Source organism: Brienomyrus brachyistius, chromosome 1, assembly GCF_023856365.1.
Source record: "Brienomyrus brachyistius isolate T26 chromosome 1, BBRACH_0.4, whole genome shotgun sequence".
Lineage (NCBI taxonomy): Eukaryota > Metazoa > Chordata > Actinopteri > Osteoglossiformes > Mormyridae > Brienomyrus > Brienomyrus brachyistius.
The window spans coordinates 27,577,025-27,648,729 of NC_064533.1; the positions used below are offsets into that span (position 1 = coordinate 27,577,025).

Below are 71,705 nucleotides of genomic sequence, written 5' to 3' on the forward strand. Positions count from 1 at the left end.
CAACTGGCCAGGCACATACACATATTTACTATCCAATAGCATTGCATGGCTAAAGACCCAATGACTATGTAAATGTGGTCATTAAAAAAAAAAAAATATGGGTATATTGGCAGGAGAGCTAAAGGTAATGTTGTAATTTTACAATAGTGGGCCTTGCAGGGTTAGGGTGTTGATGGTATGTAGAACATCCCTCACTTATATGTTAAAGCTTGTATATGCAAGTATGTATATACGCACTGTTTACAAAGTACTTCTGAAAAATTTGTGTAGCCCTAACTGATTAACAAAGGAGTTTACATTTATTCTTAAAACATCATATACATGACATCTGAAAATACCAATGAATGACAAAGTACTCTGACAGTCTCATGAGGATGCCTACACCATTGTCTAACCTTTTGGTCTGCAAATTACTGTCTTCCGTTCACAAAATCCAGAGGGTTTCCAAAATGTTGAATTACCAGAACTTGTTTAATATTACTTCTGACATCATCATTGCTAATTAAAACATATATCCAAACAAAAACCTATAAAATTAGACATCTAACAATCCCCCCCCCCCCCTCAAAAAAAAAAAAAACCCTTTCAGGTGTATACAGATTGACAGTACATGAGGTTGGACAACTGACAGGTTCAAACCAGTGGTGACGATGAAAATAACTTTCAATGAGGGTCAGGTCACAAACAAACCCCTCAAATCCAGCTGGACAAGTTCAGACTCTTAGTGCAGTCCATGCCATGTTAGGTCAATGTCAATCTGTGGGATTTTGTAAACTCTTGGCAGCCAACTTTAGCAATAACATGAATGCGCTTGGTAGCATTCATAAGCGAGATCACTAGGCAGTCCATTTCAGTTATGCTGGGATTGAAAATACAGGTGTAAAGGTGATGTTTTCAGACAGGTCCAAGTCAGATTTTAGATTAACTTAATCCTTCACGTGAAACACTAGGGAAGGACAAAGACTAGTCACCCAATGATCCAAGAGTTCTCAGTGGGTTTATTCATCTACATGCAGATCAGAAAAACTGTAATGCAGTCTGGCTTTCAGGAGTTGAAATATTGCTCAGTATACCATAATACAGATGTAATTAGATTCTCCCTGCCGCGTTAATTCACACTGTGAGTTAAAGTTATCTGCATAGAGTCCAAGTTCCAACCTCCACTTTACGTCAGGCTACACGCATTAATTGGAAGCTGGAGCAGGGGCTTGTGAAGCAAGTTAGATGAGTCGAGATCATTACGGAATCTGAACTTACTGTGATGTGAAACCTATTTCCCATTAGTTTTATACATACATGGGTGAATTACCCCCTATTGGGGGGGGGGGGGGGTGCTCCTATTCCATATAAAGGCATTCAAACTGATAACTTGTAGATGGTAGTTATACTCAATACACTCCACACAGAGTTTGCAATAAAACGGAAAAGATCTGCATGTTGATCAGAAACATAAATTCAGGAATGGAAGTGAAACTCACGACTCTGGTACCTCCGAGTCTGGAATGACGAGTCACATATTCTTGGTTAAGCTATTGCAATCTATAGTCCGCAACTCCAATTCTAGCAACTAAATAAAGTCTGTCCGTGCAAACTAAATGAAAACCGCACTTTATGCATGGATCCATATTTATGGAGAAGATCTCCTTCGCAGAAGAGTGAACATTCTGATGAGCTGCTCCATAGGAAAGAAGTGAAGTCTGGGAAATGTTTCTGAGAGCAGTTTAAAAAAAAATCTCCACCTACTGAAGTTCAAAAGAACGCTGTGTCTCAAGCGGCATTTTCTTTCAGGGAGGGAAACCGGTGTACCGCCACAGAATCCTTACACATGGCTAAAGTAGTTGGCCAGAAGTGCATAGAACGGCTATGGGTAAGGGCCTAAAACAGGGAAATTGTGCCAACAAGTAAACAAACGTATTAAAGCTTTTTTGGGATTTTAAAGTGAATTTACTGTTGTTTTTTCTCTTTTTTTGCCGTTAAAAAGGATCATGCATGTAAACTTTTAAATACATCCAATAAAATATTTTAAAAGTATTTTCTCTGTTTAAAAATGCTTTAACAAAATATGCTTTGTCTCAAAATACTTAGAGCTATGGGGTTAAAGGGAAAATAAAACATCTTTAAAAACAACAACTTGCCATTTAACCACCTGAGTTTAAAAACCAGTAGAAATGCTTGTTTCCCCGGCTGAAGGGAGGAGTTTTCTAGCGGTAGCTTAGCGGAGCTTTTCAGCCAAGTTCGATGCTGCTGGATTACAGGAAGGAGTCCGTAATTTGGCCAACCCGGGTGCTGCTGTGCTCTGTGCCCATGAACCATGCGAGTCTTTCTCCCAATCACAACACGTCTGGAGTCTGGCGGCTTGACCGCGTGCCGCTCACAAAGTTATAGACGAGGAACTGCGAGGTCCCGCAGTAGTGTGTAGCAAAGAGCTTTCCATCAGGAGTGGGGTCTGAAAAGGCGATCTCTTCTTTGCTCAGGTGTGAACCATAGATGAAGTTGTTCCTGTGGAGAGGTGACAGACAGGGGAGGTGTTACGCTGAATTTTACTCTCACAGGCAGAAACCTTAAAACAACAAGCAATCTTTAATAGCAAATTCAACCACGACATAATTGCATATAATTGACATTCTACCATTATAATTGGGGCTGTTCACTTTTCTCATAGGGAGGTCTAGAACTGTGGCAGAATCAAACATTTTGCAGTGTAATCAAACCCCCACTGCCTCTCAATTTCATCAAATTTAGTAATTTCAGGTTTGTTATAAGATCTGACAAGGAGGCAGGGGCAGTTCTAAGGTTTTTTGAAGATGGGGAGCTTAAGACAGACCATAATTTATACAGAGGGGCCAGCCTTACCATTAGCCATTGTTTTAAATCGGTGAATTACAAGGGGAGGGGAAACTCCAGGGGCCAATCAGCTTTCACCTGCATATACGAGGTGACAAGCCCTCCAGTCGCCTTCTGCATAGCAGTAGTGAGGCTCACCTGAGACACTCGATCATACGCGAGGCGATGCCCTTCCTCCTCATCATGCTGAAGACCCAGATGCGGCTGATGCCGCAAAGGGCGGGTTCAGGGGTCGTGGAGCAACACCAGGCCCTTTGACGCTCAAACATCACCTTCTCACCTTCGGAGCACTCTGGCGTCGCCTCTTCAATCACCCTGAAGCCCTGTGGAGAGAGAAGACGACAAAATAAAAAACGCTCATCTACACGTATAAATGAAACCTGGATATAGACACAGAATCACAAACATGGAAAGATGAGCGGTCCCAGGGGAACAATATTTAACATGGATATCCAACTTCTGCACTGCAAGACTCAGGGGACTAAACTGACTACTAATGAATTAAAGAATGATCCAGAACATCAAATCTGCTTGTGACAAGCCCAAAAACAGATTGTCAGATGAAGGATGACATACAACTTCTCACTGCACAACAGTGCACAATATCACCAGAGGGGTGTTCCAAAAAGCAGGGTTTCTGAGTTAACTGGCTTAATTTAAGCCAGAAATCATAACTGTCCAATAAGAGTTTAGGTAAGCAGAATTCCTACTGGACAGCAGCTTTAATTTTATCTCAAAGCTGGAAGATTTGTTTAAACAAATGCCATGCATGTACTAAGCATGCTGTTGATGGTGAATTTTCCCAGTGGTATAAACAAATAAGGCCACTCACACAGTAACGTAAACCAGTGTTTCCCAACTCTGTCCTTGGAGACCCCAGACAATCCACATTTTTGCCAGCTTCCCTTGCAGACGGTGCCCATTTTTGCACATTTTAGGATGGAGCAAAAACACGAACTGTCTGGGGGTCCCCAGGGACCGGGTTGCGAATCACTTGATGCAAACAGCATCAAGAGGTTGCGATGATCTGAGTATTTTAGTAATTGGGGGAGCTGTAGTGTGTTTCAGTTATTTTGTGTTTTAACAACCAAGCAAGTTTGAGGAAATACCCTACCAAATCTATGCAAAAAAACAAACAAAAAAAACACTACAGAAGAGTTAACGATGGCCTTTCCTAGTCAATTTCATCCACTCTGGGGGGCTTAACACAGATATCATCTGCAATAAGAAAGGACTGCAGTCAAATCTGTTGCTAGCCTTCCCCCGATAAAGATACATATAAACCCATGTGTCATATATTTTATTTGTCAGATCTTGGCATGGCTTTCCAAAAGATATAAGAATTTGCACAGTACATTTGCCAGAATCAGAAATCATTAATGATTTGCAAGAAAATGAAAGTGAGCTGCAGAGATTCCTTATAATCTAACAGCAGCCAGCAAGAAGTAAACAAGCTACTACAGCCACCTTATGTTCCTGCCTGCCTGACAGAAATAATTCTGTATAGATCTTCCTGCATGACTTCTGTATGGATATGTTCTGGCAAAATATATTCAATGAAAGTGCTTCAAATTGATCACACCACCCTGAATTTTAGTAGAGCAGCAGTAATCATAAGAACTGGAAGTGACTACTGTCCAATGGATCATTCACCTCCAACAACTGTTACAGCTTGTTTTGAATACTGGATTTCAGGCACTTGATACACTGTCCACTTGACAAACAGAGCTTTGATGAAATACTGGCCAGATTTCTATGGAACAATACTGCCAGAGAAATGCAAAGCAGACATCCAAGCAGAATGCAACCTTATCTGATAAGCATTATAACTGATAAAATATAAAGATTTCGCACTATATGGCGATCTATATGGGTGAGATATCTTACCCACTACATCAAAAGTGTAATAACACTGAGATTTCTGACAAATACCTATGACTATAAAAACACAGAAGTTAAAATCTGACAGCGAACTGGGTGTCAGAAAAAGTTGCTGACCAAACTCCCATCAAGACATCCAGGGTGCTTGTCTTTAGGGGAATAAGTGACCCCAGGAGATGTATCCAATGTCCAAGATCAGTGTTGAGGCCTAGCACTGTCTGCTCAAAGCTAGTTCTCTGCAGATTGTCGTGTCAAAACATCCCACTGCATTTAGATACAGAGTTAATGGAAATGCACTGCAACTAAAGTCACAGTTCAAGGGGACCAAGGAAAAGCACATTAAATAAAAGTTGGAGGAAATTAGATTTTACTTTATTTTGAGTACACACTACAGAAGAAACAAGCAACAAATCATAATGTACCTGCCTATACAGCCACGATTAAAGACAGTTTACAGTATGTTAGGAAGAGCAGATGTTCTATCTATCAACGCATTTATCAGCAAAGAGGATTCTGTTGGTAAGAAGTATAAACACAAGTGTGACTCCATAAAGTAACTCATAATTCATTAAGAAAACAATTTATCATACATGATGCCAGGCATCACAAACATTCAAAGCTTTCAGGCTAAAACCAGGAACTACACAGTTATATTGTACATTTATTGCTCATTAAGCAAGATTACCCATAAAGCCCCAGGTTTCAGCATGGCCATTACCTCCTGGATATGTTCAGCGATGAGGCATCCGACCACCTTCTTGTCATTGGAGATGAAAAGGAAGGTCTTGGTTTGAGATGGACTCTTGGTTTCCACCTGTTGGAAGCCCAAGTCATTGTCCACCATCTCACGGATCTCCTCCACCTGAGGGAAAGGGAGAAAAACAATCTCAAAAGATTCAATAACAAAGGTACATGACCCTGCGATAGTTTGTGCCCAATCCTGAGATATTCCCTGCCTTATGCCCACAGACCCCAGGACATGCCCAGAACTCCTGTGACCCTTCATAAGACGAATGGGTTTAGAAAATGGATGGATAGAAGAGACACATCTCCATCAATGTAGGCTACGTTAATTCAGCAGAAAGATCAAGTAGAAGACTAAAACAGAAGACTGTGTGTTTGTGTGCACTGAAGATACCTTTTTCAAGGCATATTTAGGATCATCCGGAAGAACCAGGATGATCTTGCCATCTGGATATTCTCCCAGAATCCTCTCTTTCTTCCATCCCTAGATGAAACATGAAAGGGGGTTAAAAATTAATTTTAGAATATAAAATTCTGTATCTAGGGGAACCTCTAGGAATCCAAGACCACATAACACCATTACACCACATAACTAACAGGTTTTCCATATCTGGCCAAAAATAAAGTGGGTCAACCGCTTCAGTTACAGCACAATTCCACAAAACGGCAAGCTGTCATTTGAAATAGAACATATACCACTTATGCATTTAGTTACATATATATTATGTACACCTTAAAAACATGGGTCTAATTGGTTAGAATGTTATGCCTGCGACAGAATGGTTGCTGGTTCAAATCCTAGCTGAGATTTCACCATTGGGCCCTTCAGCATGGCTCTTAACCCCCAATTTAATTTCTCCAGGGACTGTCTGAGCTTAAAAAATATGTTCCTTTGGGAAAAACACCTGCTAAGTAAAAATTAATGTACCTTAAAATAGTCAGTTTTATTTACGTACAAGAGAAACTGGAAGGCTGCAGGATTAATCTGTAAACTAACAAATGTTATACCCTAACCCATGTAGGAGACTAGAGTGAGTGAAAGATCTCGGAGCGCAAGCTCAGGCAGATCTGTGTACAGTACGGCATAGAGTATGATGCACGTGTGAGACATGAGCCCTCGTGATGCTCACCACGTATCGGACAGCGCTGATAAACTGGTTGTGGAAGAGAAGGTGCTGGGATTCGTCTTCAGGGTTGGACGCAGAGTACAGCATGCCGCACACATTGCATGTCACTGCGCCAAAGTGCTTCTGCCCCGCATCCTGGGGGAAAAACGAAGACTCAACTCAAACCATTGGACACGTCACATGACATGACCACCAATCAGACAGAAAAACAGGATTGCTAACAGCTCCACTGCCTTACAATGTTTCCTCCAGAAACATTAGAAAAGTGCACCCAAATGGTAAACTCACTATGATAGCCTGCTTTCCACTTTTATCTGCCTCCTTCAGACGTTTGATGTCTTTGTGCAGAAGGGATTCTGTCGCACGGGTACTGACACTAGACAGTGGTGAACCTGGAGATTCAGCACTCCTGCAATGTAACACACGCACACCCTGTTAAAGTGGCTCTCAAGGATATGAAGAGTAAAGTACACAAGCACTGGATAACATCTCTTTTTTTAGGTTTGAACGCGAAGCTGCATTAATACTTACTCATTCCTCTGCAGTGCCTTGATACTCGGGTCTCCTGTAGCTGACACTAAAAAGAAGGGGGTGGGGGAAACGGTACGTCAAACCATCCACACATCATGTGTGCACCTCACAAATTTGTTCTATCTCGGAGAAGAAATTCAATAAGGTTAAGGTTACATTTGGAAATGGAAAATTAAAAGCCAGACATACCAACAGTCATCTGGTTAGACTTTTGCTTATCCGGTGCAGTTACGGGCGGCCCTCTGGCTGGTAGTGCAGAAACAACTCCTTTGCTTGCCTATAAAGTAAATAAAAAACCATGATGTGTTATCATCGTGCCAGAACATAGCACAGACAAGTTATTTCTGCTATCTGGGAGAATTCACAGGCGCCTGGTCAGCTTTTACCACGTTTCTCGAGTCGCTTTTGGGGGCAGGCTCTGGAACCGTCTTGTGAGTGCAGACTTTCCCAGGAAGTTGTTCCGTTTCATCATCCATGCCATCCAGTTCAAAGTCATCGGGTGAGTACTTGGGCCGTGGTGTGTAGGGTTTATATTCTGTCGTGGGTTTGGATTTTTGAACACTAACACCATTAGGCATCGGGGGTGCTACAGCAGGCAACAGGCTCTTGTTCTCAATTCCTGACAGCTTGGGAGTAGCTTCCTTAACGGTGGTTGTTGTTGATGGAGAAGCTGGACATACGCTGTTAAGTGCAGGGCAAACTGTATCTGCCTCCCGTGTGTCCGACGAAAGCTTTTTAATGGCCTCTTCCGTTTTAAGCTGTTTCATTCTGGTCCACGACAACTTCTCCCGCTGCAGCTCTGTCTGCCGTAGCTTCTGGAAGCGAGACAGTTTCTTCTTTTCGTTTACTTTTAAAGGCACAGTAATTTGGCTTAGGAAGAAGCGTCGCTTTGGCTTCTCAGAATGTGTGGACTCCCCGGGAGCATTGGCAACAGTGACCGAAGAACCGGTCTCCTCAGAAACGACTGTAGTCAGGATGCCGCTAAGCTCCTTCACAGGACTGGGTGGTTTTTCTTGCCTGTCTAACTCTTCCAAGGCTTGATCGCTATGTTCTTCTTCTCTTTTCACCTCTGTTGTGTCCGAAGCGATATCCTCGGCAATTTCTTCACAAAGGGCTAGAAGATTCAGCTGTTTCGCAGCTGCCTTCTTGGCAGCAGCTGCTTTCTGCTCGGCTAGTGCAGCAAGACGAGCCTTTGTCCTGGCTTGAGGGTTCATCTCTTGCTTCTTGGCAGAAATTTTGCTTGTCTCAGCTTTCTTCTTCGTGTCCATCTTAACAGCTTTACATATGTCAGGCTTAATAAAGACATCTGTTACTTCCTGAGGCATTGAGGAAATTTCCACTACATTCTCCACCATGCCCAGTTCAATGGAATCATCAGCTATGAAATCCTCCAGCAAAACTTCAGTTTTAAGGCCAACGATATCTGAATACTGAGGGGAAAAATCCTGAGCCACTGGATCGGCAACGTCACCTTTCCCATTTCCGACATCTGCAGGATTGCATTCTTCTTCTTCCACCTGATTAGTCTTTGAGCCTATTGCACTCTGACAACTGACAACCACATCACAGTTACTCTTTTTTAAGTTCTCCAAAATGGCAGTAGAGCAACGCATATTAACTTCCTCTAATTCTGCTACACAAGAACTCACTTTTTCAGGAAAAGGAGTTTTGCAAAGATTAGACTCCTTGATAACTTTGAAAAGTGCTTCAAATGTTGGGGGCGGGGGTGAGTTTGATTTCACACAATGTCTAGCTTCATGGCTCACATTTAATTCATCCTTGGAACCAGAAAAAATTTCTTCTCCTTCCGAGGCAATTATGGCATTTTTCCCAGGAGCAACCACAGGAATTTCTTGGTGGTGCACAGGTGAAATGCATGTCTTTTTCAAGGCATTATGGGGTTTCATCTTCACAGCACAATGACTCTTTGAGAGCGCAATATTCTTAATTTCCGCACTTGGGCTTTCAGTCCTCGGCCTACCGTAATTGTGCTCTGTTTGAATTGAATCAAAACTTAAGGGCTTTTCAGAATTTGTGAGGCTGTCCTGGGCATTCTGTGAATCAAATGAACCGTCATGGTCTAACCTAGCTCTTTTCTGACCTTTGCCCCGGCTGGAAGAAAGCCCTCTTTTACGGAGATTAACATAAGCATTGTCAGATCTCGATTTTGGGGGTATTCTTCTGCTGCTTTGCTCCATGGTGGAGGTTCTTACTCTTGAGTTCTTCGTCGAAGGAGGGTTCTTGACATTGGACTTATTCATCAAAGTACCTCGTGCCCTCCTTAACTTGGTGTTTGTATTCTGTGCCAGCCGAGCCAAGGCAGTCACCTGTTGAGTTGACTTTGATTGCCCAGTCTGTTTTTGTTTCTGCACATTGCTCTGACGGGCCCTGGTGGAATTAGCAGCCTTCAGCCCCTTTGCTTTTTGGACTCCGGTATTTGACTTGTTCTGGGATGTCTCCTTCTGGATCATTTTCACTCTAGCTGAGTGGCGGACAGCTTTTGAAGGCTTCTTTGCGTCTCTCTGCGGCACTGGAAGCTTTTTTTTCACTCTAGGAGCAACCAGAACTTTTTTTTGAGCAGCAGCCCCTTTCTGAAGCTTGTCTGATTTCACAGCAGCTAAAAGGTTCTTCTTTAGTGGTAATGACGCAGCCCTCGGTTCCACCATTCTTCTTCTACTCTGAGATTCAAGTGACACGGATCTTCTTTTAGCTGGCATCCTATCAAAAGGTAGATCACATTAACTTAATTTAGGAGAACAAAGTATATTAAAAATAAAACATTTCAAATACTTAAAATTACTCTAAAAACATACTTCAGAAGCCTCTGATTCAGTCAGGTTTTTGCTTGTTCTAATTGGACAATGGTATCTCTTTAAAAGATCTCACTTTGCTATGTAGATCAACTGATGTATTCTTCCGGTTAACAGAAGCATAATTTAAGGAATATTTTATGTTAGCCATTCACAGAGCAGGACATTTTTACTGGAAAATTTCAGGTTAGGTGCTTTGCTTAACAAAAGAGTATCTCTTCATGATTATCATCCACACTCCAGGCTACATGTGTATGTGCTGTATGGTCACACTATCTGATTTCAATTCCGACAGAGGCCAATATGCCCCAGAAGATAATCTGAAAGTATTTTTACCATATTAAATCAGAATATCACCAGCAGTATTCAATAAGAAGCCTTATACAGGACCAAATATATTATATCACCTGACGTTTAGGTATTATGATGTTTAAGAGAATTAAGTTTTTTCCCATTTTCATAAGATTGCATTACACAAAATCAATGTGAAAATCTAAGAATGTAAAGGAGCTGTAATACCATCCTTGAATCTATGATTGTTTTTTTTCCAACTGTATGGTGGGGTCTCACCACAGTCCAAAGATGTGCCAGAACATTCAATTCCACCTGCATAAGATCCAATAAATGAGAACTGGGCTCCAACTCTTCACAGCTAGGTAACAAATCAAGTGAGAATGTTACCAGTAGTGCTTAATGGGTTTGCTACGCCCACATAAAATTACCGTGGGGTCAAACCTCACCAGCATGTCCTTAAAAGTGATGTACTGCAGGAAAACTCCTCTTTATGTAAGAACAGATGCATGACTTGCTGTTGTTCTGAATGCATTTTGACTTAGCTCCATTGTCTTTAATTTATTAACATCTCTCTCAATAACGTCTCTCAATATAATATATTCATAATATTATGAATATATTCATAATATATTCAACATAATATATTCCGATCGATATTCACATTATATATTCAGTTTAATATTCACATCACAGGCAAAAACCTAGTACGGTAATACTTAATACACTTTGGGTGGTAAAGTATAGAGGGTGAAGCTTTTTAAAGCCAAGATTACATGCGGGAACAAATTGTACGTACTATACCATTAACATAGAGAAAAACTGGGTAACAATAAAACACGTAATATATGGTCTGACAGACAGTGAGCAACGTAAATAAACTGTCATGCAAGTGAAAGGATCGACCGTGCTGTTGCAGCTATATATGCAACTTTAACGGAAAATGCGTATCCGTCTAAGCCCAACACTGAGATCTGCTATATGTACGCTGCTTTGGACAAAGCAACTCAGATAAATAAAACGCAAATATATATATTTAATGAATACATTAAACTACAACGGTGGAGACTAAGGTAACATAAAATACAAAAATATTACACCCCACGTCTTATCCAACATAACGGAACAGCAAACGTGAGTAAAATTAACCTTTTGAAAAGCTAGACAGGCAGGATCATTCATTTCTGCGCTACTGAATGTTTCAGCCCTCTGAGACCACCCCCGGTAAGCGTATCCCAGGCGGATGGTCTACATCTAACCGTATCTCAGCGGCTTCGGTCTTCACCTCGCAGCATCACCCAGGTGCTATGCTCGACTGACAACCCCTACCTATTTTAATCACGCTACGATCTTTTCCTCAGGTCTGCACCCCATTTCCTTTCCCCGACCCCGGTGGTGAGGGCTGAGGCATAGCAGCTAGGCCCGGGTGCTGCTGTTGGAAAGGACGCCCTGCCCCCGGCGCCAGCCCCGACGGCGCCCACTCCCTACCGGCCAGCCGGCCGGCACTGGGATACACATTAAGTACAAAATGTCCCGAAATATTAAACACCAGCGGGAGGAGGGCTGCCCTGGTCATTGTTATCCACAGCTGACTCCGGGACCGTCAAGCAGCTTCGCTGTAATATAAAGTTTAAATGTCCCGTGTGTGATGACATCGCTCACCGGCCTCGTCGTCCAGAAAGACCGTACGCAAAGTATTCTTCCTGCCAAAGCGCTCACATTCCCGCACCTGGGGCACTAGCTAATACGAGCTAATCTTTAAATCACGTAAAACTGGACTACACTTGGTTTTCGGGGGGAAAATAAAAGAACAAATAAAACTTAAATCCTCGTTAAACTGTGGAATAAACGTTATTTAGGCAAAATAAACAGCGGCGGAGTTAAACTAGTTATCTCGGAGATCGGGCAGCACGAGAGATGAACGCAGAATTTAATCCAGGGTGAAGCGAAAACCCGTCTAAAACGCAAGATTAACCGGTTCGGATCAGAAATTGTGTGGGGCACGGCGAATTATGGTTAGTGAGAAACTCATATAAGGCGAAGAAAAGCTACTAACTCACCTGGTCGGCCTCCAGAGTGCAATCCTAAATAACAGCTGTTTCTTTTTTCCCAGCGAACTCAAAGTTCGGCATTACTTCCGGTGCCAGCGAGCGGACGTCTGTGGGAGGGACATCCGGTATGACACAGCTCCTATTGGGAGACCATTTTGATTAACAGCTACCTTTCCGGTTGGACTTGGCAGACAGTTCTGCTGCTTGAAAGGCATATGCACGCGACAGAGCGAATTATAGAAAAAGCTCTCCTATCCGGTGTTCAGGTAACCGGCACACTCAAGTAACTAGCACAATTCCGAAATTCACGGAAAACTAATGAAATAATAAGAAACAACGAAGAATTCCGAAATACGTGTATTCGTTCCTGCGTGTGCCTTCCGCTCGTCCTGCTATTGTTTACGTCGCGATCTCTTGTGTTGCATCGAATATCTATCTTTATTCGACATCACTTCATTGTTCTCTCAACATGGAGACGTCAAACAAAAGAAAGAGAGTAGTACTGAGTATCAAGGAGAAGATAGAAATATGTGATCGTCTGGAGAAGGGGGACAGCCGCACCACTATTATGAAGGAATATAATATTGGATCTTCTACTATCTATGATATCAAGAGTAAGGCCCAGAAGTTGAGAGATTTTATGAAGAAGTCTGAAAGTACTCTTGCTATAGAGTCACGACATACACTTCAACAGGCTCGCCTAAAACATTTAGATAAAGTCCTGTATGAGTGGTTTTGCATCCAACGTTCGGAGGGCGCCCGCATCACTGGGCCTCTTCTACAGGAGAAAGCCAAAGAGTTCACTGAGAAGATGAATTTAAAAAGCGATTGCAAGTTTTCTGATGGCTGGCTGGCGCGATTCAAAATTCGTCACGGAATACGACGGTTCGATTTGTCAGATCATCGAAAATCAGCCAATCAGCCATCAGCTGAAGAGTTTAAAGAGAAATTTGCCGAGCTTGTTGATGAACTGGTGTTAACCCCAGAGCAGATTTACAACGCCAGTGAAACTGGGCTGCTTTATCGATGTTTACCTGCAAGTACCTTAGTATGTAAAGGCAAAGTGGCAAAGCTGAATAAGGATCGCCTTACTGTTTTAATGTGCGCTAATATGGCTGGTACGCATAAGCTTAAGTTATGTGTTATCGGAAAAAATCAGACTCCACCTTGTTTCGAGAACCTTTCATTTATACCTGTTGACTATCGTGCACAGTCAAATGCCTTGATGACCAGTGAAATCTTTTTGGATTGGTTCCGGCATGCCTTTGTGCCTGCCGTTAAAGAACATTTACTCATTAAGGGCCTGCCTGAACATAGTAAAGTTGTGCTTCTGTTGGATAATTACAAATCTAACCCTCCTGCACAAGAACTTGTTGTGGATAATGTATATGTGCTGTTTGTACCCCATAATGTGACAGGTCTTATCCAACCAATGGGTGAAGGTTTCATTCAGAACTTCAAAATGCATTATCGTCGTAACTTAATGTGCAAACTCTTGGCATACGAAGGCTCAGTTGCAGACTTTCAGGAGAACTTTAATGTGAAGAATGCAGTATTCATGGCATCTTTGGCATGGGATGATGTTCAGCAAGAGACACTAGAGCGATGTTGGCGTAACCTATATCGTGTGGCTGTGTTTCTCCCTAAAATGGAAGAGAATGAGTTTGATGGCACTGAGATACTTAATAATGGATGCTCACTCTCCAAAGAAATAATTAACCTGGTTGTTGAATCAGGGAAAGAAATTAAAGTGAGGAAGAAAGTAATTGATGAATGGCTACAAGTCGACAAAGATGTTCCTGTCACACTGACAATTAATGATGAAGATATCATTGAATTTGTGCTACGAAATCAAGATGTAAAGGAGGATTTGGAGAGCGATGAGGAGGAAGAACCAAAACGTAAGATTTCCTGGTCAGAAGCAGCTAAAGGCTTGAGCACGTTTATTTCCTTTGCAGAGCAGCCAACCTGTGTGACTGCTGATCAAGTTATGAGCCTTCACGTAATCGAAAATGAGTTCCTGAATCAAAGATGCAAAGCACGGAAATGTGTGACAGCCAGTCCGTCTCCTGATCATTCAAAGTCTCACGTATTCTAAATTAGGTGAGTTATATATGAGATGCCAATCCTGAAAGGGGTTGGGGGCAGGCATTATGTATTTGTTTTCAAGATGGTTATCCTGCAGAGAAACATTGCTCGTCTTATTTTTAAAACGATGGACTATGTTCATAAAGTCAGGGGATATTCAGAGACACTAGTTGATTAACTGCCTATCTTTTGGTTGTGAAAATATACTCTGAACCCCAGAGATGTGACCAAATATCCTTTCAGCCAGGTTTGTTTTGGTGAATTTGTAATTCAGAGGTCATCATCTCTTACACAGTTTGGACTTTCAATGCCTTTACAGATTGAGACATTGAGTAGTATTTTACCTAGTTCTGAAAATGACAATGTTGTACTAAAATTCTTGGCTCAGTGGGACATCAGTGTTTTGTATATTTTTGAATGAAATTGATGCTGCTATTTTTGTAATTTGATTTTACAATTTTGTATAAATTTTTAAAGTTTAGCAAATTTTATTCAATAATTGCATTTTTGTATGCATTTTAAATGATGAAATACTTTTGTTTGCAAAACAACTTTATCAATACAATTGTTCCAAATAACATTATTGATGGAGACAAATTTCAATTGGTTGTTTTGTTCAGGGCACAAATCAGTTATGGTTTAGACTATTTCTAAATAGGACTGTGATAAGAATGACTTAATTTTGTAATGAAGGAACAAGGTCACCTATTGTCCATTTGACAGAGTAGTGGATTAAACTTAAAAGGTCTGTTATTTATCACACAATTCGGATAATGATTTTTTTCTGTAAGAAATGTATGCTTGCCAGAAATGACAGTTTTCCTTCCAGTTAGCATGCTGTATGCACAGCATTAAATAACTATTGGCTGTGTGTGCTGGTGCATTGTGCAGTACTAAATACACCATCACTGTGAAGACACTGTTAGGTGTAGCCATTGATTTTGAGGAACTTGACATATTCCGTGTGGTTTTCTATTTTGAGATGTAGAAGTACATCTGCAGTACATGAAAAAATAAAGTTATGTGTCTATATAGGCAGCAAAGAAAAAGTTAAAAATAAAAACCATTTCAAAGAGTGTTGGAATAACTTAGGGAAGAAATTTAATGGCTGCTGAAACTCGTCCAAAATCAAGCTGCATCTAAAAAACAAATAAAAATAAAAAACCATACATATAACTTAGTAATATGAACACAAATACATATATAAACTTACCGCAAAAAGTAATCGTTTGGTCGATTATTTCTTTGTTGTGACAATGCTTGACAATAAATCTTATACCATTGGAAAGCTTGTTTATTTCCCTTTTAACTGGTGCCACATTTGTAAGGAAAATGCATCTGACAGGGTGAGAAAATGGTTTTCTTGTGGTGTTGTGTTCTTGGGACGACCCCTTCACGGCCTGGTACTAGGGTTCACTTCAAATAATGCAGCAACCTGCTTGTGTGAAACACCGGCTTGAAGCTGCCCGATGACACGAGCCCTATCCAGATCAGTCAAACGTGGCATGCTTGGAGCAGACTCCAACTGACCAGGCAGTGGATTGTCAGCACCTGGGGTAGCAGAAGCTCGAAATATGAGTCAATAGCAGAATTATCTGTATGGCACTGGCAGAGAAGATCTGGCAAGGTTCTACTGGGGCACAACCCACATACACAACTCTGCTGCTTGGCCCACAAATGCATTTTCTTTACAAACGTGGCATAATTTAAAAGGGAAAGAAACAGGCTTTCCAACGGCAAGAAGCAAAAGCAGTCACAACAAAGAAAGAATCGACCAAACGCAAATTTCCTTACTTTTTTTGCTGTTTTTTTAATGTGTGTGTGTGAATATATGTATATAAACACACAGCAATCGCTTAAACAGCATTTGACATGACATAAATAAACCAGGCATTAATGTTTCACAAGAAGGTTTAATAATACAATAAATAGCACAGAGATTTTGTAAACCTATTATAATGAATGCAAATAGGAACTACCCCCCCTCTGCTCTCACTGTAATTTGTGTACGAGCTGGAATTGGCTTCAGGAAACAGTATGTTTTGTAAAGCATTGTTGTAAATTCTGTGTGGGTAAACTTTGATTGTACATTCAAATAGACATGTTTACCCTGGACTTTGTGCTGCTATTACAGAGGATGACAGCCATGGGGAAGTTTGCTTCAGAGGTCCTGGAGACAGCTCCCTTGCTCAATAAGGGCCTTGGTAAACTGCCTGAACACACGGTCCATGTAGGTGCTCTGACGGGGCCACAGTCCTTCAAGGAAGCCAATGTGGCCCCCGTGAGAGGTGACCAGTAGTGCTAGATTTGGGTTTTGCTTCACTCTCTCCACAGGAATGGCTAAGGATCAGAAGGAAGTGAATGGTCACATGGGGGCAGGGACATGACATGGAACTGTACAGCATCAATAAAAGAATTTATTAGTGAGCGAATATTCTTTTTTGCAAGATGTTTCAGAATCAAATTACAAATGCTACCCAATGTTAAACAGGGAATGGTACTCTAAAAATGGCAATTGTACTTCACATTTATAAAATACCATTTTAATTGTCTGCTGATTCATCTGTATTTTGCATATCCATGTTTTGGGTAATTAATATTTCAGCTTATATAATTCATTCACCTAAAAAACTTTACTAAGCAATTTCGTGTATGCTTTTAGGATGTTTATTATTATGTTTCTGGATTTGGCCTTCAATCAAATACGTATTACTGAGAGTATTCATATCAGTTTGCTTGAAGGCGATTTACTAGAACCATATCCTTCATATGAAATAAGGGCACTCAGAAAAGGATGATCATTTCTAGGATTTATACCTTTCAGAAGATGAACTGTTTCTCTGCAGGCAGTGAGTACAGCAGTATCCAGCTCGAATATATATATGACAGTCTATAGTATAATTCTTTGAACATTTATCCACCTGTCTTATAACCGCTTATCCTGGCCAGGGTTCCCAAGAGTCCTGGTGCCTATTCCAGGCAGCACAGGGCACATGGGCTACTTCCTGGATGGGATGTTAATTCATTACAAGGCACATGCACATTCATACACTGCAGGCAATTTAGAGACACCAATTAGCCCAAATGCAGCAGGAAACCCACATAACACTAGAAGACCATGCAACCTCCGGACACACACACATGGCAGAGGCAATATTCAAACCTTGCAGTGCCGGAGGTTTAAGGCAGAAGTACCACAAACTGAGCCCCACCATGCTGCCCTGGGCCCTGACACATTTATATTCAGCTGTGTGATTTTAAAAGCTCAGAAAACTCTTACCCTGTGTGGGAGGTGATATTATAGGCACTTTGAGGAGCCTAACTTAGCCAGGATTTGGGTACATTAAAGCTAAATTTGCTTTAGCAACTATTAGCTTGCATTACCCTACACTTACTAAGTAGATACATTGGTGTAATAGATGTTATAATTTCAGCTGTAAAAAAGCTGTAATCTTTTTTAAGTCACTGTATCATTGGCCATAAATAATTGGGATACTGAGGTTTATCTAATCCCTCCTGCGTCAATGTCATGGTTCTCATCCACAGGCCGCATGGAGGTCTCTGGATTTAGCCGAGGAGTTTCACCCATCATGAGCTTACCATGACCAGGGGAGAAAACGTCATCAGCTGCATTCAAGCACAGCATGGGGATCTGCACTGATTTTAGGCGATGAACAGGGCTGGCATCTCGGTAATAGTCATTATTGGTCGCGTAGTCGAAGATGACGGATGTGAACCTCTCGTCAAACTCTCGGATGGTTCTTGCCTACAAATATGCATAAATATTAAGCACCCTGACAGTGCAGAATGATTATATTCTTTATTTAGAGTGTGTCATTACCAATTTAATGTAGCATTTTTCAATTCACAATAATTTTTTGTCTATAGGGAATTCTAAAAAGAGATCAACTTTTCTCAATTCCTTTTCACCTTTAATCAATGTAAATAATTTTCTTCATTTTTAGATTAAGGAACAAACCAAGAAGAAACAAACAGCAATATTATTTTTATTGGTGGATAAATCACTTCCCCAACATCGTATCGTTAACATATATATGAGGAAGGGATTTTTTTTCAATAAAATAGTTACACCAGAGGGAATTTAAGCTGTTTAGCATAAACTTGGTTTTGAGATCGAAGCATAAGAAGAATGTTTTTGCATTAATCACTTTTATGCTCGGCAATTTCTACAAGATGATTTCCGATGCTGGATTTGAACACTTGGTGAAGCAGTAACCTCCATGCCTGTCTTGAGTTATGCAACACTACGTAAAATAATTATTCTACAGGCAGACATTGTGAAGGACAAAGCAGACAAACACTCACCTTCATTACATGGTTGACGTCAATAACATTCTCAAAAACACTCTTCTGTCTATAAGAAACGGCAAAAGAGAATCAGACCTGCCAGAATTATAAAACCCCAAAAGAGATGACACATGTACAATAATACAAACATATTTATTTTTAGTAAGGAATTCCATTTTCAAGACAAAATATAAAAATAAAAAAAGACTAAAAATAGATTAATGTTAGAGGGATTAAGCCTCCAAATCATCCTCTATATCTGCTTATCCAGAATCACAATGAAACTGGAACCTATCCTGGGAAGGACAAGGAACATTCTGGAAAGGATGCCGATTCATTGTCACATTACAGTATTGGGCAGGAGTGGTGTGGTAGTGCAGTGGTGAGCACTGTTGCCTCACACTACTGTGATAAGGGCTCAGCCATGACTCCCTGTGTGTAGAGTTCGCATGTTCTCCCTGTGTTGTAGCATTTCCTCCCACTGCCCAATTTCAATAAGGCTGGGTTTCAGCCTTGAGAGGATGCCAGTCTATCACAGGACACACACAAAGTAATATGGAAATGCTAGACAGCCTATCTACATTGCTTTGAACTGAAGGTAACCCACATGATGCAGGTAGAGAATGCAAATTGTACACATGTACAGAGGAAGAATTAGAATCCCCAGCCTTGCTGGCGTGAGGCAGCTGGGCTGCCCAGTCAGCCATATTATAACTCCTGCAGCACCACTCAATGTCGACTATTCATTTTATTCCTAATCCATAAAAAGGATTATAGGATGTTACAACAGTTTTGGGCCAAACTCTTCTGTGTAAGTGTACATGGTTCTCTCCTAAAAGAGAGTGCAAAAATCATCAGTTTCTGGTTGATAAAACAGAACACTATAACATAAACATTCTTTATCTTTACTGAAAAGTTGCTTCTAATTTTCTTGCTGATTTCTTTTTCTGATATCAGTGGAATTACATTTTGCTCAATGATTCATGAAAATCAAAATAAAGGCTGCAGAATATGACCTTTAAAGTCCTGAATTGCTGCACTACAGTAAAACACTGGCAAATATTGCTTAAATTAAAAGCTTAAATGTGACCCAGTGGCCTAATGGATAAGGTTATGGGTTCGAGTCCCATCTGGGTTGACTGGGGTTTGAGAAATTGAGTGATGGTGGCTATGCTGTGTCAGTGTCAGTATATTTCCATTGAGCACTTAACCCCAGGAGTGCTGGACACTAGCTAATCATATGCTCTGGCATCCAAACTCATTTCCGTGTGTGTCTCTAATTTTGGGCCCTATGGAAGTATATATTGGGCACCCAATCCAGACCAATCCAACCCCACGTACCTGCCATAACCACACACCCCCACCCCGAAATCCATATGGTCCATTCAAAGCTTTAACAGCACTGAATATTTTCTTACCTTTACCCTCCTAGCCTGTATATTTAATGTCATAAGTAATATACAGTGAGCTCTGAAAATGTTGAATACTGTTGAAACATATGCTGTGTCCCATTAATTTTGTGCATGACACACCAGAGCAAAATCTTGATTTAGACGGTGAGCAAGAATTGTTAGCTTTCCTCAAGTTAAGTTCAAGTTAAATTTCGAATGAAGCAGCAAACTTTAAACTCTTTATGAGGAGATAAAGATGAGTCACCAAGTGCATTTTATTATGTAATTATACGTTGGAGTAGCAAGCGAATATTACCAATGTTTTTCTTTCATTTTTTGTAGCCTTAATTTTCCTTTGGCATTGCGTGCACAAGTTGCAATTCAGACTGATTTCTTCAAATGTAGGCTGGCTACCCAATACTGGCTAACCAGTGTCATGAGGCCTACGGTAGGGCTGAATCATTCCAAGTAAAACGGGGAGTAGAGAGGATGTCTGATTTCCTTGTTTTTGCCAAAAAAGAGAAAAAAGTATTGGCCTTTGCACTGTGGTTCTCGGCTGTAACAAACTTTGATTGAGTTTATATGATTTATTTAATGTCAGGTTGCTGATTGAGTAGTGGGTTTGATTCCCAACCCCCTTGGTGATCCAGCCGTGGGTTGGGAAGCTTGCTTGCTTTTTGAATTTACTCCAAAAATGTCTGGTTAGGTGAACATGAATCCCTAAATTCCCCACAGTGTTTGAGCATGTACCCTGTGAACCACTGCTGAGGCACCTATGGTGTGTCCCACCCTAGACACCAGTGACCCACCTAGGGTGTGCACATCCTCAGACACTGGTGAGCCACCTAGGGTGTGTCCCTCCTCAGACACTGGTGAGCCACATAAGGCATGCCCCACCTCAGACACCAGTGACCCACCTAGGGTGTGCACATCCTCAGACACCGGTGAGCCACCTAGGGTGTGTCCCTCCTCAGACACTGGTGAGCCACATAAGGCATGCCCCACCTCAGACACAAGTGACCCACCTAGGGTGTGCACATCCTCAGACACCGGTGAGCCACCTAGGGTGTGTCCCTCCTCAGACACTGGTGAGCCACATAAGGCATGCCCCACCTCAGACACCAGTGACCCACCTAGGGTGTGCACATCCTCAGACACTGGTGAGCCACCTAGGGTGTGTCCCTCCTCAGACACTGGTGAGCCACATAAGGCATGCCCCACCTCAGACACCAGTGACCCACCTAGGGTGTGCACATCCTCAGACACCGGTGAGCCACCTAGGGTGTGTCCCTCCTCAGACACTGGTGAGCCACCTAGGGTGTGTCCCTCCTCAGACACTGGTGAGCCACATAAGGCATGCCCCACCTCAGACACCAGTGACCCACCTAGGGTGTGCACATCCTCAGACACTGGTGAGCCGCATAAGGCATGCCCCACCTCAGACACCAGTGACCCACCTAGGGTGTGCACATCCTCAGACACCGGTGAGCCACATAAGGCATGCCCTACCTCAGACACCGGTGAGCCACCTAGGGTGTGTCCCTCCTCAGACACTGGTGAGCCGCATAGGGCATGCCCCACCTCAGACACCGGTGAGCCACCTAGGGTGTGTCCTTCCTCAAAGACTGGTGAGCCGCATAGGGCATGCCCCGCCTCAGACACCGGTGAGCCACCTAGGGTGTGTCCCTCCTCAGACACTGGTGAGCCGCATAGGGCATGCCCCACCTCAGACACCAGTGAGCCACCTAGGGTGTGTCCCTCCTCAGACACTGGTGAGCCGCATAGGGCATGCCCCACCTCAGACACCGGTGAGCCACCTAGGGTGTGTCCTTCCTCAGACACCGGTGAGCCACATAAGGCATGCCCCGCCTCAGACACCGGTGAGCCACCTAGGGTGTGTCCTTCCTCAAAGACTGGTGAGCCGCATAGGGTGTGTCCCTCCTCAGACACTGGATTTCCTGGGATAGGCTAGAAGTTCACCATAGTGCTGTACTGGATAACACGTTACAAGGGCAATTGATGGACGCATGGGAGGGAGCATAACTCATTGAGCGGGGCCAGCGGTTTCCCCCCACAGTCGAAAGATATGCTGAGGCTAATTGGACTTGGTAAAATTGCCCGTAGGTGTGCATGTGTGATTGAATGGTGTGTGAGTGTGCCCTGCGATGGGCTGGCCCCCCATTCTGGGTTGTTCCCCGCCTCGTGCCCATTGCTTTCGGGATAGGCTCCAGACGCCCCGCAACCCAGTAGGCTAAGCGGTTTGGAAAATGGATGGATGGATAGATGATATGTTTGGAATCAAGGAGGGGTACACTGGGGGGCAATCAGCTTTCAGCTGGGGCCAGTGTCCCTGAGGTCCTGCCCCTGTGCACCCCTGTCAGCCAATTTAATTTTTTTTCCCTACATGCTCTTGTTTTGTAATTAATTCTTGATAGAACACACATTTTACGCACGCATATTTTTGTTTTAGCTTAGAGGGGTATTTGTTTGTGAATCTCTGAATTTGTCTTTTGACAAATTCTGGCAAAGAAGACATCACGTTTCACTTTAGAGCAATTGGCGGCAGAGTTTCACTCATCACTCATCATTCAGCGCGAGCCTTAAGGTCCCTTCCTCACTGACCTATAAAGAGAAGCCTTCAGGCAGCTGACCAGGTACGAGTTGAAGAGCAGGTGGTTGAGAGGTCTCTCCAGCGAGGCCGTGGATTCGAATACGTCCCAGCCAACCGAGAAGACTGCTGCCCCCTGCAGGCAGGTGTCCCTCCCCACACGTCCCAGGTAGGTTGCCAGGAGCATCCTAAGAACAAAAGGACTCTGCTCGTTCTTAAAAGTCATTACACTGGGCCTCTGGGTACTGCTCAGTGAAGGCTATTACTATCCCATATATAAGCTAATGAAGATTCCCAGCACCGATAGCGGGCTCAGTGGGTTAGACCTCTGTGCCTATAATTGTAAGGTCATTTGTTCAGATCTTTTTGTGAGTAGAGTGATGTCACCGTTGGGTCCTTGAGCAAGGCTCTTAATGCTTATTGCCCCAGAAACTGGCTGTCCCTGCATCCTCGATTTTACATCACTTCCATGAAAACACAATATTTAACACGTTGGAGATTACCAGTTATCTGACTCTAATTATCCATTTAATTGGGTTGGTCAAACTAGGAGGCAATTACTTTTTCACACAATCTGCAGTTTGTGTTGGTCAGCTGTGTTTGTCATTAAATGAAATAAGTAATAAATGTGTCATTTATTAGCTCAGGTTCCTTTTATCTAATAATATATTTGTATGAATACCAAAAAAACAGTGTCAGGTATGCAGTAATAAAGGGAGAACTGTATACGATATTTTTCAGAGGAAGTATTATGTGATACACAAAGCAGGCACCTAGTAATTACAAAATAACACCAACAGACCATGCATACAAAATGTATCCTAACCAGATGTACAAATCTGTCAAAAGCAGAACTGGGCTTCAAAGAGTCCATAGCAAGCAGAAACACTAAGATATATACTAGCATGCTCAAATTGTGACAGCTTTTAAGCAAAGCTTCTGTGAACTACTGCGTGTTCCTTACAGAATTCAGCCTTGAATGGAGTGCCCTCCAGATACAACTACTCAGAGGAAATGCATGTATACACACGACTGTACAAAAGTATATTCCTTCTTAAATGTTCGCAGTCAAATACAGTGCATACACTAAATCTCAACAGATGATCACTTCATTTCTGTTTACACACAAATCAGATTCATTCTATTTAGCAGACTTACAATTCAGAAGAAGGCTCAGACAGTCCCTAGAGCATTAGAGGTTAAGGGCCTTGCTCAACAGCCTAATAGTAAAATCACTATGCTGATACGGGAGTTGTACCTTTGACCTCCCAATAACAGTGTTCTAAGGCCTTGAGCTGCAAACTCGTGCCTGGAAACTCTACTCATTATTACAAATAGTTGATCTTCTTTTTGCAACAACGTCCCCGTTCTATAAAGACTTGCGGACCACTTTCATTTAAAGCTGCATATATACTTTATGACCAATTACGTTTAACACTTAAGTCGGCGTGTTTTACAATAGAAACAAACACATTTTCTGATATGATTAGATCGTTCTGGAAGTACTTTTTTATGTTGCTGGATACAGGCCACTTGACAACGCCCTGATTCTGTGATAAGCTGATATGATCACAATGTTTGCCTATCATACAGTAGTAAAATGAATTCTTAGACATTACAGTCACCTATCTGGATATAAAAGTGAAGTGACCCAAGAGAGAAACACTTGACCTTGTTTTTCACTCACAGGGGCTGTTATATTTTTTATTACTATTACTCGTATGACTTTGGTATTGATAAAGAAGATGTTACAGAGTCATGAAAGTCCTTTGTTATCATGGAAGCTATGCACACATATTTTTAAAGGTTGACAACATAAGCAGGACTGGTGTTTTTCAACGGCCATCATTAGATTCCCTTTACCATCTATAATGCCATGTGGTATTTGAATGAAAATATAAAGCACTCAACCAATGTTCTTTTATGTCCAATAAAAATAATAGGCTCTTCTTGGTATTTTCAGCTAAATCAAGACAATATTAATCTATACCAAGCTACTACAGTGTGGCCTGAATCAGTACAGATAAATTATAATTGATCGATTTAGCACATGCCTTTATCCAAAGTGACATACAACTGAAAGCATAGTAAGAGTCCCTGGATTAACTGAGGGATAAGGGCCCTGCCCATGGGCCCAATGGTGACATCACTGTTCCGATCCTGGGATTTAAACTGGCAGCCTTCTGATCACAGGCACAGCATCCTAACCTGCTGAGCCACGCAGTCTTACTTACTGAGTCTTACCCTTATAATATGTAATAATATTTATGTTGCATGCTACTCTCAGATTCCTTGTCATTCTCCTGAGTTGTATCTATGACTATAGTCTTATTATAGAAGACATCTGATAAAATCTAGGAGACCATTGGATTCTCACCCTCCCATTGAAAATCCGGCTGCAATTAGAGGGGCAGAAGGGTAGATGCTCTTGATGTGTGCGATCGCATCCTGAAGGTCTTCCGTGTTAGCAGCACAGTATGTCCTTGGTGTCTGTAAAAGACAGTGGGATCTCCAGATGAGCTCTGAAACCGCACAGAGTATTAGCCAGCAGATCAACAGATTATATTCTGTGTTGTAGGGTCATTGTTTGTGCATGACACAGAATAGGTGTTTCCAGGGTGTCTAGTCAGTCAGTACATTTACATGCACACTAAGAAAATTTGAATTATTGTGTTAGTCCGATACAAATTTTTCAAAGACACGCAGATAATACGAGTCGATTTTCTGTGTGTATACATTCAATCGGACTCAAAGTGGCCCAGATGAACTGCACTTGCTCCATGGTTTCCCCTAGGGCTTTGACCCAGAAGTAACAGACGAAGTCAGTACTTTGAGCGTGCAGCATACCTGAGAATGTACAGCGATGTAAAACTGTCAATTAAAGGGTGCTTTTCCATCGTATCAGGTACCGTACTTTTGGTACTTCAAGAAAGGACTAAAAGTACGGTACTTCAAGGTGTTGGTTTTCCAGTGCCGTAAAAACTAGTCCAATTAAATGGCGTAGTCAAGCTATAATGTTGTGCATGTAAACGTAATGAATGGCTGCCATCTTGTTTTTGTCTTTGCTATGGCCAATCACATATCAGCACCTAGCACACAGCGGAATGTCTTGTATTTAGAGCAGACATGAACTTCATACCATGACAGAGCTGCTGGTCAACAGAGGGCTAAGCAGTGAGCTGACTCAAAGTGACAAAAGTCAGTACTGAAGACAAACACATACAGCCTGCATGTGTTCTAACCTGTAAAATGTTAGTATGCCTAGCGGAGATGGACAACCAGCTAACCTTGGACCTCCTAGGTTTTTTTCTCGTATTACTCTTCTTGCTTGTACCACATTTTATAAAAATTAAACAAAAACACTGTCAGGGAATGGTGTGTGAGTGAATGGTGTGTGAGTGTGCCCTGCGATAGGCTGGCCCCCCATCCTGGGGTTGTTCCCTGCCTCGTGCCCATAGCTTCTGGGATAGGCTCTGGACCCCCCGCGGCCCAGTAGGATAAGCAGTTTGGAAAATGCATGGATGAATGGATGGATAGAAACAAAAACACAAAAACATTAAACAACATTCCTTTCATAAATGGCTATCGCAAATGTACTTAGACTGTATTTTACTAAACAATGCAAACAATGCAGGACCGGATGGCTGTCTGTCTCTGCTGGGTCACCTCCACACCCCCTTTCCCCTACCCGTTGCAAGTCGTGTCATTTTTATGTAAGGTGTAGTGCCCATGTGCTTATGTTGCTGAGGTGTTTTTTTCGGTTCCCACAATGTACTCCCTACTGGAGTGCAATCTGGGGGGTGTTTTTTTATTCTCCTCCTCTCCCACCATGTTATCCTGTTTCTATTCTTCTCACTTCCCCTGTCTCCCGACCGGTCTTCCCCCTACTGTGATGTCTGTGTATATGTAAGGTCGGTTGATGGCCTGCTCTTCACCGGTACTTGTGACTGGTGCCATGGTATATTGCATCAGCAATAAAGGGCTTTTCCAATCCAATCCAATCCAATCCAAATGACAGCTATTTTCCTTTGATAATTTAATATTACTTTACTCCTTCACAACTCTATTTTCATTTACAATTATTGTGTACTTTCTAATTCTCAGATTGTATTGATTTACTTCTTAGCTCAGTAAACTTTATTATGTATACCTTGTAAGTACCGGGTCAGTCCCACTTTTGCCTTCCGAACCTCTTCAAGGGTTGACGAGTTGTGAATTCAGAGAAGCCTTTCTGTACACCACTGTTGTACTGAGTTGTTATTCTTGCACTTGTGGGCATCCTATTAGCTAAAATGAGTCTGGCCACTCTCCTTTCATTAAGCGTTGTTTCAGCCAGAAAAATGCCCCCGACTGGATGTTTTTTTCATTACACCATTCTCTGTAACCTTTAGACCATGGGTGTCAAACTCCAGTCCTGGGGGGCCAAAGCCCTCCACATTTTGGGGTTTCTCCTCATTTAACACACCTGATTCAACTCCCTGTGCCAATTACCACACAGCTCTTGAGCTGAATCATTTGTGGTGGAACAGGGAAAGAACTAAGCTATACAGGGCCCCCGGCCCCCCAGGACTGCAGTTTGACACCCCTGCTCTAGACACTGTAGTGCATGAAAATCCCAGAAAGAAGTCTATTTCTGAGATGCTGGAAAGACCACATCTGGCACCAACAATCACATCGCATTCAAAATCACTTATATCAGGCATCTTATCTGTTCTGATGCTTATCCAAACAGTACCTAAGCCTCTTGACCCTGTTTGTGTGCCATGTGGATTCAGTTGGAGGCACATGATTCACTGTTTGTAGGTGCAGGCTTGCTTGCATTAAGAAACAGGTGTAGCTTATAAACTCACCACTGAGTACATATGTACATACATGTATATACACCCATCCCTTTTTGTGTGATTTTAACTGGTGAAGGCCATGGTCATGCTATCTAGCAGGGTCACAGACAGTCTGAAACCGTTCCCAATAAACACTGAGCGAAAGGCAGGGGGAACCAGATGCTGGTCCATTTCTGGGCTAACACACCGGTTTCCAAACTGCAGGAGGAAACAGGAACTCCCAAAGGACACATGCAAATGCTTACAGAGCAGGGATGTGATTCAAGCCCCCCAAGCATGATGATATGAGGCAACACTGTCACCCACCGAATCCCATATTACATACAGTATATGGTAACTATATTTAAGTAGGTAGCACATAGCAGTCATTAAAAAAAAACAGCTGTTGTTTTTCTGATTTACTGTGTTAACACATTTATATAAAATACATATTTCACTTCTAAAACTTTCATCTATCCTACTATTTTCAATAGCCACTTTTATAGTACCAGCATTTTCAGTTTTTTTCCAGGATGACTGCAGCAAGTCTGTATGCTTCGGTGAAAAGTGTTTCTACATTTTCAGAACTCAGCCATGTTTTGGAATGAATTTGTGAAACATCTTACTTGGAGATACGGAGGTACGGAATGCTTGATTTTCCTGTAGCTCAGAGCTGTCTGATTTATGGCTGTCTGATCTATGCTGTGGGCATGTCTTCTTCCATTACATTACATTTATTTAGCAGACACTTTTGTCCAAAGTGGATCAAAGAATGGCATCGGATAGCACCCCTGGAGCAATGGGATTAATGAGCACTACACAAAAATAAATTGATTGAATTAATTATTACTTACAGTGCATTTCAGATTAGAAAAACAGACCCTGGAACTAACCTTAATTCCATTCATTCACTTTGATTTAATTTAACTCATGATTACATGTAAAAAATAATATTAATAATAATAATTTTAATTCTAAAAGAACTGATCCCATTAAGGAATTATGTTACTGTCTTATATCATATTTAAAACATTTAAAAATCATTAAAGCACATAGTAACCATCACATTGGATTCTTTTTAGTAATATTTACTTTTTTATCGTTATAAGGCAATTTTCCCACAGATAAGCCATGTCCACTTGGATCATCAGCGAGCAACCATTAGCCGTCAGTCTTTAGTAACTAAAGGAATTATGTCAGAAATCAGGAATTACGAGGTATTTCAAGACCAGAAGATTTTGTGACACTTCAGGACTAATACTGAAAATTTTATATGTTACATATCTTGACTGATTCAGATGAATGTTTTAAAATCCTTACCAAAAGCTTTTCGCCAGAAACACCCCGGTTGTTGAAGACTACAGACCTAAAAGAAATAGGCTCCTTTCAAAGAGTATTCCCACACTCAAATAGGTACCACAGAAATGTCTCTCGGTTCCTCTTGCCAGCTAACAGATGATTTGAGGGACTGACAGCCTGCTTTGTTCTTATTAAGTATGTGAATATGGGACTGGGGAATGAGTGCTTTTGCAGTCTGAACATTGAAACACAAGAGAAGGCTTGGTTCTCCTGCCTTTCTGAAGTATTTATATTGGTATATGTTGAAATGTTCATATTAAAGCAAAGGTGTCTGAATATATGGTTTGGTGATACATATATGCTTGCGTTTGTTTATTACAGGAATTGTATTTGTATATGTATATATGAATTAATTTGTAACTTAAGTAGCAAACAAGAATATATGAATAATGAGCTGTTTGTAGTGTGTAGGAGTTTATAAGTCTGCTCTCCATTCCTTTACGCACATGTATGAGAGACAGGGAGCAGAGTATGGCCAACAAAAACAAGCAATAAAGGCCTATCCTTTGAAACTGCCTTGTTTGTTCCGGCTACGTAATCATTGGGTCAATGGGTCCAAGCAAAGTTCACCTACCCACGACAGGCTCAAATGAAACTTAACCCTTCATGAAATAGTTGATTTGTCTCATCAGCAGCTCAGAGAGATACATTCAGCTACTTTAAGGTTTTAAATTTCCCATGCAAAATGATTTCAGATTAACGGGCCTCCAGTTAAGGATAAGCATATGTGCAAATGGATGGATCTTGTTCCATATATAGTAAACCTTTTGAAAAGGGACATGCAAATATGGTACAGTATTAGCACATTTTCCATGAGTGATAGCGATGCCAACCTGTAACCCAGTTCTTGGCAAATGTAAACCATTCGCAGGATGTAGGATTCTTGGCTTGATCCTGTTAAGCCGGGCAGCAGTAGGACAGTTGGCCTTCTGGAAGCATCTGCATAACTGGGGCTCCCGTCACTATCACACCAGTCCAAGGAAATCTGCCCCCCATCAGCGGCCTTAATGAGTTCACTGCAAATACACAGAGTTCCATGTATATGTTAATGCTGTGCATTATAAATAAGCCCAACCATCCATTTGTCCAATGCTAGGGCAAATCAGGGCTGTGCAGGAGCTCTACAGTCTATCCCAGGCAGCACCTGGGACAAAGCAGGAATACACCCACGATGCCAGTCGTGTAGCAGGGCACATACAAACACAACTGCATGTCTTTGAACGGAGTATATCTGCACAGTACTGAGGGAAAAGTGTAACTAAAACTTACCAAATATCAAATCAAAGTGTTATGTGTCAAATACTCAGTTCAACGTGCAGTGAAATTCTTGCCAGTCAAAATTTAAACTGCGCTTGCAAAAAAACAAAATCATGGAACAGCAGTGGGGACATCGAGAGTGGGGTTTTCGGATTGGAATTACGAACCAGAGAGATTATAAGAGAAGTCTGTGATGATAACGATTCGGTAGCTTAGTAGAGCAGATAATTCATACTTTCTATAGTGGATCTTTGGTATGGCTGCAATTAAAGGCCTGATGAGCGTCTGCATTCGGCTCTCCCAGCACCAGAATGTGGGGAAGTAGGTTTCTGATACCACCGGACATCGCTCGCTCAAGAAGTGACGCAACTTACTTCCACCGGTAATCAGTTGAGGTTTCTGCAAGGAAGACATGAGACCACACTGGGTAAAAGGTGACAGTTTTGTAGGTGCCCCAACTTGATGGTAAAAGAAGCTCTTAAAATCCATCATCACCAACATATCATCTGATTCATCAAGAAAATTAAAGTGGAATTTCGCTAGATCTTTTTTTTGTCGTAAGCGCCACAGGAAGCACTGTGCACAGGGCAGGGGTAAAATAAAGAGAAGCACAGTAGATTGTAATAATAACCGCAATGATAGCATTCATTACAAACGTCAGAAAATGAATTAACTTTCATGGCATAGTTCTCAACAGATTATATACGATATTAAGTATATTTTAAGTTTTCCTTCCATGTTATTGCACTTTCTTTAGCTCCATATTTACCGCTATACTGATTTTGAAACGGAACGGGATCTACTTTTAAAACGCATTATTCTTTAAATTTATTTATCTGTAAACAAACTAGTAACCACTTAGCAAGCAGTTGTGTTTCACCGATTATTGCGGTAACTTCACTAGTGACACCGCCATCTTCCAGGGTGAAAATGCCAGCACGTCTAAAAATAACCTTTTAAAACGTTTTTATTTGTAGACGTATTCTGAGTTAAATAATCGTTATACAGGAATCATAAGACGGAATCAGGTGTCTCATACCTTCGCTATGAAGACCAAGTAGTAAAAGGCGTAGGCAGCAGCGAAGCCGAGGATAAGAGAAAGCTCAACTCCGGAGTTCCAAAAGGCGTCCCCCGCATCAGGAGATGCGTCTCTGGGCAGAAATGTCATTTCCAGATCTGGCCCTGAACTACCTCTAAGTAAATGCCAATGAAGACAGAGCCAAAAGTGGCGTGTTACACAAGTGGCGTTGCTGGGGGAAGATGAATGGCAAAGTGATGAATTGACGTTGGCCATGTGCGTATCCAGGGTTAGATCTTCCCCGATTAAAAGCGGAACTGCCTGCTGGTGGCGCCCGGAGCCGGTGACTCATACATATATATATATATATATATATATATATATATATATATATATATATATATATATATATATATACACACACACATATATATATATATATATATATATATATATATATATATATATATATATATATATACACATGCACTGTTCACTGAAGTACCTTCATCTTGCACTGAAGAAAAATTAAAGAAAATCTACCTCTTCATTGAAACAAGTTTATTCAAAGAAAAAAAAATCCCTCATTGAGAAATACATATTCTTAACTAAAACACGTGCCGCAATTGTTGACAGCATTGAATCTTCTTATATAACATTATATAAAGTTGGAGAATACGGATCAGAGCATCTGAGACCATTCCTCTTTACAGAATCTCTCCAGACCACCCAGGCTCCTAGGCCCTCTTTTGCACTCTTCTCTTTAGCTCCGCCCACAGGTTTTCAGTGGGGTTCAGGTCAGGGGACTGACATGACCATGGCAGAAGCTTGGATTTGTGGTCAGTTAACCATTGCAGGGTTAATTTGGACATGTGTTTCGGATCATTATCCTGCTGGAAGATCCAATGACGGCCCAGTTTGAGTTTCCCGGCAGCGGCAGCCAAATTTTGATTTAAAATCTCCTGGTATTTCATGGAGTCCATAGTGCCATGTATCTTAGCAATGTTTCCAGGGCCTTTGGAGGATAAACAGCCCCACAACATCACAGAACCTCCACCGTATTTTACAGTTGTGACAAGGTTCTTTTCATTGTAGCCATCTTTCTTTTTACGCCAAACCCACTTTGAGTGTTTACTGGCAAAAAGTTCTATTTCTGTTTTACCAAACCATAGAACACAGTTCCAGTCCAAGTTGTAGTATAATGTAACAAATTCCAGGCGCTTACATTTCTGGTTGCCTGATTGAAAAGGCGTTTTTCTCTGGCATACTTTCCAAATAATCTGCTGGCATAGAGATGCTGTCTGATGGTGGTTCTGGAGACCTGGAAACCCCAGGATTTTACTTTTTCTTGCAATTCCCCCAACAGTGATCCTTGGAGATATCTGTGCCTCTCTTACCACACTGTACATGGGGTAAAATAAATTCAGGTCCCCTTTTTGGCAAGTTTATAACACCTCCAGTTGATGTCCATTTTTTTATTGTTTCCCTGAATCTAGAAATGGGCATTTTCAGGCGAGTAGCTATTTTTTATAACCATTCCCTGAGTTATGAAGGGCAACACACTTCTCCCTCATTTGGTTGAATGTTCTCCTTTCTTTGTCATGCAGATGGTTGGCTAAGGGAATTTGGTTCTGTGTCTCCTCACATTTGTATCCCCGTTAATCAGAAAGTCATTGATTTCAGCTGGTAAGTTCCTATACACTCTAATCAACTTAACAATGTCCAATTTTAACGGGAAACATGCTTCAGTTACATTGTTTCACATTAATTTCCAAGGGTGCCAATGACTGTGGCACATATGTTTTCGTTAAGAACATTTATTTCTTGATGAGGAATTTGTTTTTCGTTGAATTTTCGATTAGAAGTCAGATTGTTCTCATTCTTTTATTGCAACATGAAGGTACTTAAGCAAACAGTGATTTTTTTTTCTAACCCTTCCTATTCATTTTTACAAGGGGTGCCAATAATGGGCACTGTAGACGTTACGCTAAGGTGAATATTATTTGTGTTTGTAGTTACATAACGTTATAGTCTGGCTTGTCTGGTATCCAGCATAACTATATATACTTTCAGATTAAATGCTGTAATGATATTTTTAAAATAGTTAGGAGGCATAACACTGTCCTGCCAAGTAAGAATGGGACAGAAGATGAACAAAGCAGCCGGGATTTGGCTTGTGTCTCCAGCGCATAGTCAGGAAGGCCGTTTGCTCTGAAGTGGGCTACAGGAGCTGCTGCAGGAACTAATTTTAAAGCATAACATCTAATTCCTGCTTATAGCATTAATATTCAACCTTAATATAACAGAATGCACACACACAAGTTACATTTAGAAGTGTTATCAAAAGTGCCCTGACTACAGACGCTGAAATAGCCTTAACTGAGACTTAACTGAAACAAAAAAGTTCTGATTGTACTATTGTGGTACACAACATTAGAATTAAGATACGCTTAGCCCCCAAAGGATGTGTCCCTTGGGCCACTGAGCAAAGCCCCCAACCCCTGAAATTGTACAGGAGTGCTGGAAAAATGGCTGACTCCGTGCTCACACCCCAAGCTTTGCTTTCAGCTGCACATACGTGTATGTGTGTGTGTCAAAGGACAGTCCTAGCTTGCTAGTTAATGTGCCACTATCCCGGAACTGTACAGCTACAATTTAAGTTTTCATTTCCTTGGGGTGACTGGCAGGGTGCATCAGGGGGTAACACTGTGGCTTCACATCCTTGGGATGTGTGCTTCTCATTCCCGGGTTGCGTAGCTTAACTCTTGCTCTCTGTATGTTGACTGTGTGTGTGTGTGAGGAAACACAAAAGATAAACGCTGGTGCAGATCAGTAAGGTAAGCGTGACCTTTATTTCCAAATGCTTCACACAACCGGTATGACAGTTGACGGAGCTTTTGAAGGAGAATGAAGGTGATCGGGGCGGGGGCTTGCTGATCGGGGTCGGTCGACGATGGGCAGAGGCGCCAATCGAAATCCGTGATTCAGGCACATGTCGGGCAATCGGAATGGGTTGGTAGTGACGGGCTAAACAAGGATCGGGGTCTATGGAACGAAGCAGAGGTTGGTACGCAAGGAAACAGGCACAGGAATGAATGCTCAAACTCAGGTAGAAGCATGAAGATCTTGCGACAAGCTGGTGAGCCAGACATCCAGATAAAGACACCTATACACAGAAGATAGGGACCATCCGGGAGAGACGAGGAGGATCATGGAGATGATGTACTTACCTAGTCAGGCGTGTCCTGTCGATGGGACCTTCTCGAGGGGAGCGACAAAGGCAGGGAACATCTGGGGTGCTCCTTAACAGCATGTTTTTCCCAACACACAGGAGTCCTCCTGCAGTCAGAAACATGCCGTTTGGTCAACTGGTACCTTACGTTTACTGCAGTGTGTCCAAGTGTTCCCCGAGCTCCTGGGCCTGGTTCCAGGCGCACTGTAATCCCACACTGCATAAATGGTGCACGATGGATGCTCCTGCTGCTCAAATCCTCAGGTATATTATGGGTACTTGTACCAATACTGTAGCAAATTACCACATTCATTGTGTTATGGTATTTCGTTTTTTTCATGGAAGGAAGCTTTCAGTATTCATTATCCTTACGGCTTTTGACAATCCTATTACATTATGTTGTTGAATATGATTGCATATACTATTTTTAAAGAAGTCAAACAGTCAAAAGACTTTACTTTAGATGGTATATAATATATGCTACCATAACAATATGTATATATTTTTAATTTACATTTTTGATTTGTGTCATGCCCGGCTCGTCCGCTCCTCGTGTGTGCCACGCCCCCTGATTACCCACGTGTACTTCCCGGATCGTCTCCATCTGTGTCCGATTACTTTGATTAGTCCAGTCCTATTTAAGTCCTTGTCTTGCTTGTCTCCCTTGTCCGTCATTGTGGATTTGGTGAGATTTGTCCGCTCTAGATGGTCCCTGTACCTGAGTCCCGTAATAAACCCGCTATTTTCCCCCGATCTACGCCTGTCTTGCCTGCTCCTTACATGCCAGCCCGCACGATCGTCGCTCAGTTCACCGGTGATCGTGACAGATTTGTGCGTTGCTAAAGATTTTGGGCCCCATGAAAGCATATCATATTGGGCCACCTAGTCCAGACTAATCCAGTTATTTTCCAATTTTTTTACAGTCCCCATCACTCAGGGTCCCTTGGAATCGTCCTCACTCCCCCTGCCTGGAGTACTTGAGGCAATCCGCTGGCGAAAGCAGGCCAATGTTAATTACAGCAAAGATGAATAAATCTTCTATAATGTTGGTAGTGGTGGAAAGGAGGGACCTCGTTTGTTTTTCGTTTCTTTTTACTTTGCCCAAAAAAAACATATCAAAAACAAATGCAGAGATGCAAAAAAAATGAAGGGATGGGGAGGAGGGGGGAAAGAGGCCCCCATCCTGGCTGGGGGGCCACTGCAAAATTTACCAAGGACACCCAGCCCAGGGTGGAAAATTTTACAGAGTGTACCTTTTGGTGACATGCAAAATTGGCAGTGGTACTCAGGGAACAGTGAAGAATGCACCTTTTTAATATGTTATTGCCCAAGAAAATGGTCAGTAAATCAGATTGCATACCATTGTAGTTTTATGTGCTGAGCTAGTTTATTTGGACGTTTAGTGAAATTCTTTACATTTTGTCGTTACTTGTAACATCAGGCTAATTTTTAATGTGAAATATGTTCTACTAGTAAATTGTACCATCGTGTTTCATATTTCCAACTGATAAGGAGAGTTTCTTGCAAAAAGTAATGTGGGTGGATTTTCAAGTAAGTGCTGAGATCTATTTCAGATCTGCCCCTAAGTAGAGTGGCAGGGGGGATGGATGTGATACTGCAGCTGTATCTGGGGGGGGGATCCCCTGCCTGAGCTGGGAGCGTAGCTTTTCATGGTGTTTGACATGCACTGAATGGGTTTGTCCAAGTAAAGTATGGTCTATGGATGGCTTTTTATTGAATAGATTGTAGACTGGAATTTTTTTATTTGAACAGCATAAATAATTGAAGTCTCCTCCTCATTTGTCTACGTTAAACACAGCCAGTCATAAGTTTCTTACGTTTCTTAATACAGTTTAAGCAGTACCATACTCAGAAAAAGTTACAGAATGGCAATTTATTGAGGAAACATAACTGACACCACCTACTGTATGCAGTAAAACTAAATGTTAGATGCATCAAAACAAATACCTATTAAAGAGATTATTGCTGAATAAAATCTGGTCTTTCTATTAATTAAAAATGAAGTTTTTTTTCTTTATTCTTTTCTATTCACTCCAGCACTGCTGCAGAAAAACCCACAAGTGATCTGCACTGTGTACGCTTGGCCTTTATATCCATTTCATCAAAGATCATCTCAGTGTGCTTAAGGTCAGGTGACTGCAGAGTCGCCTTCATCTTACCTTCATCTCCCTCATCCCTCAGGAACTTCAGACAGGGCATTTACAATGGGTACACTGCTTGAAGTTTAACAAAGAACGATAAAATATAAGGTGTTCAAAATCTTTCGTTTGGATGAAGACAACGTAGGTTCTGACAGATGAAAGGTTATATACAGTACTGTGCAAAAGTCTTAGGCAGACAAAGAAAATGATGTTTAGATCATCCTCGTGTTGGTGTAAAACTATGATATTATGCCTAAGTGTGTCAGCTTCGCCATTTCAGAACCTCTGCTAAAATCATCCTAGTATTTGCAGCGACCGTCCAGTGCAGCCATGTATTTTTTGACTTGGCCACTAGCACACCTCATACAGCTAGTCAATCTCTCACTGACTTTCCTCAAATTGGCTTCGTTTCATTAAGTGGTGATAGTAAGGATTTTCTGTACCAATTGTCACCTTCCAGAGAAGATTCACTCTAATGTCAAACATCTACCCATTATTTAGTAATAGGCACCCAGATTTCATTCTAACACTTGAACCTGTGACCTTGCACAGGAGAAGTAGCTAGAAGTTGGATGGATCGGTGAAAAAAATATAGGTGATTATATTGTATAACAGATAAAAGAATTGTGGTTTGGAATGACAAGTAATCTGTTGTTATTGCACGGTTAAATTCTCTATATTTAGAAATGAAATTCAATCAGCAACTATCTGGTCAGCAGCAACTAAAAAGTGGCAGTACTGGGACCGAGGAAGACGACCCATCCACCCTCCAGTCACTAATCCAATGCTGTACAGGACACAAGACAGGAGCAGACCATGGGTGAGATGCCTGTATGTCTGGAACTATACATATATTTGTTTTTATGTTTTTTTCATCACAGGTGGATAGTTCAAGTGCAGAAAATAAAAATCCAGACCAAGATTTTGTTTCAACAAACCAGTTGAGTATCTGTAATTTAATACTCAACTGATTAGTTGAAGCAAAATCTTGGTCTGGATTATTACTTTCTGGACCTGAACTATCCATATTTGCTGTTTATGTTCTCTGGTTTTTATGCCATTTTTGTGGTTTAGTGACTCGGTACTCCTAAAATAAGCGATCTTCCACAGTTTACAGTGGTCAGTTCATTTGCCCAACACTCTACCCACTCCTGCTGCTATTTTTATCCAACTATAAATGTTGTTTATTTGTAACTCCGACCTTAACTAGCCAAATAACTGTGCCAACCTGTGCTCTCATTGAAGCCATAGCATGGACAGGGAGAATGCTGAGCACAGAACAGAAAAAAAGACATATTTTGGGTTTTTGGTTGCCTTACAACAGCCACTAGTGCCTGATTTCAGCCTGTACACGATCTAAGAGTTAGAGGCTTGTTATTTATTAATGAAGCAGGACAACAATGATAAGTAACTAGCAAGGGAATGGAGAGAGCAGCAGGTAAAGACTATTACATCAGAACTGTAAGCATGATTATAAAGCTATATTGTACTGAGGTATGATGCAATAGTGTTAAAGGTAAATGTAAATAAACGCTCACGCTGCTGTGTTAATCATAGCTGAGGAATCATCTTATGTATGCTCAAATGGGCTAGCAGCAACTCTGCAACATGATACTGAAAACTTACTCACAGCAGCTGTCCATCGGCTGGGCTGGCAGCCAGCTGGGGAGAGGTGACCAAGCAGGACGCTCAGCTTTATCAGTGTCAGAGGAGAACGCTGCTGCACCCTGTGTTTGAACTGGATCCAGCTTTTAAAATGAGACCGGTCAAAATTTAACCTGCTTTCCCAAAGCTGAAGAGCCGCTGAGGGAAAAACACAAGGACTCATCCGACGGGAAGCGAGGGGAAGTGACTCAGGATTCAGGGTGTTTTTACATGCAGTGAGGAAGCAATTAGCTGAAACTGAAAGTCAGGGACTCGTCACTGCAAAAGCAGATGGGGGCATAAGGATTTATGGGGATAGAAGGTCACTGGTGGTAGATCAGTGTCCAGTTCCAGAAATTCAAGACCAGTTCGATGTCTAACACTGTAGCAAATTGGACTTAACACAGACTTAACAAAAGATTAAACTTGATGACAAACCCAAGCCTTACCTTCTTCATCACATGGAAAACAAGATGGGTGCATTTATGAAGTATTTTGAATATGTTGTGGAGCTTCCATGAGTGACGTTTAAAGGAGTTTATCTTATTACAATGTGCAGGTTTGTGGGACCTTCTTGAATTATTCTGAATTATTCCAGTAGCCTTCGGAACTATAGAAACAGAATGCAAAACGCTTTCAGAAAGATGTTACTTTTTCATTTTTCTTATATATTTCAAATTTAGTTTTACCAGTACTATGTATCATTTATCCATCCAAATATCCATCCAAATATCCATCCATCCATCCATCCATCTTCTAACTATTTATCTTAGATTAACATAAACATAAACCCAAAACTATAATACATTGACAAAAATAAGATAAATAAGAATGCATTTAAATGAAGAAATCTGTAGAAATTAAATTTACAAATTACAATTTAAAAATATGGTTTTGCTTATTCAAGGATAATTCCCTAAGAAGAGCAATATATATATATATATATATACAGTTTGACTAGTCAGCCTTGATCAGCATTTCCAGAAATGCTTGGACTTCTGATTGAGAGGCTGGCCTTTGAGCTACATAAATCATAACTGGATAGGCCTTAGCGTTCAGAGTGACAGAGTAGCATAGTCTGCTTATCCGATATACATCACATTGATCCAATACCTGCACTGCAAGTGTAAAGCAAAGCGCTTTGTGGAGCTGACAGCGGACTCACATAGAACATTCATACACGGCAATTTAGGGGAACCACTTCTCCTGAATGACATTTGCCTGGGGGCGTTCCCAGAGAGAACACACAGCCGCCACACTCATGCCCCAAGCTGGAGGAGTTTAATACTCAGGTATATTACAGGACCCAAAACAGCTTGGCCATGAACTGCTCTGACCCCTGAAGCCCGGTGGGGGGGGGGGGGTTTCAGAGAATCAGAATGCTCACTGAATCTGATCCCAGAACAGTTTGTACCAAATAGCCATTGGTATCATCAGCAGCTGATGCTGAACTACTACAATAATATTTATAGCTGCCATTTATGTGAGCACTGTGATGTGTAAATGTCACTTGTCGTCAAGGCACCGTTGCACATCATTCATTATTTATTTTTCTATTTACTTTATTTAGCAGGTGCTTTTATACAAAGCGACCTACAAATGAAGTAAATAGCACATTACAAACATAGGTACTGGCAAGGAGTCAATTCGGCATATGTGTAGTTAGGTCGATTAGGTACAAGTGTGAGCAGTATAGGAGCAAGAGCTACACATCTTCTTCCATCAAGCAAGAACCTAACCAATACCTTTTTATACTGATAATTGTTGTCTATACAGGCAGGAGCTGAATGAACATCCTGATGTTCTTGTACTATATGGCCAGTAAAACATCTTGAATCATAAAATTTCTGTGTAAGGCTAGAATGCTACTTGTGGTTCACCTCCTAGAAACCTGAATCTTAAACGATTTAAATATCGTACATTAGAAACAGGTAAGCACTAGCTTTAAATTTTAAAGCAGCTCTATATTAGTGAAGGTCTCTAACATATTTATAGCGGAACAATTCTTCTCAGGAACATTCCTGGTTGTAAATAACCACTAGATGTCAGCACCAGACAGCTGGCCCAACCCACTGCTCGCTAATGGAGATTCAGCAAACGGCATATACATTGCATACAGCAGAAAGGGGGGTTCTGGTTCTATATTACATATAGAATAACATAACATTTTGCAAATCAAAATAAAATTAAATTGCATATACCTATATCAATAATCACACTCATTTTTTTCCTCGTTTGTTTCCGCTGCATCAAAGTGCTCTATGGTGACCAGCAAGTTTTAATTTTCTTCTTCTTACCTCTATCTTTATTTTTATATATTAGAATTAAGACCATAATGCCCTAAAATGCAAAGCACTGCTGACACTGATAAAAAGGGCCTCACAGTTTTTTCACTGTCCACCCGTATGTGTAGTAAGTCTGTAAATAACTATGAACTAAGATATTTTGTCGCGAGATCAGACAGAGCCTAAATGTCATGACTCAATTTTGATAAAACATGCATATGGAGTTTTGCCTTTGTAAAGTAGTATATCTGGCTGGATTACTTATATGAAATATGCAAGTATGGAAGTATGCAGTATTGAAAATATAAGACATCCAGCTTGTCAGGAATTGAGACAGATAAGGTATGCTATCCTCGGTCCCAAATGCTTTTAAGTGGTTTAATGATTATACTGCATCATTGATTTTCCTGCATCTAAAGTAGCAATGAAAGTAGCCAAGACGGTAGCCAAAAATGAGCAAGGAAGCAGAAACTGTGAGTCAGGCAACAGGTTGCCAATTTCATTCCCACAGCAGCAGTAAAGACCCAACTTACAAAACGCTCTTCATAATTTCACGTGGCACAAAATGCAATGTAAACAGTGGCTTGACATTTAGTTATTATTTTATTACCAGCACTATGTGTATAACATTCCTCAGAAAAATAGTTTCCGTGACAGTTTGGGTACAATGTGATTGTGTCGAGCTGTCACTTTGATATCGTCTGATATCTTCTGAGGGAATGTGGACTCACTTTGTGGTATGGAATCACTGGGGGCAGAGCCTGGTGTATAAACCCTGTTTCTCTGTGGAACTGAGGGGAGGCTAACATATGAGTGTTAAGATATGTATATATATATATTCACAGAGGAAGACGATATGTGGGATCTTACCAAATGAGGGTCATATACAGTACAGGGGCCGTAACCCCTCTGCTGTCACTCACATTCTCCACGAATCACGGTCCCTTTTATGCCCCACATTAAACAACAAAATCCTAGCATTTGCCCTGAAGATGAGCCCTAACATCAGCATGAGTGGAAGGACAGAGCAACTAGGAGTTAAGGGTTCCAGTGCCCAATGGAGATATTGTTCTGCGGAGCCTGGGACTTGAGCCAGTGACCTTCCAGTCAGAGACACAGTCTCCTAACCCACTGAGACACACACCATCCCCCATTTGATTATGGTATTAGAAAGAATTGAGTCATCTGGGACCTACTGGTATAATACAGAGGCACTGGCGCAGAGACTCAACATGACTGATCAATATGTTAAGGTTTGGCCCTTACCTAATGCCCTGAGTAAAAAGAACCAGCTCTCTCCTCTTATACCTCATTCAATAGATCTATCTGTGACTCCCCAATGTCATGCGGCACCATTCAGCATTTCTAAGGCTCGTAGGCAGATTGTACCAAGAAGGAGGGAGATTACCTGCTGCATCAATGCTAAATTATCTGAATGTGATTCTGAACTCCTACTGAATGGTAACACTGGGAACTTCATATACGCGCTGTCTTCACATACACAGACATCAGCACTCACTGAGAAATTTTCAAAGACAAATAATTTGCCTTCCATTAAATAATATTAACTATCAATTAACTGAAATATAGAGCATTCAGTCTTATCCAGTGAAGGATAAAAAGGATGCAGGATATGAAACTTTACGTTCATTAAATCTAATTAGATAATTCTAACATAGCTACCGGTGTCCTCCTCAGTTCCTTTGTCCTCCAATAGAGTGCTGGGTTATCATTAGTCCATTATAGTTGTGTTAATGGTAAATTCCCACTGAGCCGCTGAGCATAATAGAAAATCTGGCATCTTTTACTATCTAGTGGATGCAGAAAGTGGACAGCAACGAAAATGCTAGGGGAGTGCTGGGCTTAGCAGGTATCGCATGCTCACTCTTGGTGTCACGAATCATGTGGCTCCACTGACTGACCTGACCAGAAGAAATCAGGTGGACCTGTAGCAGTCAGTTTGCATTTCAGCACATTGATACAGGGAACCTTCCTGAAAAATCCAGACTTTGACTTTAGCACTGATTGAACAGACTGATGTGTCATGAAGCCCGGTGTACTGGTTTGACTGCATTCCTAATCTGAAGCCTTCAAACAGAGAGCGAATATCTGCAGGAGCACCTGCTCATAACTGTCTTGGCACTTTGCCTGGAGGGTTAGGGGTGAAGTCACATGTGTCACCAGGCAGTGAGGTGACAGTTAAGTCTTAGAGTTTTCTTCCAATATATAATTCCTCCATTCTTTTCTTATAGATCCTTCAGCGTGAACTTCTGCATCTTGAAGAATCCGTGGAAATCACTACCCAGGATTTTCACCTGTGGACACCCATAGAGAAAACCTTCAGAGACATGGAGAGAACATGCAAACTCCACACACCCACAGAGCCAGGGACAGAACTACAACCCTGGTACCCACTGTACAAAGAAACTCAAGGAATGTACACCACTTGATGATATATGAAGTGACCACACCCTTGTTTAATGAAGCAACGAACTACACAATAATATACCAGTTCACAAATTCATTAAATGTTTTTTTTCTTCTACGGTGAACAGGTCATATTCTCTTGCATGTTGAGAGACCTATTTTCAGGATCACTTTGTTTAAAACACAGTTTCTTAGTTAGTGATCGATTGTGACTGTGTGTGTGTTTAACTAAAAATGCAAAGAAATGAAAGTGTCTCCTGGTTAATCTCTAAGATTTGGAATTAGCATTTTTATTTTATTTAAAAACAGCAATTAAGTATCTGACAGTCTGCAGTGTGAGTCATCATTCATAATCAGTAATTACCTGTGCCTTACCCTCTTGTCAGTCCAAATTACACACACAGTGAATACAATTCAGCAAATTCAGTGAAAGCTGTTGTGCTGTGGCTCTCCATGCCGTTTCCTGCATACTAAGGTTCTCTGTCCTCTGCTTGCTCTCAGTAAATGTTCTTTGTATCACATCTTGAGGAACAAATGACTCGAGGGCAGGCGTTGTGGCAAAACAGAAAGGGGGTTTTCTGGACTCAAAGAACAGAGACTGGAAATAAACAAGATCACGAGGGATCAAAATTGGAGGGCTAGTGCGGGGAAGGACATGGATGGAATGACACCAATGACCAGACTGGGGAACATAGGACAGGGAAGGACAAATACGGGACTAATGAGGGAACTAACGAGAGGCAGCTGGGAGTGATTTCCACATGAGGGTTAGAAATGAGAAGCAAGATGAGAGGGATAGACATGGCTTGTTAGGACCATGACAGGAAGGAGACGGGCAGGGATATGACACTTTGAGCAAACTCGTAACTAAGCCCATTACCTGGATTACTCGACGAGGCTTTAGTTGTCTCTTTGACTGATGTTGAACGTCATGTGCCTCACTCCATGTTTGAGTAATGATGGGTATAAGCCCCTATGATATGATATGTAGTGCAGTAGATCAAGTCAATAATGCTAAATCTTATAACCGATGTATATAAGCCTGGACAGAAGCACTGAATGGTTGATACTCTTAGCCTGTTCTTTTAGCAAATGTAAATAACAATAATGGATATATTTAGCAATACCCCGCGACCCAGTAGGATAAGCAGTTTGGAAAATGGATAGATGGATGGAAATTTAGCAATATATTCATTTTTCTGGGGCTCCAAGCCAAAAAGAGAAATACATCTTCATTTTTAATCATGTAGCTGAATATTATTAAAGGAAATATTTAAAAATAAACTTGGGCATTAATGTTATCTAACTAGCTTAAGACTCTTGCTCACAATCATGACACGGGCAACTAACTTTCTACTGATTGCTATGTCTAGCAGTTGCTCTGACTAGTTGTTACATCTAAAAGCAGGTTAATATACTAACAAAAGTCTGGTAACTGTATGTGAACGACACATGAAAGGCACAGCAGTTAAGGTTGCATCAAGAAGAGAACAAAAAAGACTGGGAATGGCCAAGAAAATGGAAAAACCAGCTGACCTGAATTAGCATCGAAAGGCTTGCTTTAAGTTCCTTATCCTTAAACTTATTTTGGTTATTATACTGAAATCGTTGTTTACATATCGTGTCATTTTATATGCTTTACATTTATTTAGAAGCCATAAGAAATTAGCGTCATATCTGTGAATGTTTGTCTGAGCAAGTTAGGGCCTCTAACATCTTCTCTGCTTTATTGTAGCTCTTACCGTAGTATATCGAGCATGCTGGTGACAGGTAATATCTAAAACAGGAAAGCACCTGTCTGCTGAGACCAGAAACAGTTTCTGCTCTGTCCAAGAGAATATTGTAATGTAGTGTCAAATGTGGTACTTAAGAACCTCACGGCAGTCTGAGGAGAGAAGCAGCTCATTTATTACCCTGACAAGTGCTGTTTCGGTGCTTCGTGCCACCTGAACACAGTCTGAAGCATATCATAAGGCATTATGGATAATTCAGACAGTGTTAAGGTTGCACAAAAAAAAACAAACAAAAAAAAAAAAAACACGAACCTACAATCGCGTCTCCGATGCTCAATTAAATAAATTCATCATTAATCCATAATATCTTGGTTTGTTTCTTATTTTTGATGGGATTTCCCATTAGTTCAGCAACTTTATTTAGAGAAATCTATTCCTATCCACACTAATTAAACTGGAGATGTATGTTGACCTAGCCGGTGCTTTTTATAGTTTACTTCTCTGTCGTAGGCAATAGATAAAACGCCGCTGCACCGTTAACCCTTTATTCTCTGAACTGCGGAATAAGATTCCTGTTTGTCCATTTCACACAAACTATTTTGTGGGATTATAGTCTTGTATGACAGACACGGACGTACGTATAACAATCGTTTTACATTTTTATTGATTGTGTTTTAGTAGCACGTAGGAATTTCTTCACGATCCTTTAAAAAATTCTCTTTTATTATTGGTATGGTGTGGGGTGGGTCGCTGCGCTACACTTGACCTTATTTAAACCCCAACAAGGCTGGCAGTGTGAGTTGGGATTCATTACCTGAGCTATTTGTTGGCCAGGGGCTGATTATTAATCGGTTTGGAGAGGCGCCAGGCCAGTTTAACCCGGGCTCACAGCGCCCTGACATCGCGGTGCATCCTGCTGATTTCGCAGTGCGCTGCCGCTTTGTGATTTTACATTACAATTCAGACTCATCATCAACGAAATTGCCCTCCAGTTGGCCAGTAACTCCATGCGCTTAATTTATATAGCTGTTACACAGCAAATTTGTGTTCTCAGTTAAGCATCATAACAATCTCACATTAATTGCACAAGATGCAATTACCGGGTCTATCAGTGCAGCCCACACAAAGCGTAATGAAATACACCGGAGAAAGCGAACCTTTTCCGTATTCACCATCCTCTTTTCACTCATATTCCTAACGCCATGATCATGATATCTCGGAAATTGCTTGACCTAGTGCAGATTCATTCTTGCCAACCCTTTTAGCAAAGAAAATGCATTGTTTGTCCAGTGTTTGAAATCACTCACTGCAGAGGAAAATTCCACGCTCTCTCAATATCAAGGATACGATCGAGGGATCCGCAGAAGCTGGATTCAAGGACTACTGAAGGTTGCCGGTTTAACTACAAGGAACCTGCTATAGTACCCAGAGCAAAGTACTTATTCTGAATTATTCCAGTAGTCTTCAGAGCTATAGAAACAGGATGTAAATCACTTTCAGAAAAATGATTACCTGCATCACAATTGGATTGTAACTTTCATAAAGGACTTAATACTGTTTCTGTATCACTGCTCTGCAGTGCCTAAGACTGCTGCGTCATTGTGCCAAAAGGAACGGACAGCATTACATGACTGTAGTTCACATGCTTTTCATTGTCTTAATAATGAGTAGATTTCGTCTGTCTGCAGGTATCTGTTCAGCCACTTCTTCTTAAGACAATATCATTTTCTGATTAAATTTGTATTAGCAATTATCTCTGATTGAGTCTTCGCTTAGTATTTCCTTGTAGTTTCCATGGAGTAACACTTCTAATGAGATACTCTGGCGATATTTTGCTTTTGGTGGAAGGTGACACAGCCATTTCCTGGGGCAGTACAATGCTGCACTCTGACGAACCCAATTAAAAGGACCTTAAATTACTCAAAGTACATCCCGTTCTGGAAGTCTACAAAAATTATGCTAAAGAAGCTTTTTTTCATGAATTGGAAGTATGCAACGGTGACAACTAATGGTTCTAATAAGAGTGAAAAAGTGATTTTGTGTTTTTTGTTTGCTGATTCAAGATTTTACGGTTTAAATATCTCTTTTAATAAATTTCCTTTAAAAATAATTGCTTTAGGTATTTGATCTCCAGCATTGGAAGGCATACAATAAATTGTAAAGGCAGCTAATGGGCAAACCTGGCTTAATTCCAGTCAAATCTGTTATATAACTATTTTGTATCTGGGATGAATAAAAGGGGGTGTGTTCTTTGGGGAGAAAAGCAATAATGGAGCTTGCATATCATGTTAGAGGCAGTTCATGGGTGCAGTCTCTGATGGGAGTAGAGCTTCAGCAATGGTTAAAGGAGAAATGGTGTAGAATAGGTAATCTCTACGCCCCCCCACACACACACCATAACACACACGCACACACACAGGTTTGTAATTATATCTTTGTGGGGACTCTCCATTCATTTCTATGGGGAAATCTCTAATCACTACAAAATGTCCTTAACCCCTATCCAACCATAACCTTAACCATAAGTATCTAAACAAAATACAAGCCTTCTGGCATTTTTACTTTTTTAATTGCATTCACAGATCGTTGTGGGGACCTGAAAAATGGTCCCCATAATGTCAAAACAATGTCATATAAACATAATGCACAAACACACACACGAACACACACACATGGTTCAGCAATATCTGCTAGTGGATAAATCTGGTCATCAGAAAAATGCATCTAAATACATGACTTTTACTATTGTTCCATCATATGCATGTAATACCACAGGACAGAATACAAGAATCCATTCAAGAAAAATGCACTGCATGCTTTAATCTGGAAAATTCTGTGCTATATTTGGAAGGATTTGTATATGAGTAAATCCCACTGAAAATGTATTTTCTATATAAAGTGGAAATTACCATTTATTATTCATTTTATTCCAATTGCTGAAGTTGAAGAAAAAGAAAAAAAATCATTTTCCTGACATTAATTATGATGATATGGAGCATTCTGTCACTGTTAAAATTCTGTTTCAGCTTTAAATATCAACTGTAGAAGATCAAAGGACAAAAACTATACTAATTACTTTGAATAATAAATGTAGATTATTTTAAATTCTCCCCCATGGATAATGCATGCAGCATGTTAATATAAAGACAATGGGCTCACTGCCCTTTTCCTGCTCAAGGGGCTGAAAAGCCTTAAGAAACAGAGATAAAATATAACACAAATATATGGCTGAGCTTATAGGCAGGAAATGTCAGAGCGTTATTGGTGCTGGTTGCACCTGCATTTATTGAATGGACCTGATAAGTACTTTATCCTGATTGCTATTTTCCATCACGTTGCCATTTTTCTATCAGCACGGTTCAGTAAAATGCCAAGTCTGAAACTCGCTAGTAGCAATTTCAGGCCACTTTGAAAGTGGCGAAGCTATTCATCTATCAAAGAGCCGCAAATGAGTTTAGGCAACTTCTCGTGACCAGTTGTGAGGAATTTTAATTACGGTTGTGGCAAAAATTCAATCAAACAATCAAAGTCTTATTAGTCATATACAGGGCCATACTCAGTACAATGTGCATTGAAATGCCTGGTTGCTTAGTTCCACACTGGGAAACAAGGGACATAAAGAGAGAAAACATTAAACATCTGACAAAAATCATAAATATCCTATATAGCTTGTGATTTGCAGTAAAGTGACAAGAAGTAGTGCAAAGACTCCAAAGAATAAATTAACTAACATTTATATATATGTAAGCTGTACATGTATATGTTGAGCAGGCTGCAGTAGAACAATTCTTAAATTGTCATGAAAAAAAAAAGAATTTGATTTTTGGAGAATGATCATTGAAAAGGCCGTGCAAGACGGTAACGTCTGAAAGTGCCCAATATGGCTGTGAGTGTGAGGAGTATTTCGTTTTTTTGCTATGTTTTTGATTAGATGCACATGCACATGTGGTAGCAACCCAGAGCCGAATGCTATTTGCAAACAGCAGAAGACGTGAAATGCAGTGTCCCTTGCCAATTTCAGCTTGCGCAGTAATTTCCCAAGCTCAAGAGTATACGATTGACATTAAAACAGCTAAGAGCTTCTGCAGTGTCGCTTAGGCACTTCATCATTCTGGACACTTGGTCTTATGGTTGTATTTTACATTTGCATATTTGTATTTTTTTTTTCCTGTAGGGGAAACGATTCAGTGGTTCACAGAAATAGCATTTGATGACGTTAAGGAAATAAAATTCACACCAACTGAACGGCAACGGCTGAAATCGAAAAGGACATTTGAGAATGTTTCACAAGATGTGTAGGCATGATTGTTTGAAAAGCAGGCCGAGGAATCACTGTGTTGCTCATTCAGAACTGGCCAGAAAGGCCATACTCATATGCTGTGATTCTTAGCTTTTCTTCTCTACGTAATAATGTTTCCTAAGCAGTGTTATGCCGGGGTGATTCTAGTATTTATTTTTTTTAAGGTAGGGGGCATAAGAGGAGCCAAAATTCATACAGAGCAGTCGACCTTTTGAGTAGCCAGTGATGTGTTTGAATAGGGGAGTGACAGCGGGGGGGGGGGGGGGATCGCTGCGTGGGCCAATCAGCTTCCAGCTGGGGCAGGTGTCCCTGTGGCCTGCCTCTGTATATACCTCTTATGTCATGCAAAAGCATTTAGACTCTAGCAAGCAGGATCTTAATGTTTTGTTGGTTTTAAGTTTTATTTTATTGCACTTTCTTATAGACATACTGCATTCATAAATATAAAAATCAATTTGCAAAGTCATAGCAAAAGATGTAAAAAAGTGAATGGGTTACTAAAGTGTGGTCTCGTTTCAATTGAATAAACTTTTCTCCTCTGTGCTCTATGATTTATACAGTTGGGAATATCTTACCTGCAAATCTGCCTTATTATTGACCTCTACCTGTGCAATATTGAAGTGACACTTTCTAAAAAAAAACAGTCAGCTTCGTTTAGGGACAAATTAGGCACTGAATTGTAAAGAAAAGCTGTTAAAATTACAATGAAAGGACGCTTCACAGGAACAACGTGAGAGAAGTAGATCAGGAAAAGGGCACAAAAACTGTTTCAATAACTTTGGACACACCAGTAAGCAGCATTTGTGATCATTAATCAGAAAGTGGCAGCTGCTGCACACTATCCAGAGTGCGTACAGAGAGCCACCCATCGGCTGAGCAAGAAGGATAACTGGCTGTAGCTGAGACGACTGTGGAGTTCATTGGCTAACTGTGGCACAAACATCAGCCAATAATATTGACTGCCCAACGCAAGACTCGCCTGTACAAAAAATATGACAAGAAAAAAGTCATCATTCAAAATGAGCCATGTCTGACAGTTACACAGTTGACATGCGGGAAGAGGACTTGTAGTCAGATGAGGTAACAGAGACTATTGACAATATGCAGTTCTAGCCTATTTTAAAAGGCCTAATCTCTGAGACATCATCCCTGAAGTATGTTGGCAGTGGTGTCATGCTCTGTGCATGATTTCTATTAGCAGGGATTGGGCAGCATGTAAGAAAATACAGAAACATGGACTGAGAAAAACAGCGAGAAATACATTAGGAGAATATGTTTAGGTCAGTGGCATGGTGAGTGTCACCGTAAGCTCAAAACTCCTGGATTAGAGGTTCAAATTCTGTATGGAGTTTGTTCGATCTTCTTGTGTTTCTTCTTCTTTATTCTGGGTTCACTTGTTTCCACCTACAGTCCAAAGCATGTCCTTAGACAAACTAGTATCTCATTGTGCGCCTGCTAATGGACTGGCCTCCCATCCAGGCTGTTCCCATCCCCAGTACTTGCTGGGACTTGAGACTCTCTGTGGTTCCTGTACCGCATAAGTGGATGGGAGATTGATGGATGTTTAGATCTGCTAAAAAACTGATGCGTGGAAGAAAATTTACTTTTCAACAATACATTAATCCCAGTGACAGAGCCAAAGCAACACTGGAGCAGCTCGAGAATAAATTAAAAGGTGAGCGTCCATCAATCTCAAGCTCATCTGCTGCCGCAGTACATACATACAATTTCCCTGTATACTTCCAGTAAGGTGCATGAGAAGCTAATTCTAAGGGGCGCTGTGTTTATGAAAATTCCGCTGTACTTCATTTTATTTATTTATCAGGTGCATTTATCCAAAATGTAGTACTTTAGTTTTTTTTTCCAGAAAGCAGGCTCAGGCAGTCCCTGTAGCAGCTGAGGGTTAAGAGCTTTGCTCTTGAGCTCTATAGTGAAATTGCTTAGCCAACCTCTGGATTCAAACCATTGACATTCTTATCATAGGCATGGTGGCTTAACCTGTGGGACCACACACCATCCCCCCTTCCCGGGCTGCTTCATATGCCTGTGTATATCCATGAACTGGTAGGTTTTGGTACCATGGCAGGTTACGTGTGAGTTTTCCTCTGGGGGAAAAACAAGAGAACATGAGAGCAAGGTTTTAGCAAACAAAAGACTTTATTGTTAACAAGACAGAACCTAGAACGGGGATAATGGCTCTTTAAATACTAAGGCAAGCCTCTGAGTGAGCATGAAACTAACTAGCAGGAGAAGGAACCCAGCTAGAAGAAAGACAATAAATAAAAACACAATTAGTATCTTGAAACGCATGCACATGGGCCGGCATGGTGGTGCAGTGGTTAGCACTGTTGCTTCACACCTCTGGGACCCGGTTTCGAGTCTCCGCCTGGGTCACATGTGTGTGGGGTTTGCATGTTCTCCCCATGTCGTCGTGGGGTTTACTCCGGGTACTCCGGTTTACCCCCCCACAGTCCAAAGACATGCTGAGGCTAATTGGACTTGCTAAATTGCCCGTAGGAATGCATGTGTGAGTGACTGGTGTGTGAGTGTGCCCTGCCATGGGCTGGCCCCCCATTCTGGGTTGTTCCCTGCCTCGTACCCATTGCTTCCGGGAGATGGGTCCGGACCCCCCGCGATGGATGGATGGATGGATGGAAACGCATGCACATACACACACTCCTCGCTCACAAGCACTGGGTCTAAGGCTCCCTCTTTTCTCTCTCCAGTTAACCCTGTATACACACTAATGAGGAGAGCAGACAATGACTGCCATAGTAACTCATGTTTTTGTTAAATTGTCAAAGTGTGACACCTACAAACGTCCTGCAGACTGCTTGCAAGGTTGCAACAGAAATGAATATCCTTTCTTTCGTGTGTGACAATAATTATAAAAGAACTGAATTATGCATCTAGCATCAAAATCTATTATATTGTCAAATTTGTTCAGTTAAATAAGACATTTGTTTGAAGTGCATATGTGGGGCACTTGGGTCCTCCTGGGCAAGTAAGATGGAACTTAAATAAAAAATAAAAAAAAATGTACAAAACAAGCAGGGATAAAATATCAAAAAGCATACTAATGAAACACATTTAATAAATCACAACATAAAGAGTAACCAGCTTGCCTAATCTTCATTGCAGTGTTCTCCAGAATTTTACAAATATTAGCAAAAACCTTTTCTTAGTCTTGTATGTCAAAAGAGGATGCTAAATTGTTTTCATGCATTTTTATTTTGTGGAACTAAATACACCATTCCCTTCGGGGATAGGTTTTTGTTAAGAAAATAGTGAAATTTGCCTTGCTTACTTTATCTGTTTCCATGTAATTAGCCTAATGTATGAAGATCAGCAGTTTTAATGACTTATTCATTCAATGCACTTCAGACAGAATGCTGAAATACAGATACTGTACAGCTTCATTATGCCATAAAGCCTTCACTGTAATGAATACAGCATCATACACCCTATTTCAATGTCACATCTTCTGTGGAAATACACCTTCTGCATCAGTTATTGCTATGAGGCATTTCATCTATTACCGTCACAGCGGGGTAGTGAAATCTGGCTCAAGCAAGCTGTTAAAATTAACCCACTTATGGGCGTTCTCCCGATAAATTTTTGATTGTATTTCAGCCTTGGCTTTATTTTTTTGCTTAGGTTCATTTACCTATATATAGCATTAACTCTTTTATAGCTTGATATCCAGGATTTTTAGGTTTCTTTTCAGATTGCTGATGATCTATAAGGGCACTAAATAATATGCACTAGGTGAGCTTCAGGGATGTGTAATTGTAGTATATAAAGGATGACTCATTAAGACGACTGGCAAATGATGATCAAAGACCAGAGTGTAGACTGGGATATAAATGTCATCAGCAAATTATCTTCAGGGGAGACTGCAGTCATACTTTTCTGATGTATTGTGCTGAGGAAGAAATAATCTATAATTATGGAGCTGAAGACTATGGAGAAACAAGGTAAATGTGTTGGAAATAATCTCATTTACCGCAGTAGTTTCATATCTCCCAACATCGAAGAGTGCACTGTGTGGAATTGAAAGCCCACATCAAGTATGAATTGTACTGGACTGCATGCTGGTATAGAGAAAGATACTTCACATATGCGCAAGGTACAAATGCACATTATTTTATTATGCACAATATATCATTATATATAAGTATTATTTCATTTAATGGTTCTAGCAAATGATGTAGAAGTAACATAGAATTTGAATAACTCACAATTTTTAAAAGATAAGCAATTCTCCAGGGCTGTGCTTACCTGTTACCATTTACAGAATTTACAGAGTCAGAATTTACTACATTCTATAGTCAAAATACAACATCTCACTGTAGATGTTGAATCTATAGCCATGTTTCCAGCTAGATGTATATGAATCCATGTGTCAGATCCCCATGTAGTTCTCCAGGAATGTTCAGAGATGTACATTCAGGTCATCTTCAGCATGGAGAGTTACTGCAGAAGCGGGGGAGGGGCACGCGAGCTCAAGCCTGGAGCATTTCATGCAAACCCCTAAAACTTTATTGATAAAAGCCGGAATTATGCTCCTGTTTTTTTGCAACAAAACTTTGATTTTTAGGTAATGAACATATTGGCTACTCGCTGTGCGTTGTGATTTGTTATCTACCAATCAGCGGTATTTTTAGACTATTTTTTGTGTTACATCATCAGCAGTATGAGCCAAATCTTATGCTTTGCCAGGAAAAAAGGTGCATTGTTTGGCTTCCACAGTTTAGGAAGAATGGTGGTTTCTTTGGGCTTTTTCAAACACAAACAGAACAAATAGACCTCATGGCCTTTTGCACCCCCCCCCCCCCCCCCCCCCCCATTCGGATGTGTTCTGCGGTCCATGACGGTTGGTTGAACAAACAATTTTCCCTGATTAAAAAAACACACAATGGAAGTGAATCTTCTTAAGCAAAGAACACAATGCTCAGAAGAGATACTAACTGAAGCTAGTGAGACATCTGCATTTAAACAACCACATAAAACGGCAGAAACCCAAGACTTCACAATCTGCAAAATGCCAAGGACTGCACACCCGTAAATCTCCATGAATACGAATGGGATGCTGTAAGCTGCTGATTCTGTAAAAGCTGGAAAATACAGCATATAGTTAAAAAACATTTCCTGTCTGGTACCATACTGTATATGCAAACTTGTGTGAGGTGTGCGTGTGATGAGATTTTTACTACCCCATTATCCTAATGGGAAAGCATCTCTGTTACCAAGCTAGATAAGACATATAACAAAATATTCCAGAAGAAATTGCAGTTCCATCTAATATTCCCCTATGCTGTGAATAACAGTGAAAACTATGCCAGAAAGAAATGCACAAATTGTCTCATTAGATTTATATTTGAGCTACAGCATGAACAAAAAATCTGTAGCTTCTTCAGTGCTGCCGAAAAATCTAAAATTATGATTGAGGGCTTATCTTTTTAAAAGGGTTTATTTAACTATGGTGTTATAATTGGTACAGTGACACTTTGCCAACAGAGAAACCAAGCAACAGATGAAAAGATGGAACTCTGCTGACCCCCCAAGATGTGAATATTTGCTGTCCATAAAAAAGTAATTAACTCCCAACACAAATATAATAATAATGAATAAAATAATATAAAAAGCAACAAAAAGCTGTATAAGTTCAGTGCAGGTGGGGGCACCGCTAGAGATTTTGGAAAGCATGGAAGCAAATCATATTGGGTCCAGACCAATCCAATTATGTTCCAAATTTTTTAGGGCCCCTGTCACTCAGGGCCCCTTGGAATCATCATCACTTTAGAAATATGGTAGCGGGTTGGGACATGGATATTGGTGGAAAGCAGTAGGCATCGTAATTTGGGAATAGTACATTAACAGAAGATCTGTAGACAAACACCCATGCATTGTGAGAAATTGCAAGAAAGAAAGGTTAGCTTTATCAACATAACCCTGATTCAAGCCATTCATTTGAAATTCATGAAGATGTTGCTATTCCTGTCTGAGGGAAGGCTGTCCCATGACTTGGCAAGCCCTCAGGTTCAAGGAGTAATGGAGCAGAAAGACACTAGTTTGGTTCCATCCCAGAAAGATGACTACTGCTGTCCACCTTGTCTGGAAAAGGAAGTCGTCCAAGTACCTACTGACAATATACACTTGTTTGCCAGTTCTGCTATTTTATCTCATTCATGTCGAACTGCGTCAGAAATCTTGGAGCAGAATGTGGAATACTGCCACCACATCATCAAATGATTCAGGTAAGCACATTCCAAATCTTTGGAAAAATGTACAAATGGAAATATGATACAGCATGAATCGAAACAACAAAGGAATCATACAAGTGCAAAAACCAAAATCCACACAATCAATCTAAATAATTATATTCCGTCACCGTACCACGTAATTCCTCCACAAATGCTTATCGCTTTGTCTTCCATTCCTCCTTCCTTCATTGCTCTTCGCTCTTGCTCTCCATTATCCCACTTTTCTTCACATCTGGATTGGCTGTATAAACCTTCATGCTTTCCATGTAGCCAATCAAGAAGCCTATCTTTGTTAGAAGCACAGTTCATTAAGCAATTTGACAAATAACGGTGGTAGCATTCACATACAACAGGACAAGGGAAACAAAGACTAAAGCGTTACAAGCACAATATCAGGGGATGCTGTCCGTAAATATAGAGCTGTCCCACTCCTTTGAATCGAACCAATATTTCCCTTTTCTTGACAAGCTTGGCTACTTCACCATATAACTATGGGGTTTGCCACTAATGCCTCTACTTTGCAAGACACTTGTAAGGATCAGCCCTTGTGGTAGGTTAAGCACATGTGTGCACACTGCCTCCCTCCCTGTATTCTCAGTTACCATTAACAAGGGCTTAAGGGTTGTGCTATTATGTAGAGTGCAAATGGTGTGAAAAAGAGGTAATTGCATATTACAGTCAAACTTCAAGCAAGGTTGAGCATAACTATTGCAAGGCGAGCACTTCTGAATGTTGACAACACTGTTGAACATTTTATATATCATCCCTGTTGCTCACATTATACCATCCTTACTAATCATATCTCACTTTGATCACTGGGTGGGTAAATTAGCCATAGGCATGTTGCCCAATGCATAAGGAAACTGTAAGCTTGCTATAACACGTTAGTTGAACCTTGTGGGACTTGGGGGGGGGGGGGGTAAAACAGTAGTCAGATGCAGCGTCCATCCTAGACGTTACAGAAGTGCTGTGTTCAGTCATATAATTCAGGAAGGCCCATGTGACCTTGACCTCTGAATAGGAAGTAGTTGATTCTGAATCTTTTGATTGGGCAGTATGCATTGCTTGGAGGATCAATCTCATCATCTTTTTCGAGTATAAGGCTAAATATTCAGTTTGGAGTATAGTTTGCCTGTGTGGGGTTGCTTTTAATATGTTGGCCTTCTAGTAATTTATCAATTTTTGAGTGGGGTGCCAGTGTCACGAGATTTGCGGTTCTGTGTGCTGATGTGTTGCTTCTGAGTTTGCGGTTCTAGTCCGCTAGCGTTGTGTTTGCTGTTATTTTCTCATTTTTTTTGTGTCACAGCCTCATTTCCTGATTCCCGTGTCCTGCTTCCTGTGCCCTGGTTCCTGTTCCTGGTTTTCCCCAGGGTGCATCACCTGAGTCTGCTTCCCATGAACCTTGTTGTGGAGCTGCCCATCCAGTCAGCAGCACCAAGTCCCACTGGCTCCCTGTTTCATGTGGTATACTGCTAAGGCATAGATCTGGGTATGGACAGTAGGGGCATGTCTCTACCAATATTGTGGAAGTACATTGTGTGTTTAGGAGGTCAGGGGGGTCTGATTTGATCCTTATCGGTGTTAAAACCAAACCTACGCCTTCAGTATACTGTCCACTGTTTTAAAGGACCAAAGTCTTTTGGTGTCTGTGTCATTATTTAGAAAGGCTCATTGTGTGTGAGACAGTTTTTGCTGCAACTCCCTAACCAAATAAATAATTTGAGGACTGATTGATGTTGGATTTGAACAGCTGACCTATAGGTTATCCCAAAAACTTGCATACGCACTGGCCTTCTGAGGATAAGATTACCTATCCCTGCCTTGGATGAATGACTTGGCACACTCTTTTATCTACTCTCCATGGCTGTAGAGGTACATCACCTCCCACTAGCATTATCTGCCATTTGCTTGGTACCAGAAAGAAAATCTGGCTACTTTCCAGCCCTCCAGTGCCTTAATGGTGAGCTATATTAACCTCTGGAGGTGCTGCACCCTTCTGACACACCGCCTGCTGAATCTGAGAATCCAGCCAGGCCATGCGAGAGACAGTGGGGCATCTCACATTTTCGCAGTGTGGTGGGCTCTGCCCCCAGCTGCCAGGTCATGCTACATCATCACGGACTTGCAGTGCATTGTGGGTGGCCCATTCCACCATTTCCTCCTGTCTTCACCTGTCACCACATCAGGTCATTCTTACAGCCGAGCCTGGAGTTCCTAGGTTCTTCATGGTACTGTGTGAAAATTTCACGGACTGTCGGATTATCACACAATTGATAGGAAAATATCATTAGCATCTTCAGCATCATAGCTTGTTTGTTGCAAATTTAGCAAATTACAGTGAAAGACGCATTGGTATTTCAATTTCCACAGTATAATGCCTACTTATAATCAGTGCAATCCACGGCTTGTTATCATTGTCTTCGTTGACTCTTTTTGTCCAACAGTTCAAAGTCCTTCACTTTCATTTTGTTTACTATCACTATCCCCCCTTTCTTCAGATGTTCCAAGAACGCATTAACATCAGAGGTCATAAAAAATGTGTGGCCTGAATATATATATAGCTCCTTTTTGGAAATTAATCAACCCCTCCCCCAAAATCCCAGTGTTCTGAATCAGAATCCTCTTATTTGGTTCCTACTGCTTTATCTAGTCACGTCTTGGCACGTCTCGAGGCTGTAGGTGAAATTCATACCCCTGCACCATGTTTCTGCAGATTATATGCCACCATCATGTTTGCATGGGTTTCTTCTGGCCAGAGGTGGAACATTCCGGTCCAGAAAGCAAAAATCCAGGCCAAGATCTTGTTTCAACTCTGACTATGGCTCCTAATGTTCAGCTGGTCGGATGAAATAAAATTTTGGTTTGGATTTTTACTTTCTGGACCTGAACTATCCCCCTTTGTCCCTGGCAGTGCGATAAAATGTGCTTGGATGAATCAGTAACCCTACAGTATATTGGTCCACTATATAAGGGCAGAACCAAAGGAAGGGAGAAGGAAAAAATATAGCTACTTCATGCCTGATTTATAATTAATTTGTATCGTAATGCAGCTTAAAATTCAATTATATTAGCTCATTGCAGACTCATCTTTGTTCTTCTTAATCCATTTTCACATTATTTAATCCTTTTAAGAGATTTAGTTAATAAACATCTCCATAGATTAAGAAATGTATTTATTTAGGTATTTATGTGTTAATACCCAGAACTGACTATAAGATTGAGCCTCACATTATGAGTATCCTTCACCTGAGCAGCTCTAAAAGCAGAGAAACTAGGACTGTGGGAGTGCAAAAAATTATTTACACCCTGCATCAACAACTAGAGTCTGCTCTGCTGCATCCCTGTGTCATTTATATACCGACAAATGCATTCTGGGGCCTAATGTTCTACCTGTTGAACCCACATAAATCAGTAACTGCAGATTTATAGTTACATATATTGCACAAAGTTTAGTAATAAACACATATAACTAAAATAAAACTGAGATTTATTGGTTAGCACTGTGGCCTCTTCCAAGCCCAGCTCAGATAAGATTAATGTCATTATGTCACTGACTGTCTGATTGCTGTGCTTCAACATGCTATGCTTTATGCTAAATTAGAAGATCGGCTTTACAGGAAGTCAGATCTTTTAAAGAGAAAGGTTGCTCATTTTTCTTGCATAGTACATCTCTCTTATCCAGACATTTTGCCCACAGTATTAATCCTGACTAACAAGTCCGTATATGTCCAGACCCATGGATGTCAATAAAAATGTACAATATGGTATCTATTAAGCAGCCAAATTAAGCTGAAATCTTGCTTAGACTATGAAAAGTGCCAGAGTAAAATTTGGATATAAAACTCTAAAAGCTTCCCTGCTAATCCGTTTGGAAGCATAACTTTATGGATTGGATATAAATATGATTGCCTGCAAGGCAAATAAATCACACACGAGTAAACCTGTTAGCCCGGTAAATGAGTGATTCATGTCTTAAAAAGGTGCTTGAACATGAGCTTAGTTATTTTATGTATGACCCTTCTCAAAGGAATTAGCTGAATTACCATTACAATCTTGTGTTATCGTTAATACGCTGGCATTGAAGTTTGTGTATTACCTCCATTCACAATAGAGATTTATGCTGCTATTTGGAAAAGCAAATAGCTTCTTGGAAGATTTCTTTCACTTTGAAGAACACCTATAGTATTTTAATTTGCATGTCACAGTAAACATAGAATGCATCACTAGACCACCAGAGAAAGTGAGAATGGAAATCGTATTGACTTCATGGCCAATAAAAACAGATAATTTTTATTTTTAACAATAAAAAGCGTTTTAGTGTTTTTCTATAATTTCCTATTATCTAGATACCCATATGTTAAGCAGTGGCCTTGTCATTTCTTATTATTTGCTGCAGTGTGAGCCAAGCGCACCGCTAGGATCATAAGCCAACCGAAGCTTAGCTGATCTGTCCAAGGGCCGTCATATTAAATTCTCTCTCTTTGACGTTATGACGATGGCACCACTGCGGTTTTGGGAAACGTGGCCCTGGACTAGGATTGCTGTGATGCAGGGCATTTTGAGACTCAGAGCATGGCTGTTATAACATCTGAGCTAAAGAAATCATTCAGGACTCGTCTGGATTCGTTCGAGGCTTCAGCCCGCTGCGCCCCAGGCATCTGCTGCGAGCTGTGAGTGTGCAGTATTCAAAGTGGTACTCAGATACTTCAATGAAACCAAGTAATAGCTGTACCAGATCCTATATTTTTATTTATTTATTTTTTTTTTTACATTACAGGTGAAAAGTTAAAAGGAACAACTGCAAAACCCAACTGCAAACTTTAACTGTATTTTAGATTGAAAAATATTCTTGAAGAACGTCAACCTGCATGAGAATATATGTGAGTGAGGCCATTCCACCCTAACTCTCAAACTGTCATTATGCTTCAACTCTTTCTGCACAAAATGTTCATGAAGAGTATGGTCATTGTGCAATATGACCCTGACGATAAAAATGCTTTATCTCACATGTTGCTGAGACAAAGCTTGACCTACTTGTATCGTTTTGTCCGAACATACATTCGGATTCATTGTGATTTCATTGGCTGCACTATACAGAATTTAAAGTGGGCTCATTAGTATTTCCAAGCTATTCTTCAATCTTGAGTCTACAGAGCGAGTACTGCTAAGTTGTGACATTAAGGAAAAGGACCTTCAGAATGTTACCACCCAACATTGAAGACAAAACAGAAGACACTTCAACAGTGTTCTAAGTATTATTTTCAAATGTGACATTCACTAACCACCAGATTCCACATGATCAAAAGATTTTAGCCTAATGAACACAATTCTGGCCCTTCACCCCCTGCCTGCCTGGGACTCAGAGAATCCGTGCTGTGTTGAATCTTCCATAATGACGCTGCTTGCTTAGCCAAACGCCTATAACCTGAGTCACTCAAAGCCTCGTTAGCTCTGTTTACTGACACCCTCCTCTCCCATTGTCAGTAAACTGTCCTCCCCCTTCTTTGTGACTCTGCTCCCACTCTTCCTGTTACACAATTTCCACAAGTTTGTTAGTGCTGCTAACAGCACCCATGTCACAACATCGGCCCCCGGCACAAGGTCCCTGGCATTTTTCCCCCAGCCAGATTGTTTTTACACTGAAAATAAGTCAACTTGACTTAATATTGATAGCTTTTACCAGCATTTTTACAATACAAACACACGCATCTTGTTACGGATCTCCTGAATTTTCAGAAAGCATGCTGTCAAAACCTGAGACCTGTTCTGGCAGGATGCAGATCCTATTAACCCTTCACAGTGGCGGAGCAAGACGGGGACAAGAATACATCATTTGTGACACTGAAGGAACCAAACAGTTTTATAGCCATAACAATTAGCTTCAAGGGTACTTCATCCATTCATCGTTTTATGACTGTTATGCTCGAACATCATTGACTTATGCGAGCAACATCAATTCATTCTCTGTCTTCTTCAAAGAACTCCTGTTCCATCAATGCCTAGTCCTGAAGGGTAAAGCAAGACAGTCTCACTAGTCGAGTTGACAAATATTTGTTTTCCCAAGGAGAGATTAAATTTTATGGACTGAATGAGGCCCAGAAAAGCGATTAAAACCGACCCAACACCAAAGAATATGAAATACAGCCGTTCCTGGGTCTAGAAACTGGCACGGCCTGCTCATAATAAATGTACACCTTTGCAGAGAATCCCCGAGTCAACTGTTTTTGGAAAGAGGCATGTTAGAAGTGGATAGAAGAAGTAGAGGGAGGCTTCTGCGTAGTAAAGAAGGCCCTCACCAGAGTAGACACTCCATTACCTGCACTTCAAGGACACATATGTTCCCCAGATAGATGCTCGATGATGGGGGGATGGATGCCCTGAGGGAGGAAAAAGCTTCTTGCATTTTCTGGCCAGGCCTTATAGCAAGACAGCGTGAAAATAACACAAGACATGGAGGGAGCATTTGACAGGGTTATGGGCAGTGAAGATGTAAGACCCTCAGGCTGACCACTGAATATGTAACCCCTTCTGCTGTCTCAAAGATAGCAAGAAGAAGCTGCCACACTGTGCTGTCCTGTTATGTGAATTTCATTTCGTTGTTGAATGCGTCCCTGGGGCTGATAACGAAATAGCAGATACATTCTCTTAAGCTGCGAAGCCATCATTTATATCAGAAGCCCTGGTGCCCGATGAGTTTTTAACTGTGTGGTTCCAGTGACCCCAGCAGCGCTCATAATTGTTCAGGTTAATGTGCCAGGCACAGAACACGAGTTCCTCCTTTTCCAGAGATCAGAGTTTTGGGTCACAGTGAAGAGCGACTGACAACTGGGGCCTATCATTTATTACACAAACGTAGGGGAGTGAGAAAGAGCTTAGATGGATGAGAGGATCCTTTGCAATGTGGACAAGATCTTCTTTGAGGAAATAAAGAAGACAGATACTTTCATTCATTCCCGATGGGAATTGGGGCAGTTTTCGCATATTACATCTTACTCTCCATGAGGCACACACATACATATATACAGGAGAGTGCAAAATTTGGGGTCAGAGCACAAGGTCAGCCAGCATCCAGCACCCTTGGAGTAGCTGGGGTTAATGGCCATTTCAAGGGGTTAGTCAGTACTGGTCAATCCATTTGGCAACATAGGCAGCCACCTAGGGTTCTATCTTCTGAGGAGGTGCCAACTTAGAAAAGCGATGCCCCCTGGGGCAGAATCACTGCTAGTCTCCACCCCCATGAGGGGCATGGGTGCATGGAGGGCACTGATGGTGGTGTTTGTGTAGGGTGCCACATGGGTTTTCAGCAGGCACTGGACCCAATTGTGTCACTACTCTGCTGGCCATAGGATTGTCACCTTCTGATCAGTCCCAACCTGCAAAGTCACACACTGGGTTGACATCGTAGGACAAGGTGACATAGGAACAAGAGTGCCATCGCAGGCCAATAAGGGCATGGAAAAACCTTGTGCTTGTTGTACTGACACTTTCACAGGAGTGTAGAGAGGCAGAGTGTGTGGAAATTTGTGGGCAGGAGTCCGGCAGTGAGCAGAGCCTCAGGCAGCAGAGCGTCATTCAGGCTTAGGCTTAAGTAATGCCGTCACTGCAGATACTGAGCACAGCGTGTTAAGTTTATACTCCCCATCCTCCAAAGTCGGGCACTTCTCGCCCACGTAACTGGCATGTAAGTGTGAGTGTTCAGTAACGACTCCCGTAAAGCTGCCCGCATTCACCGCTCACCTAAACTCTGACCCCTGGGGACGCATCACATCAGCAAACAGAAGCATTTTCAGGCATGGGCAACAAACTCAGCGGCTTCCTAACCTCCTAACACAGGGGTGGAGGTCAGTGTGTATGCGGGTTCTTGCTGCAATTCCCTAATTAGATTACTAATCATAAAACTGATTGGCTGAAGAGTTCTCACTTCTGGATTTTAACAGCTGACCTAAAGGTTATCCCAAAAACCTCGATACACACTGGCCCTTTGGGGATAAGATTGCCCACCCCTGTCCTAACAGCTCAGACGTGACTCAAAAGAACATGAGCAATCGCTCAGGGGACCAGAGGATGGCGCTGTCATGTAGAACCAAGTTACAAGCTACTCAGGGTGATTTACTGTATGTTGCTAATGTTCCCTGTCTGTTCTGTATTGTTACTACTTTTAGGAAGAGAGTATTCTTATCCTGAGGGCTATGTACAGACTTCCTGGTGTTTTACTTATGTGATATTGACTTGTACTTTCTTGGTTGAACTTAGAAGGTAGAAGCATGTGATGGCAGGTTCTGTGTGTGTGTGTGTGTGTGCGTGTGTGTGTGTGTGTGTGTACATAGGTATACCCTACATGTGCGAGCGGATGTATGTGTGTTTGTGTGTGTAGTTGAGCTTGTGGTATATGATGACTTGTTAGAGTAATATGTCACAGAAGGGGAGCTTGTTAGCTGTTGCCCATCTCGTTCAATGTTAGAACACTTAGTCTCAACAAGAACTGTGGGAGCAGGATTACGGGCCTGACTTGACAGCAGATATGGCTGGTAAGGATGTGGAAAAGTCAGCAGCAGCCAGGCAGATAATCGTGTTCCTTAAGCAAACTTTGTGTACCCTGGATCTTAGTGATTATTTTTAAACAATTTATTTAGCAGACATTTTTATCCAAAGGGAGGTTAGACTTGGAGCGATTGGGGGTTAAAGACCTTGCTCAGAGGCCGAATGGTGTAATCCTTCTGCTGACCCTTAGATTTGCTAACCTTACAAGTGTCCTAACCTGCTGATCCACATACTGTAAGTAAAAAATGTAATTGCCATTGGGCTTACCTACTGTACATCTCTGAACACACAGAGCATAAGGGAGCATGTATGTACTGGGGGTTAGGTCATCACCTGGCCATCGAGGTTCCTTGGAGGTAGAAACGCATTATGACTTATTGCTTAATTGTTCTATTTCAGGAGTTCTTGGTTATTGTTACTTTTCCTCGAGCGGTGACTGCATATTATTTTCAGGAGTGGTATGGGGGGGGGGATGTCATATATTTCTTGCCACTTAAGCACACAAAATAAAAACACTCACTGCAAATACTCATGCAAATCTTGAATCTACTGAAATCCATTTGAGGAACATCTGTGTTTATGGTATTACATCTGACACCAGCATCTAGAAGCAAGTTTATCTGCTCCATGCTGGCTAAAATGGGCATTTCACCATAACGTAACGGTCAACAGGGAAACACCGCGTCAGATATTAGTACAGCAGGACTGCTCTGAGCTGTGATGTTATTCGTTCAGGAATGAAACTCTGTCCTGATACACACTGAGCTGGGTGCTGAACAAAATCACGTGATATTGGAACTGGAGTAATTGTTTTGCTCCAGGACGGGAGTAAACGGCGACGAATGACAACAAAATACATGGCAGAAACACGGAGGAAAATAAAATGGGCATGAGGGTTTCGGAAAGGGCATCAAGGTTTAGTGTGTGTTCTGGGACGAAGGGAAAAATGGAAGTCAGTTTTATAGTTGCTGTAATGAGGTGCAGGATGAGTGAATGGATGAGTTCATCACCTGCCCTTGCCTCATCTTGGGGCATCCTCAGCCTATTATACTTCTTAAATGGGTTTGCCACAGGGGTGACTCTAGGATTTTTAATGTGTGGGGCATAAGACAGGCTGTAATTTAAATTTTAAAGGGAGGGCAACCGTGTTATTAGCCAATTATATGTTTTGATTCAGTGAGTGACAGGGGAGGGGGCACTTTAGGAGCCAATTGGCTTTCAGCTGGAGCCAATGGTCTTGTGGCCCCGCCCCTGAACACAACCCTGGTTTACAAGCTAAACTGCTACTTCACTGCTTAGTCTGATGGAAAATGTGCTGCTCATCCTGGATTGTTTCCTGCAGATTAAAGTGCACTGTTACATTTCATGCTGGCAGTTCCTAATCTCCAGTATCTTCCACTACATCCAGCCCTGTAGAAACACCGTTTGTGAAAATTTTTTTAAGTGCATTTTTCCTGTTCAGTTTTGTACTCTTTAAAAAAATGAAATACTGATAAGTTTTTTTGGAACAACTTGCTTTTAGGAATGTGCTGTATTAAATATATCATATTAAATATTATACATCAGTATTTGATTCAATTTTGATTTGTTGAGATTAGTCGAAGCAGCAGTGGAGAGAAAAGCTATATGAAGTAAATGGAATTGAAGTGGATTTAATAGAAACACATAATTATGACAAAATAAACTTTTCATTGCTGTTTCGTTCAGCAGTCTTCCTTGTGGTTTTTTAATCTTGTATATGTCATTTACAGTAATGAGAATCCTAGATAGGTCTTTTAAGCTATAATTTTAATACTAATGGATTAATATTTAATATGTAAAATTGAATGAAGTGGGATAAAATATTTTATTATATTTTTGACGTTTGATTTTTATTTCACATGAGGCATAAAATTATGATGAATAAGAGGATTCAAAGCTGTGTCAGACTATACTCTCAGCCGAAATATTTCTTGTTGTACGTTCTTCCTACCTTAATGATTTTTTTTCCATTCATTCTGTTTCTAACTATTTTTTTCTGCACAGAATTGCTTTGCCACCCCCTGAACATTGTATTCCTGTTTTCTATATTTTATTTTCCTTCCTGATATATTAAAATGTCTGCACGAATCACAGAACATAACCAAAATTACAGTACAACTGAAGAAGAAGCTCATTTCTGACTCTGACATGATGAGACTCTGGTGTCTTCGCCCTTTGCAAAGTCCCCAGTTGTGTGGTTGTTCAGCACTCATACAGGTTTCACACAGTTCCTCTGGGCTCCTTCATTAATCCATCCTCAAAGGAAGCCGATCTCAGTGATATGTCTGCTGATGGTTGTTTGTTCGAGTCCTCAGCTGTGTGTGTGGTCAGCACTCATACAGATTTTGCACAGTTCCTCTGGGCTTGTTCATCAATCCATTCCCGGAGGAAGCTGATCTCAGTAATATGTTTGCTGATGGTTGTTTGTTCGAGTCCCCAGCTGTGTGTGTGCTCAGTGCTCATACAGGTTTAGGCCAGGTCCCCCGCATTCCTTCACCAATCCATCCCCCGGAGGAAGCTGATCTCAGTGATATGTCTGCTGATGGTTGTTTGTTCGAGTCCCCAGCTGTGTGTGTGCTCAGTGCTCATACAGGTTTAGGCCAGGTCCCCCGCATTCCTTCACCAATCCATCCCCCGGAGGATGCTGATCTCAATGATATGTCTGCTGATGGTTGTTTGTTCAAGTCCCCAGCTGGGTGTGTGCTCAGTGCTCATACAGGTTTAGGCCAGGTCCCCCGCATTCCTTCATCAATCTATCCCCAGGAGGAAGCTGATCTTAGTGATATGTCTGTTGTGTTTTATGCCTTTAATCCAACTGAAATTGACTTTATGACCTTGAGTGAGCATCAGCCCTGGTTCTAATTTTTATATTAAGAACTGTTTCACCCTTACACAGCATCATCATTTTTAATTTTTTTTTTTGGCAGGGGGAGGGAGTACAGTGTCCCTCAGTTGCACATAATTTGCTTCTGTCTAGAGATCCTCTGTAAGAGAACATAGAGTTTTGTGCAAAAGTCTTCGGCTGCCAAAGAAAATTATGTGTACGTCATCCCAGTATTTGCTGCAACCGTCCATGGAGCACCATTTTTGGCTAACCGATATCGCAAGTTTTTAACTAATTAAGTTCATTAATTATGTGAGCTGGTAGTGAAATTTAACGAATACATGAAATGGCTGGGTTGCCCCTGAGGAGAGGTCAGGGAACTGAAGCGGTGTTCATCAAATTAGATATCAGTAACTTTCTGGAGAACAGAAGAAATCGTGGTTATTTTTCATTGTGCTCTTGTCCATTAGCATACATTAAAATTTTAAGTGATACCCTTTCCTGATAAAATTACACTTAGTACCCGGATAAATAGCTTTAAACATTTCCTTTGGGTGCCTATGACTTTTGCACAGTAAAGAATATATGCATATACTGTACGTTCTAGGCTTATTTCAGAACTGTTCCTGTAACACACCACCATTAATTGGATCATAACTACAGCCTCTTCCCAGGTTACGATGGGATTACATTCTGATAAACCTATCGAAAGGCAAAAATATCGGAAGACAAAAATGCATTTTATCACAGAACACCTAACCTAACAAACATTATAGCCTGGCCTACCCTACCCTAAGCATGCTTGGAAGACTTACATTAACCTACAGTTGGACAAGATCATTAACACAAAGCTTTTTTTATGATAAAGTTTTGAATATCTCGGTAATTTGTTGTATAATATACTGAAAGTGAAAAACATTTGCACGTCATAAAGTCAGAATATCGTAACACGTAGTATTGTTAACCTGGGGAGCATCTATTTAAAATCAGCATAGCAACATCGGTAGAATGAGCCTAAAATTACACTTATGATACAGCAGTGGTTGTGGTATCTCCAAGGGTAATACCTTTGCCTTATACCTCCAAGGCCAGATTGCCCCAGCTCTGGCAGAGCGACATTATTGTGTTATCTCCTGCTGTTAAAGGACATGCATTTAGGCTAATTTGCATTGCTGAATTACTCATATGATTTGATTGTGTGCATGGGCACTGGCATGGAATGGACTGGCGTCCTGTCTGGGGCGTCCTCCACCCCTGTGCTAGCTGGGACAGGCTACTGTCATCCTGCTCCCCAACTTGGAGCAGGATAAATGCCTGGAAGACGGATGGGCGCATGTGAGCTTTTGAGCATATACAAGGATCAGAGGAAACCTTAATTTATTACCTGTAATTTATGTAACAGATTAAATTCTTTGGTGCGCTATAAATTACAAGGGGCAATTAGTCACCCCCCCCCCCCCAATCTTAAAGATAGACAGAATCTTTTTAGGGAAATGTAGACAGTGTGAATGTGTGTGGCTAAGGCAGGACAGGGGCGCCTGCACACATGTGACAGAGGGATTGTGTCTGGAGGTCCGTGAAAGCAGTAAGTCAGCACTCACTTTCGTGTTTTACTGAGCTCTTCTTTATTTTTGTCATAATTTTGGACAGTTTTGTTTACATACATTTCTCACTCTGGCTAAGGAGGGTGGTCTTGGCGGGGGTCAGCTGCTAGAGGCTATGAGATTGTGGCATGCAAAGCGCTCATGCAATGAGAGGAACGAGGCATAATTATAGTATAGTAAGGTTGGGGGCATAAGAGGGGCTGTTATTCATACCAATGGACCAATCATTGGCCGTGAAATGTTTTGAATCAGTGAGAGACTTGAGAGGGGACACTTCGAGAGCCAATCAGCTTTCAGCTTGGGTCACTGCCCCTGTGGTCCCACCCCTGAATACGCTATTGAGAAGAATACTATCCCTCATAAAGCAATGTACTTGGCTTGTGGGGTGTGTTTGCAGCAAGCTCTCCTTCCAGAAGCCAGGGGATCTCCATTTGACCATATACAGCCTTATAGACTGTGCACTTAAACATCTGTCACCCAAAAAGGCGTTTTAAATAGGTCCTGCTTTGGCTGTCAGCAGATGTAGCGCTTATCTCTTCTTTTGTTTTTTAATTCTCCCGTCTGTACATCACAGTGCCACTTCTCGCCGCAGGATGCTTCCTCTTCCTCTGGTTGTGAGCACCAATCAAGGAGCCCTTTGCGTGAGCTGGCCAGCCAATGAGAAGCCACTATAACTGTGGCCGTACACACATATCGACACACCACTGCGTCAACGGGTCCTCTCCGTAAAGCCCTATGTGAACATACTGCACAGACAGGAAAACATATGTCGCTAACCAGAGAGACAAATCCAATAAATTATTCTAAAGACTAACCAAAGCTGGTACAGGGTCTATCAGTCACACTCAATTATGTCCTCACAGCTGTGCCTGGAAGGGGCCTCCCAGTGCATGTTTATTTTTTTATATATGCCGGTGCCTGTTTATGTTTGATCCTGATCGAGGGATTGGCACATGGTTCAGTGGGTTACGACCCGGTGCCTATTGTCAGAAGGTTGCACTTAAACTCCTAGGATCACCAGAGTGATGTCACCATTGGGCCCGTGAGCAAGTCCCTTATTGTCCCAGGAACTGGCCCACCTCGCTTTCTTTTTTGGGTAAAAGCGTCTGCTGTAAAAAGAAAATGTTTGAGTGGAGATGCTGCCATTCCACGTGTGCGTATAGAAGGACGACTGTGCCTTTCATGGTTACGCAGCAGGTCGGTGTTCGGAGCCCGGTTTGAGTGCCAGGATGTTGTCGGATGGCGGCAGTTATGGGGTGGGTGACTCCTGCACATCTGGCTTCCATCTGCTCTCCCTTCGCATTGTTTGAAAATGGGGAGGGGGGTTTACGGGACAAGCAGCTCAGCTCCCAGGGGGCGAATCTCTGCGCTTCCTCAAAGATCCCCTGTTTGTTTATCCTGCCGTAGTGCCCCTGGCCTCTTTATATTAACATGGATGGTTTCATCTCATGATCACATGACTGCGGGGGGCAAACGTGCCCTTCGATTCTGCCTTTTCATTCGGCCTTCCATTCATCAATAGTCAAAAAGAAAAACTGTGTATATAATATATATATATAAAGTATTGTTAACCTGTTTGAGCTTTGAAAAGCACTGTATAATCAATCATTACTGTATTATTATTATTGTGTTTTTATTATTATTAATGTCAGATATTCAGCATATATGCAATACATACAAGAAGCGTTCCAATTTTACTTCTTTATTTATCAGAAAAAGCTCTCACTTACACCTTATCTCCTTAGCAAAAAATATAGGTATCCACCCTCATAACCCAATCAGTTTTTAAGTCACCTGTAAGAAACCGACATAAGAATGGTAGAGCTGAACTGGGCTGATGACACAGCGAAAAAAACAACATTTTTTTTACAAGTCACCCAATGCATCGTGGGAAAACCAATTGCTCTGCCGTTCTTGATCCCATCGGTCCTGTAGTCATCAATGCATAGCTACAGCTGGTTGAAGGGGACCAAATCCATTGAAGAGGTGATTTGGTTCCATTTTACCAGCTTTAGCAAAACATTGGGCGGCATCGGAATCACACCCTCGGTGCCGTGAGGACAAAAAGTCACGTCAGTCATCACAGAGCACATGACAAACACCCTTCAGAAGGCTTACATTGATATTCACCCAACAGAAGCGTGGACAGCAATGACTGTTGTTTCATCTCTATGTAACAAAAAAGCATGTTCCATCGTGATGTGCGATGCATAATACACACTGTAAAGGGCAAAATAACAATTGACTGCCTCCTGCTGAACCTGTCTCCTCTCCCTCATTGTCTCCCTGGCCTGGTGAGAAGGGTAGCCATCGCATTATCCATTTTTTTTCCACACTTCCTTTGTCAGCACCCTCACAAGAATGCATAAAATGTTCCAGTAGAAATGGATAACAATAATCATCCGTGCACACTGGAGTCAAATGTCTGGGAGTCGTGTAGCAATTACCAGTAGGTGATGGATGGAGTCTGATATGGGTTCTGCTCGCGCTGGGTCGCAGGGACGTAGGGCGGCTGAGGAGGGCTGGCCCTACACTTATTTGCGTTTCTAATGTGACGAAACAGAGCATCATGGGGGCCTCTGTAGCAATCTGCACCGGACAACGTGCAGCAATAATACAGCTATATTCAAGTGGGGCTGTTGAGGAGAGCCAGATCTGCGTTATAAATACTCCACATTTGCTGTATGAGTGTCACTGTTAAGCAATAAAGATCCCCTAGCAGCACTAAGTAAGGTACGACTGCGAGCTTGGTTACTTTGGGAGGCGCAGCGGAACAGGTGACCCAGCTAATAGTGCCCTGATTATGTGCTGGTATTGCGCCCTGCATGGAGAAGGGCAGGATTTAGGGGGGCGTGGGAGGGGGCGCACAGCAGGTGCATTCCTTTTGGAGCAAACTGACGAAAAGGGGGATATGAGAGTAGAGAATCGGACCCCCCTACTCGCTGCCCCCGCCACCCCCAGAGCTATTTTTACCCTCTATCTGTACTCGGTCCACTTCTAAACCTACAGCTGCCCCATGATTGGACGGTCCTCATCTTTGGTGCAGTGGCTATATCAGGGCAAGATATGAGCTTTGGGGGGGGGGGGCATCATGTGATCACATCAGGATCTTGTTTTGAGATGGCAGAAAGTGGACCCTGCACAGGACAGCTGAGGCTGCTGACATTTTGGAGCGGTGTGTCCCGCCCCCCCCTCCCATGGATAGCAGGTGACCTCTATGACCTGGTCAAGGTGTTTATCCCATCAGTCCCGCTGCCGCTGTGCTACACGGCCAGCCTGTCCACACCATTAGCCTTCGCTTAATAGTCTCGCGGTTCCCCTTAATAAAAGCTGTGTCATATTAAAAGCCGCGGCGCCACCGAGCTGTTCTGCTGTATCGGCAGAAACCTGTGTGTGTTTCTTCGGGGATTCCTGTGACCTGAGACAAGCAGAATGAAAGCTGTCAGACCTGAGTGCGCCCCCCCCTCCCCCCCAGATCCCCCCCCAAATAAAATTACCATCGTACCATTCATCCAAACACCTTTCTATAAATGTGCCG

The 71,705-nt window shown here is 41.5% G+C and overlaps 3 protein-coding genes and 3 long non-coding RNA genes across 14 annotated transcripts; 2 read left to right on the forward strand and 4 right to left on the reverse strand.

Moving 5' to 3' along the window:
• Positions 1-277: 277 nt before the first annotated feature.
• On the reverse strand, positions 278-12,426 carry esco1 (establishment of sister chromatid cohesion N-acetyltransferase 1). 3 transcript variants are annotated; one of them, XM_049006775.1, is made up of 10 exons: positions 12,289-12,426; positions 7,514-9,845; positions 7,317-7,404; positions 7,128-7,173; positions 6,885-7,005; positions 6,600-6,731; positions 5,864-5,953; positions 5,444-5,587; positions 2,983-3,167; positions 278-2,499 (listed from the first exon to the last, which is right to left on the reverse strand). In XM_049006775.1, exons 2-10 carry the CDS (start codon positions 9,842-9,844, stop codon positions 2,331-2,333), a joined length of 3,306 nt encoding a protein of 1,101 aa, XP_048862732.1. In that variant the 5' UTR covers position 9,845; positions 12,289-12,426; the 3' UTR covers positions 278-2,330. The 3 variants fall into 3 exon arrangements, with proteins under 3 accessions (XP_048862732.1, XP_048862741.1, XP_048862723.1); XM_049006784.1 differs by lacking the exon at positions 12,289-12,426 and adding an exon at positions 11,891-12,275 and having other exon boundaries at positions 7,517-9,845; XM_049006766.1 differs by lacking the exon at positions 12,289-12,426 and adding an exon at positions 11,891-12,275.
• On the forward strand, positions 12,360-18,138 carry LOC125738130 (jerky protein homolog). 5 transcript variants are annotated; one of them, XR_007396738.1, is made up of 2 exons: positions 12,360-16,790; positions 17,914-18,138. XR_007396738.1 is itself a non-coding variant. In XM_049006812.1 (2 exons), exon 1 carries the CDS (start codon positions 12,749-12,751, stop codon positions 14,375-14,377), a length of 1,629 nt encoding a protein of 542 aa, XP_048862769.1. In that variant the 5' UTR covers positions 12,360-12,748; the 3' UTR covers positions 14,378-14,382; positions 17,914-18,138. The 5 variants fall into 5 exon arrangements, 4 of the variants coding, with proteins under 4 accessions (XP_048862769.1, XP_048862776.1, XP_048862759.1 ...); XM_049006812.1 differs by having other exon boundaries at positions 12,360-14,382; XM_049006819.1 differs by having other exon boundaries at positions 12,360-14,180.
• On the reverse strand, positions 16,261-31,412 carry LOC125738141 (phospholipase ABHD3-like). Its single transcript, XM_049006820.1, has 9 exons — positions 31,150-31,412; positions 30,346-30,509; positions 29,687-29,869; positions 28,815-28,860; positions 25,052-25,164; positions 22,689-22,862; positions 18,694-18,742; positions 17,968-18,133; positions 16,261-16,707 (listed from the first exon to the last, which is right to left on the reverse strand). The coding sequence occupies exons 1-9, from the start codon at positions 31,402-31,404 to the stop codon at positions 16,529-16,531; spliced, it is 1,329 nt and encodes a 442-aa protein (XP_048862777.1). The 5' UTR covers positions 31,405-31,412; the 3' UTR covers positions 16,261-16,528.
• On the reverse strand, positions 19,666-22,678 carry LOC125738143 (uncharacterized). The gene is made up of 3 exons (XR_007396740.1): positions 21,956-22,678; positions 21,576-21,667; positions 19,666-21,467 (listed from the first exon to the last, which is right to left on the reverse strand). It is a non-coding gene; the product is annotated as an uncharacterized LOC125738143 (long non-coding RNA).
• A 2,549-nt stretch (positions 31,413-33,961) lies between the features above and the next one.
• Positions 33,962-38,349, reverse strand: LOC125745838 (uncharacterized). Its single transcript, XR_007398791.1, has 3 exons — positions 38,149-38,349; positions 34,359-34,467; positions 33,962-34,173 (listed from the first exon to the last, which is right to left on the reverse strand). It is a non-coding gene; the product is annotated as an uncharacterized LOC125745838 (long non-coding RNA).
• Positions 36,995-43,003, forward strand: LOC125745831 (uncharacterized). 3 transcript variants are annotated; one of them, XR_007398790.1, is made up of 3 exons: positions 36,995-37,117; positions 37,242-37,353; positions 42,704-43,003. It is a non-coding gene; the product is annotated as an uncharacterized LOC125745831 (long non-coding RNA). The 3 variants fall into 3 exon arrangements; XR_007398788.1 differs by having other exon boundaries at positions 37,063-37,117; positions 37,207-37,353; XR_007398789.1 differs by having other exon boundaries at positions 37,063-37,117; positions 37,207-37,342.
• Positions 43,004-71,705: the final 28,702 nt, after the last annotated feature.

Coding starts and splice junctions, on each gene's coding strand:
- esco1 (XM_049006775.1), bottom strand. CDS start 9,844: ATGCCAGCTAAAAGAAGATCCGTGTCACTTGAATCTCAGAGTAGAAGA. Junction 7,405..7,513: donor AAAGCGACTCGAGAAACGTG/GTAAAAGCTGAC, acceptor TTTACTTTATAG/GCAAGCAAAGGAGTTGTTTC. Junction 5,588..5,863: donor CTAAATATGCCTTGAAAAAG/GTATCTTCAGTG, acceptor CCTTTCCCTCAG/GTGGAGGAGATCCGTGAGAT.
- LOC125738130 (XM_049006812.1), top strand. CDS start 12,749: ATGGAGACGTCAAACAAAAGAAAGAGAGTAGTACTGAGTATCAAGGAG.
- LOC125738141 (XM_049006820.1), bottom strand. CDS start 31,404: ATGGCCAACGTCAATTCATCACTTTGCCATTCATCTTCCCCCAGCAAC. Junction 22,863..25,051: donor GCCGGATTTTCAATGGGAGG/GTGAGAATCCAA, acceptor TTTTGTTCTTAG/GATGCTCCTGGCAACCTACC. Junction 18,743..22,688: donor CTGAAGGCTTCTCTTTATAG/GTCAGTGAGGAA, acceptor CGTTTCTTATAG/ACAGAAGAGTGTTTTTGAGA.